The sequence below is a fragment of the Chinchilla lanigera genome, unplaced genomic scaffold (genome assembly GCF_000276665.1).
Source record: "Chinchilla lanigera isolate Chin_1 unplaced genomic scaffold, ChiLan1.0 scaffold00021, whole genome shotgun sequence".
Lineage (NCBI taxonomy): Eukaryota > Metazoa > Chordata > Mammalia > Rodentia > Chinchillidae > Chinchilla > Chinchilla lanigera.
Genome location: NW_004955422.1, coordinates 12,483,550 through 12,554,986, shown reverse-complemented (window position 1 = coordinate 12,554,986; position 71,437 = coordinate 12,483,550). Strand labels below are relative to the sequence as shown.

General features: G+C 43.4%; 4 protein-coding genes across 7 annotated transcripts in view; 1 reads left to right on the top strand and 3 right to left on the bottom strand.

The window, feature by feature from the left end:
• Kiaa1549l (KIAA1549-like ortholog) overlaps positions 1 to 108 on the top strand; it is a 122,026-nt gene extending 121,918 nt beyond the window's left edge. For both annotated transcript variants that reach the window (XM_013514326.1, XM_013514325.1), the window contains exon 20: positions 1 to 108. This exon is cut by the window's left edge and continues 3,253 nt beyond it. The gene's annotated coding sequence lies outside the window, so the exon portion shown is untranslated.
• Positions 109 to 15,654: 15,546 nt separating this feature from the next.
• Positions 15,655 to 18,472, bottom strand: LOC102021136 (chromosome unknown open reading frame, human C11orf91). The gene is made up of 2 exons (XM_005384157.1): positions 17,881 to 18,472; positions 15,655 to 15,908 (listed from the first exon to the last, which is right to left on the bottom strand). The coding sequence occupies exons 1-2, from the start codon at positions 18,365 to 18,367 to the stop codon at positions 15,823 to 15,825; spliced, it is 573 nt and encodes a 190-aa protein (XP_005384214.1). The 5' UTR covers positions 18,368 to 18,472; the 3' UTR covers positions 15,655 to 15,822.
• Positions 18,473 to 26,248: 7,776 nt separating this feature from the next.
• Positions 26,249 to 54,415, bottom strand: Cd59 (CD59 molecule, complement regulatory protein). The gene is made up of 4 exons (XM_005384156.1): positions 54,253 to 54,415; positions 47,484 to 47,568; positions 35,240 to 35,341; positions 26,249 to 26,583 (listed from the first exon to the last, which is right to left on the bottom strand). The coding sequence occupies exons 2-4, from the start codon at positions 47,548 to 47,550 to the stop codon at positions 26,369 to 26,371; spliced, it is 384 nt and encodes a 127-aa protein (XP_005384213.1). The 5' UTR covers positions 47,551 to 47,568; positions 54,253 to 54,415; the 3' UTR covers positions 26,249 to 26,368.
• Positions 54,416 to 62,956: 8,541 nt separating this feature from the next.
• The window catches only part of Fbxo3 (F-box protein 3), a 29,702-nt gene continuing 21,221 nt past the window's right edge, over positions 62,957 to 71,437 (bottom strand). For 2 of the 3 annotated variants that reach the window (XM_005384153.2, XM_005384154.2), the window contains 3 exons: positions 70,153 to 70,268; positions 68,889 to 69,079; positions 62,957 to 64,073 (listed from right to left, as the gene is read on the bottom strand). In XM_005384153.2, coding sequence (XP_005384210.1) covers positions 63,897 to 64,073; positions 68,889 to 69,079; positions 70,153 to 70,268 — 484 coding nt within the window. In that variant the 3' untranslated portion in view covers positions 62,957 to 63,896. Of the gene's footprint in view, positions 64,074 to 64,583; positions 67,813 to 68,888; positions 69,080 to 70,152; positions 70,269 to 71,437 lie in introns of those variants that run through there. The other variant, XM_005384155.2, reaches the window with a different exon arrangement.

Sequence of the window (71,437 nt, the reverse complement as noted above, 5' to 3'; positions counted from 1 at the left end):
AGGGAAAAAATAAAATAAAAACAGTGACTGAGTTAGGAACTTTGAATGCAGTGTACAGGGGACAATATCTTTGTGGCATAATAAACATTTTTTTGGCACTGGTTTCGATATGAGTTTTCTGCATTCATTAAAAGGAAATGTGGTCATCCAGGGAGGACCATCAAGGAAGGGGTGTCCTCAGATGCTGTTCGAGGCTATGGGGGTGACTTCCCCTTTCTCAGCATCCTAGATCCAGACAGGCAGGGGTGCACTGACAGCTTGTCACTGAAAGGTCGCAGGTGCCGTTCTTTGCACTGGAGGAGGAGGCAGGCAGTGCGGGGACATAACAGTCCATGATGTGGCCTGGTACCTAGGATCTGAGGCTTATGTAATAAAAAGATGGCTGGGGATATAACTCAGTGGCACAAGTGCTTGCTTGGTAAGCTCAAGGTCCTGAGTTCAATTCCCAGTACCAAAAAATAAATATTGATAAATTAGTAATAAAAAGATGGCACATGTTACCCATGGAATACAGAGTTGCCTCCCACAGGGCAGATTGTATAAGAATCAATTCTCCAGTCCTGGAAGAAGTTATATTGTGTGTTTCTTATTTTAAGAACCCTGCAAAAGGGCATATAATTTCTGAATAAGCTTCATGGAAGAAAGGAAGTTGTTAGATATGTGATTTAAAAACAAAAAACTTTCTGAGAGAGTATGTAGAATGGAAAGGGAGAGGAATTTAAATACCTAACAAAAAGAAATGCTTTGCTAACTTTAAGCAGAAATTAGAGAAATAAATTTTAAAAGGTAGGACTGGGGATTTAGCTCAGTGGTGCAGCGCCTGCCTGGCAAGCATAAGGTCCTGAGTTCAATTCCCAGTACCCACCCAACCAAAACATTTTAAATGTAAATATTGGTTACGTATAAATGAGTTTCTACATAGCATAGAAGTGCTCAAAATTTAGTGAATAAAATAACAGATACTATTTTTAAAGCTTGAGAACAGGATTTGAAGTTTAAATTGCTTCTACCACATACTAGAAAAAAAAATGTGGGCTTCCCTTACAAAATACAGCCAGAGACTCTTAGGGAATAATAAGAATTAAGCTTGGAGTAGTGACTGACTGGGGTCTATGTGTTAGGAGTTAAATTCTGCCCTTTTGTCCAACCTCAGTGGTATTCTAGACAAGACCTCCGAGAGGACTAGAAACCCTTCCACACTCACTCAAGTGCAGAAGTTGATTCAAAGAATACAGGGACATTTTATAGAAATAAAATGCAGCTCCCCAACAGGCAAGGGATGGGCGCGGCTGCCTCGTGCTTGTGCTCTGGCTCTCTCGCGCGTGCATTCTCTTTCGTCTCTGTTTCTTTCTGAATATCTGCTCAGATCTCTTGCTGCCCTTGACCAACAAGCTTTTTCATTAGTGCAAATGTAGCTGGCAAACCCACCCCAGAATCCACTCCACACAGTCTTTCCTCCTCAGCGCCCAGCACTCTCTGCCTAGCATCCTTGTGCTGCCATAGACAAATTGCTAAGAATCTGATTGGTCCAGCTCATCTGCCTCTGGACAGCCATTGGGTCAGGCGCCTATCCAATCAGATGTAACCAAGGAGGCAGAGTCGGGTCATACCAGCGTGGCTCCCTGGATTGACCTTTTCAGCAGGGACTTCTGTTGGGGGCTGGTACCCAGAAGAAGACGCGCAACTGGGTAGGACCTTCAAAAGGAACCTGCTGCAGACTGGATTTGACCAGTACTCCTAGGAGTCAATACCAGAGGGCAACACCTATGGATACTGCCACAGAGAGGAAAGGGCATCCCTCACTTGTGCATCAGGTGGGAATGCATGCACTTGAACCCTGGAAGATTGGCCAGAACTGCCCCGGCCACTTCACACCCCAACACCAATATTGAACGCTGCTGCTGGACCAAAGGAGGGATTTCTAACCGGGTCCCAGCTAGCAGCATGTCCTGCTCAGCAGACAATAAATACTTGTAAATTGAATTGCATGATCTTAGCTCAGGTGCTATTAATGTGGCTCATGGCCACACACTTGCATGGATGAGAAAACCAATGAGCCTCTCAACAGAGTCTTTTCAAACAAAATTGGTTTCAAGTGAAACTGACATTATGGTGGCTCTGACCTTCTGGATATAAGAAGTTAATATCTGAGAATTGAAAGGTCTCTTGATTTCTGAGGTGCACTGCTAACAATGCTAGCTGGTGGTAAAGCTAAAATGTAGGGAGTTTTAGAAAAGTAATATTTAGGAAATATAATTGTGTCAGAAACGAATTCTCTGAGAAGGCATTGAGCTGCTTTGATTCTGCAGGTTACACGAACAAGGAAAAGTTTTGATAAGGCAGGAATTTGTTTCCAAAGGTCAAACCCATACTTTATTGAGAGCCATTATATAATGAAATCTAGAAGGTGATTATTTTCATCCTCTGACCTTGGTCAGACTTTTGTAAATTATGGAGGGAGGCCATAAATGTATTCTACATAAATTAATTGTGACCTTGCCTCATCTCCTCCTTATGTCTAAACTCACCTTCACCCACATACAAATTGAATGGAGAAAAACATTATACCAAACAGAACCAGAGAAATATCAGTGAACTAGAAATTTTGAACAGGTGTAAATATTCTTGACCTTGAGCAACTCATTTAAAACTAGTCTCTAATTCCTCACCTGTCAAATGGGTCTAACAACATCTGTATGTCCTAGCTCCCCTAGTGGTTGGGAGGAGCATGTAGCATAATGTATCTGAAAATGGCTTGAAAAGTCGTTTTGAAGGAATTGTTACTAAATGATTACTTTCACAATTCAGTTTTATCCAGAAAAATGTTTTCGCTCCACCCACCCACTGGATTAAATTGTATCATCACGTGTTCCTGACACAACTTCTTGTCGAGGACAAATAAAGAAATCCCTAAGTTTGGAGTTGCCCACAAAAGCCAGCCCCACCTGGGAGTTGCTGTCATTGTCATTGTCATCTACGATTTGGAGGGTGTGTAAGTACTTGTACCTGTGCTTTCGCTCTGGGTGAAAAGCCCAGACCGGCGAGTCTTTCAAACCACATTAGACACATCGGGCAAAGTACTGAGCAGAAGCTTTGAATGTAGCTGTTGTTATTTTAATGTGTTGCTTTCTAATTAACTTTGTACATCCTTTGCCTCTGCCGGGAACAGAGTGTTCATGTGCTGTTAGAATTTTTTATTGTAAAATAAAATGACAAAGGCTTTCATATCACACAACCTGCCTGCTTCTCATTCCAACGCTTCCAGATGGTGGGATGCTGAGACAGAGTCGCAGTCCGGCCACACTGCAGCGCCTGCTGAGCCTCGCTTGAGAACGGTAGCAGGCCTGGTAGACCCAGTGTGGTCTCAGAAGCTGTCCTAGCTTGAAGTGTGAAGTTATGGGCCAGGAAAAAACCCAAAAATAAAAGCTCACCTTTGGCCATTCTCAGGCCTCAGAGAAGCAGTTGGGGCCCCAGACCAAAAAAAAACCAATGTCTATGCAGGTGTTCTCAGAGCATTAACAAGTCCCATTGCTACCAAGGGATCCAGACATTGCAATGGTCTGGGACACAGACTCCCAGACAGACCAGCCACTAAAGTGTGGCTCTGTATCCGAGCAAGACCAGTGAGGTTCTTTCTCTGGGAAATACCAAGAAACAGATTCAGTTAGCACTGTCAAAACTTGACAGTCAAGACCTGAGAAGCCAGCGTAGATTCATTCATGACAAAAAGAGAGAGCAGGATACTGAGTAAGAGAGTGATTTAGAATAGAGGTAAGAAAGCCTGTATCCTGTAACAAAAACAATCAGACCAAGTCTGAAATGAGGAGACCTTGGGCCTAAAGGTGAGTCACGGACCCTGGGGCCTTAGTGGATCCACTGAGACTCCGACAGCAACACGGCGCTGCTTCCCACTGGCCCCCAACTTGCTTTCTTTAAGAACTTGGAAAATACTTAGATACTGAAGGGATGCATTTTTACTCCTCTCTGCTGTGTGAAGAGGGCTCAAATATGCACAAAAGACACCTTCAACACCATTGCCTTGCTGAAATTATTGAGGAATAAACAAGGAGACCTCGAAACATTTTGGCAAGGTTTATCATGGGGTAGAGACCATTGCAGAGAATAAGATGAGTCAGTCCAGGCACTCAGGGCTTCCTCCTGCTCCTGTTTTCTTTTTCCTTCCTCCTGGACCCTGATGGCTCTTGGCTTGCAGGACAAATGAGGTGATCGAGTGGAGAGGTGTGATGGTGTGGGTTTCGCTCCCAGGAATGGATGGGAGGCAGACAGGCCTCGATGGCTGGGAGGGACACAGGCAAACCCAGATTTCCTGGCTGGCTCCCTCCCTACCAGAGACAGGCCCGCAAATTTATTCCAAAGCACGGTCTCTAGACTCCTCTGAACACACGTCTTGCATCTGACCCATGAGCTGTGTTGGCCACTGGAAACCAGAAAGGATGCGCCTGGGAAGCTTTGTGAAATCAGGGGTGAGGAGCAACCACTGTAAATGTACATGGACGGTTAGTAGGTGCTGCAGACAGCGTTTTTGTGTTCTTTCCCTCAAATTCATATAGGGAAACTTAATCCCTAATGCCGAGGGTATTTGGGGAGTGGACTCTTTGGGTGGTGATTAGATCATGAGGCCTCATGGATGAGATTCAAGTCTTTCTAGAAGAGACCCCAGAGATATCCCAGGCCCCTCCCTCATCTATGAGTCAGGATACAGGCCCTCAGCAGACATCAAATCTATTGGAGCCTTGGTCTTGGACGTCTCAAATCACAAGTTGAGAAATAAATCTCTGTTGTTTATAAGCTACCCAGTTTATGGTATTTTGTTATAACAGCCTGAACAGATCAAGAGAATAGAAATGATTGCTGTGAGTCTCCCTGTGACCTCTGCACCACCCAAATCCTCAGTCTTGAGGGCCAGAGGACTTTTGGGGACCCACAATACCCGATACCCCTTGAGGCTATATCATTATGATGACAGTTCAACTTAGTTACTTCTTCATTGCTGAGGCACAATACCCGTTTGTAGAGGTTTCAGTCCACAGCTGGCTCCAAGGCAGAGTGGCATGGCAGAGGGGCACTGCAGAGGAGAAACAGCTCATAGCATGGCATCAGGGAGCAAAGAGCAAGATCAAGGAAGGAAGAAAGGAGATGAACCCTTCCAGCTGTGACCCACCTACTGCAACCAGGCCTCACTTCCTAACATCACATTTAGCTATAAATTCATCAGCAAACAAATCCATTGATGAGTATCACATGGCCATGATCCAACCATCTACCTCTCAAAAGCCCCACCTCTGAGCTTATGAGGCTTTTAGGGGGACATGTAGATATAAACCATAAGCATAACCTAAGAAAAAAATCAGGCTACCCACCCAAGTGCTTTGCACTTGGAAGCAGTTGGATTTGGGGCACAGGGTCTACCAGTGTATTAGTCACCTCCCTGTCACTGGGACAAAATACCTGACACCACAACTGAAAGGAGGAGAGATTTGTTTGGCTCGTGGTTTCAGAGGATTCAGTTCATGGTCAGTTTGCTCCAAGGTAGAAATGGCCTGGAAGAAGGACTTGATAAAGGAAAGCTGCTTTCATCCCATGGCAGCCAAGAAGCAGCGAGAAAAAGGTGGAGGCGGGGACAGGAATACACTCTGCCTCTTTCAACCAGGCCCCACCTCCCAACAGCACGTTCAAGTATTAACCCACCGATCAGCGTAGCACCGCATGATCAGGTCACCTTCCGGAAGCCCCATCTCTAAACACATGAGACTTTGGGGGACTTTTTCAGATCTAAACCATGACAAGCAGTAAGCTGGATACTGAGCTGAATTTCTCATGCCACATCCCACTCTCCTGGGATTCCTGGAGACAAAGCCAGAGGCTGGTTGCAAGCTTCTGAGGAAGTTTATTTTCTAGGTCAAGTTTTGGCAGCATCAAAAATCTGGAAAGTCTTCAGACAAAGGGTTAAAACAAAGGGCTGCCATATTGCTGGAGTGGCTTGCTGTATTAATATTCAGAGGCTTAGAAGACTAAGCGTTTGCTTTCCTTTACTTAAGCCTTGTTTGTAGCCAACTCTATCACAGTCCAGGTGAAAGGGAACCATAGCCAGAAATCAGACACCGCAATTGAGTAGACATTAGCCCTGGAGAAGCACTGCATGTCTGAGTATGGCTTGATCATTGATCAGTCACCTTGCATTTAACTGGAACTTTCCCAGAAGCACTGATAGACCCTTCCATGGAGCCATTCCTTCTAGCCTTCGTGGGGTAGGCAAACATCTCCTGAGTACCTAGTATGCACCAGACAGCATGCTAAGTGGTAGGGACTGAAGAGTGCATAGTGCACAGCTCCTGCCCCTCATAGAATATTGGTCCTTGAGCAAATAAGCCCAACATATTAAGGACTCACCATTTATTCAGAACCTTTTCCATTTCATAAAAGCCAGCCAAATGAAAAATCAAAATCCACTGTTTTGCCAGGCGTAGTGGTGCGTGCCTGTAATCCTAGCACTCGGGAGGCTGAGGCAGGAGGATTGTTGTGAGTTCGAGACCAGCCTGGGCTACAAAGTGAGCTCAAGGCCAGCCTGAACTGTATAGTGAGACCCTGTGTCAAAAAGACCAAAAAAACCAAATCCACCATTTTCTGGAAACATTCAGGCTTAGAAAAGGACATGCTCTGCTGTTCCACCTTCCAATAATGCTTCACAGCTCTCTCTCCCAATTTTCTTTAACTGGTTAGTAAGATACCCACAGTATCCTCATAGGGAGAATACAAATTGTCAACTGCCAAGAATTAGCAAGTATTACACACCCAAACTGCAGTGCAGTCACCATGCGATGAAACCTGGAACACAACTGCAAGGGGAAAAAAGCAATTGAGGGACTATGTTATACAATCCAAATGAAAACTTCAGGAATTACATACTTTATGAACAAAACTGCAGTATACTGAGCACCCTCATTTTGAATTGCTTCTATAAATAAAGTGCCATTCAGAATGTACTAGATTATTAACGTATGGGCTTTGCCTTTTATTCAGCCTCTGAAATACAGGGCTCTGCGGAGCAAACCGAACAGGCAGGTGAGGCGGAGCTTTACAAAGACCCCCTCTTTGCAACATTAGTCTGTTTAGCTTTGTGTCGAAATTGTGTTTGTTTTTTCTTGACAAATTTTCATAGAAATAAAGTTCCTTGTCTTACTAGTAGTTTTTCTTCTTCTTTTTTTTTTTTTTTTTTTTTTTTTTTTTTTTTTTCTTTTTGAGACAGGGTCTCACTATGCAGTTCAGGCTGGCCTTGAGATCACTTCTGTAACCTAGGCTGGACTCGAACTTGCAACAATCCTCCTGCCTCAGCCTCCCAAGTGCTAGGATTGCAGGTGTGCAGCACCACACCTGGCAAAATCTTTTTATTTTTTTATTTTTTATTGGTGTCAGGAATTGAACTCGGGACCTCATACTTGCCAGGCAGGCGCTTGTGCCACTGAGCTATATCCCCAGCCAAGTAGTTTTCCTTCCAAAGGGCTTACAGTTTGTCTTTTCTCTTAATATTTTTTCTCCATTCTCCATGAGGAAGATGTTTTAAGAGTAAGCATGCTCAGAACATTAGATGGGATGATCTCATGTGGTTTGCCATCTTCAAAATGATGGAATCCCAGTTGGAAGGAGGTGTAGTGGGATATTATTCAGTTTACACCCCGCAGCCATCACAGGATGAACCTCGTGACCTGTATAAGTGATGTTCCCTACCTGAGTAGAGATTAAACAGAATTAGAGCTTCAGAAAGGCAGGAACTCGAAAGGAGAGTTGGAGTGGGAAGTTTCAATTATCATTTGATATTTGGGGGGAAAAAACCAACGCAGGTTGTCTGGGGTGGGGGGTGATAGAGATTTTAACTCTATTTAATTTCTGTATATTTATTTAAGAGATTAGGATTATTTTGATTTTCAGTCATATGTGGTGTGAGAAGTCACCAATATCTTTTCAATTTGGAGCCCGAGAAGGTTTTACTCTAGCTGTGAATCTCTGTCAAGTCCACTGTGATCACAGTCGAAAGGAATCCCCATTTTAGGATCTGGAGCCTTCTAAACCTAGGTTTGCACCTTGCCTTGACTACATTCCAGCAGCTCGCGTCCCCACTCTGAGCCTTCTCTGTAGAATGAAGAGAAGACCTCATCAGTGAGGAGAAGACTTCAGAGGAGAGAGAGCGCAGTGTCCAACCGCCTGGCACTTCCAGGCATAACATTCATTCAGCCTCTGCTTGAGTACTCCCAACAGTGGAGAACTCACTCTTTCCAAAGCTAGGGCATCGCCTGCTGGTCACTTAGTAGTGACTCCTGTAGGCAGTCTCATCTGACACGCCCTTAGGACAACCTCCCTGTCTAACAGCCCAGGACACCCAAAAGCCACCAGAGCAGACGGCAAGCTCAGGATTGTGTAGCAAGATCTGAACGGCGTTTGGTCCACCTGGCCAAGGGAGATGAAATGCAACTGGCTAGAGGTGTCCCACACACTCTTTTGGTGATGCTGATAGATCCTGTCACCAGTGGGAGTCATTCTGAGCAGTGTGCTCCTCAGGGCGTGAGACCTGCTTCCACAAACCCTTTCCAACACCTGGGCTTGCTGGCAGCAAGCACAGTCAGCTCTGTGAGAAGGGCATGGGCCTCATCCTCAAAATCATACAGTAAACCAGTGGAGAATATGACTGTATTCAGGCAAGCCCCATAAGATTGCCATGGTTGCAATTCAAATATGAAGCGTACCCCCAAAGACTCATAGATTGAGGGCTGGTGCCCAGTGCAGCCATGTTCAGAGGTGGGGCTTAGCGAAGCAATCGGGTCATGAGGATGCTATGCTGAATGGCCTCCGAGGAGGCGAGGCCCAGTTGGAGGAAGTAGGCTGCTGGGGTGTGCCTTTGAAAAAGGTACCTTGTCCCTGGCCTCTTCCCTTCCCTCCCTTCTGTCTCCCTTCCTCCCCAACTCCTTCGGGCTGTGAAATGAGCAGCTTACTCCACTATGATGCTTCTGCCTTGCCACAGACCTAAGGAATGGAGCCAGCTGACTATGGACTGAAGCTCCTGAAATTGGGCCAAAATAAAGCTTTCCTCCCTAAGTTGTTTTCCTTGGGTATTTTGTCACAGTAAAGGAAGGCTGACGGACACACCATGCAACTGCTCAGGGCTGGTGTTACAGTGTAGTTCACCTGCACTGAACTCAGGAGAGAACTTGCCCATCCTCACTTCAGGATCCAGTCTTGATGGGTGTGGCATTTTCCTCTACAAACGCTCTGCACATCTGCTAGCTGAAGTGGGCTGAAGCAGGGCCAGTAGCTTGAAGGCAGTCACCAAACATGAGCTGAGGATTTGAGAGCTCAGGCTCAGCCACATCCTCTCTGTATGCTTCTTGGTGCCTCTGTAAAATGGGAGTCAAGATCATCTTCCTCATGGATGGGAGCAGTGAACCTGAAGAAGACGCTGTGTGTGGACTGCTGAGCTCAGGACCTGACACAGCTGTCTCCAACTGGTAAACGCTAGTTGGTATCAGTGGCTGTGGTATTATGGCAGAGATTGGGAGAAATTCAAGAACGTCTGTAGCCACACTGGCCTCGCCTATGTTCAGACCCCAAGATGTCTTTCCCAGTGCCAACTGGCTGTACTGGAATGGTGGCATTAAGCATCTTTGCTGTTTCTAAAAGACTACACAGTGACATCAGTCCTTGAGATGCACCCAAAGTAAATGATTTGGGGAGGTTGAATAGGGGAAAGTATGGTGAGCAATTCCGATTTGTGCACTGCCCTTTATTCCTATGTAATAGTCTGTGTGACCTCTGCCAAAGGCCTGTACACACACACACACACACACACACACACACACATACACACAGACACTCACAGAACACACGTGGGACAAATGATCCTCTTGATCATCACGCGACTTCCCAAATCACTTCCAAGCGGGAGAAGAAAAGAACCAGGATTCCAGGAGGCTTAAACTGTAAAAGGAGCTGTCCCCCAAAGCTTTGGCAGGGCCAGACAGGCTCAGCTATTTGCCCATTCTGCCACCTAGGCCGGGGCTTCACTGCCCTGCACTTTCATTTCTTCATTTGTAAAGAGTGCCCCCTGCAGCAGTTAACACTGAAAACCAAACCTGCATTAAACCTCACTTAAACCTGCATTTTTCCTTTCCGGACTCAGCACCACCTAAAGGATTAAATAAAGGCAGAGAATGCTCTAGATCTAATGCATTCACTATGATAGCTATTAACCCCATGTGGCTATTAGGTCTTTAAGTAGTTACAATGAAATAAAGTTAAAAATCCAGTTCCTTGGCTGTACTGGCTACATGTCACATCTCGGTAGCCCCTGAGACTAACGGATACCATATTAAACAGCACAGATATAGAATATTTCTGTCACTGCAGGAAGTTCTACTGGACAGCGCTTGTGTAGACCATCCAACCATTAATGGATCATCATAGTAACAGGCAATACGTAGATCACCAGTCATCCATATAGTTAAATAGATATAAACCTGAATAATAGGAACTAGGCAGATTAAAAAAAAAAAAAGCACACAATAATTAGAAACACACTGTAGATAAAGCAGAGGCTGAATGTATCTGCCCAAAAGTCATCTACTGATACTCTAACCTTTTCTACTGTGATTGGATTTGGAGGTGGATACATAAGGAATTTTTTTTTTTGGTTCTAGGAATTGAACTCAAGGGCTCACACATGCTAGGCAAGCAGTTTACCACTAGCCACATCCCCATCCCAATAATTATGCTTCAATGAGGTTGTAAGGGCCCTGGTACCCTCATGATGGGATTAGTGCCCTTATAAGCACAGGAAAAGACATCTGTTTTCTCTTTCTCTCTCTCTGTCTCTCTCTGTCTCCCTCTTTCTGCCATGTGAGAACATAGAAGAAAGTGACCATCACAAGCCAGGGAGAACAGCCTCACCAGGGAGCCAATCTGCACACAACTTGATCTTGAACTTCCAGCCTCTAGAAATAAGTCAACGAGTTCGGTCCAGCGTCTTTTATTCATGTGAACTATGCCTTTCATCTTCAAACCAGTTTGAGAGGACCGACAGCCACCTGCAGCCTCTGGGAAAGCCCAGGTGCTGCACCTGTGTTTATTTTTGCAGCGAATACTTGCAAGGGCTGCAGCACCTCCTCCTCCCTGAAAGTTTTCCAATTGGGTTTTCTCCTAAGCAATACTGAACAGGAGGATAAATGTCAGCTCTGGATGTGAGAGGGCTTAGAAAAGAGCAGGAGGTGAGCTCACCACACCTCTAAATCTATGCTGCCACCTAGTGGATCCTGCCACGACCAGAAGGTGGGAGGTTTGGTAAGGACCAGAAACCTGGATGCAAATTCCCTAACAAACCCAAAAAGATGAAGCTAATGGTGTACAGCTGCGATGTAGTGAGGTATGCGGCTTATGTACGTGATCTCAGCTCACTGAGCAACAGCCCCAGGCAGGGGAATGATGTATTTTCCATATGAGAAGAAGTGTTTCAAGAAGTTAAGAATCTGTTTTATTAAAAGAACAAGATCATGAATAAATGAGTGAAGAGTGAAGGCTTCATTTATGTGCACTGTTTTCAGGGTTACTGACTCTCTGTGCTGGATTTACATAAACTCTGAGATGAGAAGACTCCTGGGGAGTTTTATGAATGGATAGATAGAATAGCTAACATTTATCCAATATTTGCTTTGGGTTATTCAGAGCGTTTCCCACACTTTTACTGACTAAAGCCCCATAGCAGTATGTGAAGTGGGGCGCTACTAATTTTTTCATTTGACACATGAGGAAAAAAGATGCAGGAAGGTAAGTAGTTTGCCCAAAGTCACCCAACTGCTGGAATTTCAACATGGGCAGCCAGACCTCAGGGCCAGCGATCTGAACCACTACATTTCATACCACACCCCAGGTAAGAAGGGCTATCTAAGGCCTGTCCCTGTGTCTCAGTAAAGAACCCGGGCATTCAGTCTCCCTGTTGTCATGAACAGACACTCCTGAGATGGTATTGCACCAGATCATTCTTTCTTGTGATTTAATGCAAATTGATGCTACAACAAGCTCGACAATCAGTCAGACTATAAGACCAGGAGCTCCATTTTCTTCTCAGGCTCAGCCATTCATGTGCTCAGTGCAAACCGCCCTGCTCAGGATGGTGGTGTTGATGACGACGTAGCCCTTCCCTAGGGAGATCACTGTGGAGTTAAGGAGATGACGTTATACTCCAGGCGGTAAGTGCCAGGAGAAGGGATGCTCGGCACACTGCGGGCGCTCCGAGACGGGACCTGTAACCTGGAGGCTGGGGAGAAGAACCAGGAGAGACTGGTGGCAGGAAATAACACCGGGGCTATTGGGCGGGGAGCCCTTTTCCATTTCTACTTCCTTCCAAGGACAGGTGGCTTCTTTAGTACAGCCACCCTGGCCGCTCTCTGCCTATTTATTTGTTCAGTGCCCAGTAACGGAGAGGGACTTCTGCGATTCACAATCAGGGTTGAGTAAATGGGGCAACCACAGCCACCTGGTGCCCTTCCTTCTCTTTAGAGAGACCTGCCTGCTCATAGCCATGTGCAGTGGGACGCGACCTCACCCCTATGAGCTCCCTAAGAGTTACGGTGTGAGTGAAAAAGGTGGGAGGGTGTGGCAAAAAGGGACAGGAGGCTTCCAGGTAAGAGGCAGTCCAAGCGAGGCCCAGGAGGGGGACGGGTGCTGTCATTGTCCACCGGGGCTCCTTTTGGAAAAAAACTGCTTCCACGCTCAAGTACTTCTGGGAAGCTACAACTACAGAGCCCCAAACACCCCATCCCCAGCCAAGGGCAGAGAAGGCAGTGTGGCCCAATTGTACGTTCTCCCCAAGAAGTGGCAGTGCAAGCTGCTTTGTACTGTAGCGGTCCCTCATCCTTTCCTACTCCGTGTTTGGGCAACCCTGACAAAGTGTGTCTCCCATGCTGTTCCCAGTGGCCTTCGGGAACCAAAACAGCCCCTAGCTTAGGCGATTCCCCAGATTCATGTTGCAGATTTTTCTGGATTTCTATCTAATCTCATTCCCTCTGGGTGCTGTGTGATCTCCAAGGAGTGGGATCAGCACATTCAAGGAGACGCTCCCCCAGCACCTGGAGGGAACGTGACCTGACGGAATGTGAGTTCCCTCTGAATAGGAATCCAGAATAGCATCCAGATGGGATTTCCATTTGTTCTGGAAAAGCTGACAATCACTTGATTCCCGTTCCACCAGCCCACTGTTGATAGGGAGCAGTTAGCTAGTGCCCTACTTTTGTAATCATGGCCTGGACCGGGCCGTCTGGACTCTGGAGAAGGAATGGGAAACAAACTGCTGTCTCCATGTGGGGTCTGGGCTGGGTTTTTCCCCATAACTTGTTTATTATTTGTTCTCATTAAGATTCTCTTACCCCACCAATGGTCTGACCAGCCTGAAGTTTTCTGGGGAAAAAGGGGGTTTCACCGGCGGCAACCAGCCTCGGGGATCTTGCCTGGGAGGGGAGGAGGACTTGGAATCTCTGTGCAGGGTAGGAGGACCCTGCTCGGAAGGCAGATTGCCAACTCTGGGGGACATCCCAGTCTTTATTTGGCCTGCATAGCGCTTTGGAAACGTGTGGACTCACTGCTAAGATTTAGAAACCAGGAGCTTTCACCTGATCCTGTACTGACTGACCCTCCTGCCTTGGCAACAACCAGCTGGAACCGGATGTCCACTGCCTCTGCAGTGGGGCGCGAGCTCTGCAGCGTGCCAGTCTCTGTGTGGTTTTGTGTGGTTCACACATTTAGGTGTGCTTTTCCGGCCTTGTAGGCACGCACATTTGCATCCTTAAGCTGAGGCTGCTCTATAAACTTTGGGTCATATGTGCACAACTTCCAGCATTCCTGGTCCACCTGTTACCCACCTACCATCATCTGCCGCCGCATACCACAGATGTAGCTTCTATTCGTACAGATGAAGAGTCTGTACTCGCCTCCTAAGCCAGTCTCTCTACTGTGACCTGCATCTCCCCTTGCTATGGTTTGAATACTTCTGTCCCCTTCCAAATTCATGCTGGGAAGTTCATCCTCAGTGCCACCGCGGTGGACAGCAAGGCCTCTGGGAAGCGTGTGGATCATGCGGGCTCTACACTCATGATGGAATGAACACAGCTATAAAAAGGGCATATGTAAAGAGGCTTCCTCTCCTCTCCTGTGCTTCTGCCACAGAAGGGCATGTTCCTGGGGCCCAGCACTCAAGGCAACATCTTGGGAACAGAGACACAAGGCTCCTTTTTTCCAGTGCTTTGACCGGGACTCCCCAGTCTCCAGAACTATGAGAAATCAACTTGGCTGCTTTATAAGTCTCCCAGCCTTGGCATTCCCCCAGAGCTGTATGAAACAGACTAAGGCAGCAGCCCTGTTACGGACTCCAGGGCACCTTGCCAGCAATTCCCGTTCTCTCTGTCACCACCACGTTCTCTCTCTCCTGGATCATTGCACAGACCACGAATAGGTAGTTACCCCTCCTATTTTAATAAAATGAGAGGGTTTTAATAAAACCCTCTCTTACTGGTCTCCCTCCAGCCCTGCCAGCTCCAGCTCTAGTTCTCTGCCCTCTTTCACAGCCAAATGCCTCGAAGGGATGATATGCACCCATCGCCTCCAATTCCTCTCTTCCCATTTTCTCTGAAAACTACGCCACTCAGGTGTTAACCCTATCACTCAAGCAAAACTGCTCTTGACACAATCACCAATACTAAATTCATGTCGCTGAATCCCAGACTCACTGGCCTGCCAGGGCTCTTCTCTCCTCCCTGGTCACTTTCTTTACTTGATGTCTAAGACCCCTAACTCACCGGCACCCAGCTCACCTAATTCTCTTTGGAGAGTCCTCCCCTGCTCCCCCAAACTCTTGAGCATCTCCAGGTTCAACACAGGCTGAATATTCCTTATCCAAAATTGAGAAATGTTCTGAATTAGGAAATTTTTTCAAGTTTTGCAATACTATATATAAGTAATATACATAATGGGACCTGAGTCTAAACATGACATTCATTGATGTTTTGTTCATCATATATATATATATATATATATATATATATATCCCTGCAATTTTATATATACATTATATATATATATATATATCCCTGCAATTTTAATACAATATTTTAAATAATTTGGTGCACAAAACAAAGTTCCATGGTGTAGAATTTTCCACTTGTGGTGGGAATGTTGGTGCTCACACGGTTTTACATTTTGAGTTTTGTTTTCTGTGTTCAGGATGCTTTACCTGTAAACGGTTCTCTTTCCCCTTGTCATCACCCGGATGCTTTCATTCAGTCTCACCCTTTAAATACATCCACAGGTCAGCAGCTCCCTAACGTTATACCTCAGTCCAGAATTTCCCTCAGCTCCGGGCTCATATACCCTTGGCTGCACGGCTTCTCTACCACAAGCCGGGCTAAATTGATCTTCCCACACCCCATTCCCTTGGTTTCTCCCAGGTCCTTCCTATACACCCATCATTCTGGTGTTCATGCTGTGGCAGCTTGGGGCTCCCCTCCTCTGCAACCAGGAGACCCTGAGGGCCAGCCCAGCAGCAGCGTCCAGACCCCACAAGGGAGTTCCCCCAGCAGCAGCAGCAGAGGAGACAGACCATGCGATTGACCACACATGTGGCTACTCTATGTGGAGTACATGCTGGGAGCAATAACAGCAGTAAATACAGAACAGAAAATAACCATCTTCGAAATGACAAGGAATGGGACACGTTATCTAAGCACTAAAACCTAAGGAGGGGACTGCCCGACGCTGGAGAGCAGCTCCTCAGGACAGCAAGGCCGACTGCTTTCCGGGTTGCCTGGACTTCAGTCCTCGTAACTTCTCATCTTTCAGCGCCTTCAGAAATTTATCTGCAGGAGAGAAAACACACTTAGTGGTAGTAGAAAAAGGAGTTTAAAAAAAAATGCTTGATGAACAAGTTTCTGGGAAAGCTGTTTCCTACATAAGCCTAAAACCCATTTGTGATCCGAGATGGGAAGGGAAGAAAAATCCTAGCAGACAAAGCACATCTAATGCTGAGAACAGATTCAAGAAATCCAGGACTTAGGAAAGCCCAGGTTTCCCGGGGAATTGTTTTCCTTTCATGGCTATGAGAAAAGGTATGTTGCAGCATGTTTGATGAATTGGGGACCATGCTAGACGTGCAGGTTATTTCACACTTTTTCTTTTTGTGCCGCATGGGCTCTAATTTAACCTGCTGTAAATGCTAGGCAGGAGGTTAGACATTAGTGAGCCTGCTGGACAAAAGAGTGTATGTGTCCAAAATAGCATGCTTTGCCAGTTATGCGGTTAAGAAACAAACTTCAGTGTATAATATATTTATAATAATTTGTTAGGTTTGGGGCCTAAAGTGATCCCACAAAACACAATGGCATTTTAAGCTCATATATTGTACACATGCCACCTGGCTGTACCTCAGTTCATGAACTCATTTCTTTCTGAACTGGATGAGAATCAAATCAAATTTCCCCACAAGGTCAACATGGAACCTAACCATTAAGTTTGATGTGGTTCTCATCCAACTCAGTTTGGGATCAGAATTGTTGGAAGAATCAAGTTTGTGAACTGAAGTATCCCTGTATTTCCAAAACCGGGCAGCCAACACTCCTGGGTGCTATGGCCTATGCTCAAGGATATAAAGAGGAGCACTCATGAAAGACCCTCCTTTCTTGGGCTGGTCCAGTTCCTACACTGACCACCTGAAAGGAACAAGAAAGACATTTTTGAGATATCAACCAAAGTAACTCTTAAGAGAAATGGTGATAGGAATATACATTATGTAAACAAAAGGGATAATCATCACACTTCCCAGACCCTCAGGAGTAACTTTCGGGTGGATAAAAAGGAGTACAAATTCCCATTTGAGGCAGATGTCTTTGTGACACCTCAGGCCTTCTCTCTTGAAGGTCTAACTCTCTAGATATCCATCTACTCTTCTCTGCACCAGGACCTGACTTCCCAGTGACAGTATACAATAGTTGGAATGGTCTTTCTAGAATGATCTGGCCTCCTCCAAAGGTCGAGTGCAAGCCTTAAGCAGACAGGTAATGGGAAAGGACAGCTCATGCTCCTGAAGGCTGAGCAATAGGTCTTTCTGGGGGTACAAATAGACTTACCCACCTTACTCTCCAGGAGGAATCAGCCCATACACTAGAAGATCCCTACCCACATTAGTACACGTGGTCTGGCCTGGTTCAGATTCCTAAGACTTCAGCCCTATGCTCAGATGACAGAGTATAGGACCCCAGTGTGGAGCTACAGGGTCCCAGAGAGGCTACCCTCCAGCCTCCAGCACTGAGAAATGCAGGTCCCAAAGCCTCTTTGTGAGTGTCGTTGGGCTTTCTGGGGCCTGCACAATTCCAACTCCCCTTACAGGCATTCCAGCTGACCCTCACCTACTTCCCCTTCCTCCCACCTGACGGCCCCACTTAAGACTGAACAGGAAAGCTTCAAGGTCTCTAGAGATAAAGGCTGTCTCTGGGGGTTGGAAGTCCAGACCACAGAGGCCTGAATATTATTGTGCAGAGTTAAATGTCAAGACGAGGTAGCGATCGGTGGCGATCTAGGTGTGGGGCCGAGTCCAGATTACCGAAATTGCCTAGGATGGAGTCTGACGCTAAAGGGTTCTTGCAGTGCAGACGTGTGGTAGAGGACGAAGTCCGTTGAAACCCGGGATGGGGGCGGAGTCTGAGCTCTAGGGGATAGGTTTTGGATCAGGGGCTCCTGAGGGCTGAAGTGTGAGCCTACAGCCACCTTGTAGGGCCAACCAGGGAGGCAGGGCAGCTAGGGGTGGGCTCGGGTGGCCCCGGCGAAGTCACGCACAGCGCTGGGAGTCGAAGCCGTCCCCAGTGATGGCGAGCAACTCCACTTCCTTAATCCGGATCTCCAGCTCGCATAACTCTTCGGGGTGGGGGGCAGAGGCGAGCGGGACGATCGTGGGGCTGGGAGTCGGGGGCGAGGCAGCCACCTCCGGGCCCGGCGGCGGCGAGTAGAAGCGCAGAGGCTCGTAAGGGATGGAGGCCAGGCCGGAGGGCCAGGGCTGGGGACAGGGGCGCTCGCTGGGGGGACCCAGGCCGGGCGGCGGCGGAGGCGCCGGGGAGAAGGGCGCCTGGGGCAGGGGTCGGCCCCCAGCCTCCCCGCCCGCCGGCGCCCCGCCCGCCTTCAGCGGCACGAAGAGCTTCTTCCAGATGTTAAAGTCGTTGAGCGGAGACGAGGAGATGCCGCGGTCGTAGAGCGACGGAAAGTAGAGGGGCGGCGCCGGCCGCTGGCTCATCGTGGGGCTCCGGCTGCCTCGCCGCCCCTTCGGCATCTTTTGAATGAGTGCGTGGGAGGAACCCCGCGCCGGGACACACGCGCCGCAGCCCCGAGTCACTGAGGTCTCACGTTCCAAGGGCCGGACTCCGCGGCCCCAAGCTTTGGCCCCATTCGGGGCGGGGCACTGAGGCCAGGAGGCCACGCCCCAGAACGTGATCTGTCCAATGAAAACAAAGCATCGCTCCTGCCGCGGGAAGGCCATTCCTTAGGCTTCTCTCTTCCCACTTGGCTGAAGATGTGGGAACCCCTTGCCCCACCCTCTGCCCCGCCCCTCGGCTCCTCCCACCGCCCTTTGAGGCCGTAAGCCTCCTGCTGTCACCTGCTAAACCTTCACTCAAAAGCAGGAAGTAAGGATCTGGCCAAGAATTCCTCTCCCTTTGTGAGGAAGGGAGCATATTTCCTAACCTACTCCCCAACCATCGGCTCGCTTCTCTCCTGGCTGCAATGACCACCCAGAAGAAATGAGTGGCTGATTTTTCCTTCCCTGTAGTAGGAGGCAAGGAGAAGAGGATTGGTTGGAAATGGCTGGTAGAGCCAATCTATGTTTCTGCCAAATTTAGCGGTAGTGTGGAAGATCCAGAAAACTGGGAACTTGATCTGGACTTGTAATGGTCCTGAAGCAAAGAATGTTTTCAGTGAAGTGTAGTTCTCTCTCAAACACGTATGTTATCTGGAGCTGACAGCAACACATTAACCGCCAAAAGGAATTCTTCCTGGGCCCACCTCAAACGGCTCACATTTTGTTCGTGAGCACCCAGTAGCTGTGTCCAAGGGACGTCTCCTGCTCATCTATGCATAGCCTGTGAGAATCAGCCTTGGATTGAGAGGAAGTCATGATCACTGTGTCATACACAAGGATGGGAGGGGTCAGTTATGATCAGAGACAGCCCTAGCTCCACAAGTATGTGTGCCTTAGTTACGTTCTCATTGCTGGGACAAAATACCCGACACCCACAAATTAAAGGAAGAAAGGTTTATTTCAGCTCAGTTTGTAGAGATTTCAGTCCATAGTTGGCTGGTTCCAAAACAGGATAGCATAGCAGAGGAGAAATAATCCATGGCAGGGCAGGCAGAAGGCAGCCAGCAGCCAGCCTTCCTCTTCTTTTAACCCTATCCAGGGTACTCACTTTTTGGGTAGTGCCACTCACACTTAAGGCGTGGGCCTTTCCATTATCTACACCAAGAACTATTTTAAACCAATCAGTAGACTAACCCACTAATACCACAGGTATCACATATTCACTCCAAAAAGCTCCCCACCTAAGTGCATGAGGCTTTGGGGGACATTTTAGAATAAATATATATAGGAAAAAGTATGCATATACACATATTTTATATACATGTTCATGTGTGCATATGTGTAACAGCAAAGTCAGGATATCCAAGCTGCGTAACTTTAAGCAAGTTGCCTGACTTCTGAGTCAGCTTTCTATATAATAGAAATTTTAAAATCAGGCAGCCTCACAGGGTTGTTTAGGATTCTCAAGCAGAGGCAGAAGAGTGTGTATGAGACATTTGAAAACTTGGAAGTTGTCCAAATGTAAGGGGCAGTGTTCCTGCTGAGGACTTATCTGAAACTTCACATTTATCTGTAATTCTTTTTTTTTTTTTTTTTTTTTTTTTTTTTTTGGTTTTTCTCCGGTACTGGGAACCGAACTCACGACCTTGCGCTTGCCAGGCAGGCGCTTTGCCGCTGAGCTAAATCCCCAGCCCCTATCTGTAATTCTTGAAAGCAAGACTCCAGGCCAAGGGTCCTATATTACTGAGCATATAATAAGGCTGGATAATGATTTTGGGAACTTTTAAAATAGTGTCATGTGTGAGGGAGACCAAAGGAGATCAGAATATACTACCCTAAAATATGCCACTTTTGACATCAGAATTTTTTTTGAAAGCAGTTGGAAAACAGACACAAAAAGAACTCTCTGTTCTCCCCTTTCTGCCTCAAAGGAGCATATAAATTTTCTCTGTAAGGGTAACATCAATTTTCCTTTGTGAAGCCGTCCCCCCTCATCTGTCTCATGCAGGAAAAGGAGAGGGCTCATCACTGGAGGTGACACTGACTTGAGTTGACGTAACAAACCTTACTAAATAGCCTCCACCTTCCATTAATTTCACCATTTTTTGCTATTCCCATAGTCCATTGCCCCTAGAAACCCAAATCATTTTCCTTTGCTTTGTCACTTTTCTGTATGTATCGCCCTTTGTTAAAATGGTATATAAACTCTCAAGCATAAGCACTTCTTTGGGTTATCACTTCCTTTCTGTGAGGCTCCCATGTGCATGAGTAGTAAACCTTTCCTTCTGTTAATCTGTCTTTGTCAATTTAATTCATAGGTTCTGGCTATGGGAACTAAAAGTGTAGAGAAAAAACTTTTTTTTTTTATCCTTGTGGAATTGAAGTGGTGGTAAGAGTGTTATGGTTTGTGTCTGGATGCCCTCGCAAAAGCCTCATGCAGTCTTGTGGCAGGCTTCTAGGGTTTATGATTGATTCGTGGCCCAATGCTGTGATTATGGGTGTGAGTGCTACACCTGTGCTGGGGTGAGTAGTTTGCATACAACGTAAGGGAGGGACAGAGGCTTACTCTCTGCACTCCTCCACAGAGGATATCACATCAGAAATAATCTCTCAGGTTAAAAAAAAAAAAATGACAACAATACTGAAAGAATTGCTCAGCACGTCTAAAGGAGACAGACATAAAAATAGAGGAGTACAGAAAAATGATGGAAACCTTGAATGAACAATATGGGAAAGAATTAGAAAACATGAAACAGATTCAAACAGATAAACAGGAAATTAAAAATTCCATCAAAAGCTGGCAAAACTGCTTGAATGAAGCTGAAGATAGACTTTTAGACCTTGAGGACAGCATTGCAGCTAATGATCATGAAAGGTCTCTTAAAAATAACAAGGAACCAGGAAATAACAATTCAACAGCTGCAAGATGATGCAAAGAAAAGCAGTGTAAAATTAACAGGTGTCAGTGAAATAGGAGGCATCAACACAAATGACATAAAAAGACTATTTGCAGAAGTAATAGCAGAAAATTTCCCAAGCATGAGAAAGAATCTGACCAACACTGAGGCATATAGAACTCCAATTAGCCATAACCAAAATAAATCTACACTCAATTAATAATCAAGATCCCAGAAATTTAGCAAAAGAACAGAATATTAAAAGCTGTTAAGAAACAGATCACCTATAAAGAAAAGCATTCCCAACAGGCAGGCTGGCTCTGGGGCCAACCTCTTTGTCACTCTTCCACACCACTTCCCACTGTCTGTCCCCAGGCTCAGGGCAAAACCACCTTTATGGTTTTCCTGGCTCTTGCTGGAAGCTGTTTGTGCCACAATTTAAGAGACAAGCTATTCTAAGAAATTCATAACAGTCTTTTCTTTATTACTCATCTGAACTAACCGTTGTGTTGGTCAGCACTTGAGGGCTTAGATATTTCCATCTCCCTTCATAATGCTATTTCAAGAAAGTTTCCAACAAGTGCAATCCAGCTCTTATTCTTTTTTTACCCCAGGGTAGATGTGTTCCAGTGTGCTTACAGAATAAGAAAATCTTGATGGGATGGGGGTTGTTTTTGATAAACTGAAGCCTGAGAGGTAGTTTAGTGGAGTTGGGTGTGCAGGGGCCTGGAAGATGAGAGACCCTGGCAAAGGTCTAAGCCTTATCAACCAGCATCAACTAGATGTGCTACCCTGCACTGACTTGCCTTGCACTGACTGTTAGGTATTTTCACATCATCCTGCTGGAAGCATTTACAGGGTAAGGTTGTCAGAATTTTCTATCTGTGCACTGGGCACAGATTTTTATCAGAGTGCTATGAGGTAACTCACAATATCACAAGCTTAAGACCTAGATTTAGGAGGTGTGGACAGAGAGCAGGACGACCTCAGGGATACAGGTACAGGAAGGAGTCAGTGGACTCCTCAGTATGGCTGGTGTGGTGTGGCAGAAGCTGATGGCTGCCATCTCACTGTTGTCAACATTTTCTCCTTGCACACTTTGCCCCAAGAGGCCAGAAAAAGTAAATGCTCACCTTTCCCAGCCGCTGTCCACAAGAAGTGGCCACAAAACAGGTCCAGCCAGAGGATTTGACCAGAGAGAGTTTGGGATTTTCTGGGAAAGATTTTACTTTGCTAGTAAAAGTGACAGAAACAACTGAAGTCTTCCCTTCATTTTCTCTCTCTGCCTTAAACCTGGATGCAATGAGGGAGCTTCAGCAGTGACTTTGTGTTTATGCAGTTGAGACTAAGAGTACCACCTAAACACCAAATCAGATACTGAACAACTGAACTAATGCTCACAGCTGCTTTTCTCTGGATTGCTTATGCAAAGATATCAGATTCTATTCTCCGACACTACTCTAAGTGGGGCTCTCTGTGGTTTAAAGCCAAATACCTTCTTAAGACAGATTTTCAATTAAAAAGTGTTTTTTTCAGTCTTTCATAACTTCACTCAGGTCAAATTCCTAGACAAAACATGCCCATCCTTTGGCTAGAGAAGGTAGGCTGTTTTTATTAATAATCCTCCTGAGGCTAAACTTAATGGATAGCTGTAACTCCCCCAAAGGTAACTATGGTTCTGTTACCAGAAAAGAGGAGAACAGTGGCTAAAATCCACACGTTCATTATAGTAAATGGCATCACACCTACTATACCTGACAATGACACAGAGGTTTTCTTACACATTTCTTACCTGCTCAGGGGAAATGGTGGCTTAGTTCTTGGTCTTCAGTTAACCTTTCTGATCACTATTTTTCTTGGTCAGGGACTTTTGATTACATAGAAAAGGGAAACAGGAAATTTCTCAAACTACCTCAAGAAACAGAAAAGGGCAGAGGAGGTTATAATAAGGTTAGACTTTACTGAATTCAAGAGCAGAGATGTTCAGGCCCTGTGTTCCCATTCACTAAAATAGGATGGCACCTGTAACCTATAAACACTCTGAGGGATTTGGGTATAGATTACACTATTCATATTGGAAACCGAGAAAATTAAGTGAACTGGTAACCAGTACTTAGACTAGTGCCTGGCACAAAACAGGCCCTCAAGTTGTGACCACTATACTCAGTGAAATGCTATTTTGAGCTGCGCGTGGTAGCACACATCTGCAATCCCAGCACTCGGGAGTCTAATGCAGGAGGATCAATGCAAGTTTGAGGCCAGCCTGAGCTACCTGGTGAGTTCAAGACCAGCCAGAGCTATACAGCGAGATGCTGTGTAAAAAAACCAAAGCAAAACAAAATCTAAAAACAAAAAACAAAAAACCAGCATGACCATGGATCTATAATCATATCTAGGATTGACATGCTGGGGCTGGTTAACCTATGCAAACAAGAACAGCAAGGGTGAGCACAGCAATATCCCTGGGGAGCCCATCACAGAAAGGAAGGGTCCCGGTGCCCAGACAAGAAACCCTAAGTTTCTTGGCTTGGTGTTCTTGTCTTCTGCAGAGTGCATGCTGTCACTCCCCTCTGGAGAAAAAGAGAACCTCCTTACCTCCAATGGATTGTCACAGGCCCGCACCTAGAAATTAAAGCACTCAGAGCCATCACTTTTCATATCTCAAATAATATATGCCTGAACAAGAAGTTTTAGTTCTGATAAAAAAGATTTCTATCACAAGATCCTTTGTTGAACACTAGAAATAATTTGAAAAGAAGAGCCCTGCTCTACTTATGTCATCCAGTGGGAAAAAACAGTGGGGTCTGCTACCTCAGACTCCTGTCGCTTTAACAACCACATCGTGTTAGTCAGCTTTCTGTCTCTGTGATGCTGGGATCAAGGATGTGTGATTAGTAAATTAGTCCACTGATTGGTCTGGCATAGTTCTGGGTGTGGGTAATGGGAAGGCCCTCCCTGGATGTGAATGCTATGCACCCTAAGGATATGTAGCTGGATAAAATACGAAGGACAGAAAGAGGACTGCTGTCATCACTTGCGGCTTCTTTGCTTCTTCACTGCCTTCTGCGCATGAACTGTTTCTCCTCTGGATGCCACCCCGCCTTGGAGCCAGCTGACTATGGACTGAACCCTCTACAAACTGTGAGCTAAATAAACCTTTCCTCCTTTAACTTTGTGTGTCAGGTATTTTGTCTCAGCAATGGGAAAAGTAACTAAGACACAGCATAATGTTCTCGCATGTACTCTGTACTCTCCAAATTGGTACAGCTCAAGATTTCTTTTTTCTGTTGCTACCATTGAGTATGCACTACTATCTTTCTGGACCAATAACCACACTCAGCCATTTGATTAGATTTTATGTCCAGAGAACTGTCATTATTGCATTGTTATCTAAAAGATTATATAAGGCATTTATCTAACAGAGCATATAACCCAGAATTATTTTTTCTTAAAATTCAGTTTAGCAAGAAATTCTTCCTTTATTTGCAAAATCCAGCTATGCTGTTAAAAGCAGAACAAATCACAGGAATGTAAATGTCGTTAAGTCTCCTGGATACTGACAAAAATCAATGTCTGAAAACTTTGCCCTCCTAAAAGGGGTATAGTATTTTATTTTTCAGAAAAACAGCTTCCAAAAGCTTGAATAGTTGTGACTAGGATAATACCCTTATGGACACATTTCATATAATCTTGGCTGAATTAGCTAAGAGCCAACAAGCTGAATGCAGTCAAGTAAAATATGTTTGCAGATGTGTCGCTATTAACGAAGACATTTGGAGTCTAAATGGCATCCCTGAAGGCTCTTCCCACTGTGTGCATTCTATACACACATGAAGGGTCTCCCTACAAGTAACATTTAAAATAAGTACACTCAATACTTCCTCTCACGTGGCACAGAACATTCTTTAATTATGTATGGCAAAATCAAGATATCAAGGTAATCCCACTTTTCCAGGAAAAAGGAGGTAGAAATACTTTTAATACACTTATTTTAGGGGATCAAATTTTTCTACTGAAAGGTAGCAAAGTCCTTTCTTTCTCTTCCTCCATTCCTTCCATCCTTCCTTTTCTCTCTCCCCTTCCTTTCCTTTCCTTTTTTCTTTTTTCTTTCTTTCCTTTCCTTTCCCTTTTTCTTTTCTTTTCTTTCTTTCCTTCCTTCCTTCCTTTTCTTTTTTCTTCTTTCTTTTTTCTTTTCTTTCCTTTCATTCTTTCTTTCTTCTTTCTTTTTCTTTCTTTCTTTCTTTCTTTCTTTCTTTTGTTCTTCTTTCTTTCCCTTTCTTTCTTTCTTTCTTTCCTGTCTTTCTCTTTCTCTCTTTTCCTTTGTGGTGCCGGCAACCAAACCCAGGGCCTTGCACATCGTCCATACAAAATTTAGAGACATAGGTAATAGTTAAATTCTAGCTACTCTAAAGCCAGCCCTCACATTGCCATGGCCTGCCATCAGGAAAGCCTACCCCTTCCCTGCACACATCCTCTAACTGAGACAGAACAGTGATCCCAGTCACTCTGCATTAAGAATATGACTGCTCCAGCTGGGATGTGGCTCAATGGTAAAGCACTTGTCTAGCATGCATGAGCTGTGGCTTCCATCGCCTGCACTGGAAAAAAAAAAAAGATTTCTCCTGACTGACAGCCCACGTCTAGAACACCACATGTGCCTATCCACAAGCAGAAGCCAGGAAGTTTATGAAAGTGTTCCATGTGACAGAGAATGTTGAAAAACAATCCCATTGGCACTTCCCTTCCCCAGGTACTGGTCATACTAGTTAACTCCATCCAAGGGACTAGAGGGAAATACCTGCAGATTTCCAAGAACCCACTTAAGCTGCCACGGCAAAATTGGTCCTCCAAAGCTCAGAGGAAGAAATATGTGACCTATTAGTTGCACACACTTCTCCCTTCAAACTCTCTCTCAAGGATCCGTCTTTGTGGACAGCACTGGGCTTTCTCCTGTCTCATCCATGGTGTTCAAGTTTATTTTATTCTTACCCAACAGGTTTCAGTTGGAAAACAATAAAAGCTTGGGAGAACAGCAGCAAGGAAATGGGAAAACAAGAGTAGAACTTCAGCAAATCCTTCTTTAGGAGCAAAGGTACCAGACTGCTGCCAGAAATGGGGCCACCAGCAGCACTGTCATGCCTGACAAGGCAGCTGTGCCACTGTCATCCTCGATAATTTTGTTACACTTATCTTCACTGCAACATCTGAAGGTCATCTCAGGCACATCTAATCTCTCTGTGAAGAAATCCTGGTTGCAGGAAACTGCCCTCCAGCATCCACGATAAAACCGTTTCGCTGTGGGAAGACACGTAGGGCAAGAAGTCAACTAGGTAAAATTCTATTTCTGCTACTGAATCTTTCATTCTACTTCTTGGAACTAAGAAACACAGAGATCTAAGCAAGCATACTCACCCTGGCTGGGTTGTGGAGGGAAACAATGAGGTAAATGACAATACATCTCACCAGAGGACTTGTCCACAAAAGTCTAGGTGTGGTGGTACACATCTGGAATCCCAGCATTCTAGGAAGCTGAAGGAAGAGGATCACAAATTCTAGCCCAGCCTGCCACTTGGCAACTTAGTGAGATGGTCTCAAAAAATAAAACTAAAAAATGGCTAGAGATTGGAGCTCAATGTGAAGGCCCTGAGTTTAATCCCCAGTACCAAAACCAAAATAATAATAATAATAACAAAATAAAAACACAAGTAAAGTATTATAAGAGCTAGTATAGCTTTTTTTTTTTTCTTTTTGGGATGAGGGCAGGGAGGCAGGAGAGGTGACAAGTACTTATACTATTATTTAAGAGGGAAATGGGGTATCGTGTACCTGTTTTAAAAACATACTCCTTTTGATCCAGCAATTTTATTTTTAGAGTTTACCCTATGAAGACATTTGTTAAAAAGGTTATGCTCAAGAATGATTATTATAGTAATAGTTATCTAGCAGGAAGCTGTTCATTAAGAGGTGAATAAATTATGGAGAGATTCCATATAATGGAGTTCCGTGCAGCTGAGGAATGACTTGGGCCTGTATGTTCTGGCACAGAAAGAGCATCAATTAAAAAAAAACCAAAAAACTAAAACAAAACCGAATCCTTCTTCCCTGTCTAGTTTCTTGAACTTGACTCCTGATAAAAGCTGGTGTCACCCGGTCTCCTTCCAGCCAGCATCATGAGTATCTACAGACGCAAAGAGATAGTCTCTGAAATTTACGAGATCCGGAGAACCAAGATGGGCTGTGCCCACAGGTGGAGGGGAAGATGAGCAGTAGCAGATGTTGTGCTCATTGGAAGAAACGTCTCTGCTGTCAGCTCCAAAGGTGAAGGCAGGCCCAGCAATCACTGGTGTCATGAGCCATCACTTAGAGGGAACCAGTTTTTCAGAAGAAGCCTCCAAGAAAGTGTATCAAAGGTTATCTGAAATCTATCATGGGTAAATTTGAAGTACAGAGTGGGGAAAAAACAAAACGTTTTATGACAGAGCCTATGGAATCTAGCATATGCTTCCTAATTTCAAAAAAAAAACAAAAACCTACAAGTTCTTCACAGGTGAACACATGAATTTAGACAGCATGGTTACTATATCAGTCAGTGCTCACTAGAGAAACAGATGTAATACAAGATATACAAGTATATAAGAATTTGCAACATTGGGTTACAGTGTTGTAATTTGCAACATTGGGCCCACAGAGTCAGGTGTGAAAAAGTGCAAAAGGGCACTGGGGATCGGAATGATCCCAGCGAAGGCCTAGAGTTCACTGTAGTGTTCGGTGCAAGTCTGTATCAAGAGGCCAAAGTATGTGTGATGGAAGGCAGAAAGGTCTGTGCTGGATGCTGAAGCGTCTGCACGGGAAACCAGGAGACAATGTCCAAGGTGCAGCTGAGGACTGGAGCTCTCCATAAAAAGAGAAGTGAGCCTTCCTTCTTCGTTTCCCTTTTATACCATTCATGATTCTATACAGAGTGAATCTTTTGTCTTCAGTAAATCCCCTCAATCACACCCAAAACTATGCTGATCCAATTTAGTTGGATGTTTCTTACCCAAGCTGACACAGTCAGTTAACTACCACAATTGCTCTTCTGGGCTATCACGAGAACGGGATACAGTTTCACTAGACAAGATAGTAAAATTTCACCAATGGCTGTTCCATTACATATTGTTGTCTTCAAATCACTTGCTCAGATTACCAGATATAAGCATGAAAATTGGTCAAAATAAAAAAAATTTAAGCATTAACTGTTCCTTTCAATAAACCACCAGACATCAGCAGCACGGTTATCCCACCTATCTGTCTTTTTTTGCCTTCCTTCTTTCTTTCTTTTTCTTCTTTCCTTCTTTTTCTTCTTTCCCTCATCCCAGTTGTTTCTCCCTTTGAGCAATTTCTTTCCCTTTCATATTATCTATTGTACATTTTGGGTTTTATTTACTCTTTCAGGTTCTTAAACTAGGGAGACAGTATGATGTTTACACATGTGGGTACAATTTATTTCACTTATGAGTATGGTCTCTAGTTGCATCCATTTACCTATAAAAGCCTCGAGTTTATCTTTTTCTATAACTGAGTAATACTCTGTTATATAAAAATACCACATCTTTTTTATCCATTCCTCAGTTGATGGGCATGCGTTTGGGTTGTTTCTAAGATCTAGCTATAACAAATTGTGCTGCTATAAACATGGGTGCACATATATTGCTATGGTATGATGTTTTTCATTCTTCTGGGAAAATACCCAGAAGGGGAATAGCTGGGTTAAGTGGGACATCTAATCCTAGTTTTGTGAGGGTTCCCCACACTGATTTCCGCAATGGTTTCACAGATCTACACTCCCACCAGCAGTGGAGAAGGGTTCCTTTTTCCCCACAACCTCTCCAGCATTTGTTATTGGTTGATTTCTTAATGATGGCCATTCTTTCTGGGGTGAGCTGGAATCTCAGTGTTGTTTTAATTTGTATTTCTTGAATGACTAATGATGTTGAACATTTGTTCATATATCTATTTGCCATTAGTGTTTCTTCATTTGAGAAGTGTGTATTCATCTCAGAAGCCCATTTTTGAAGTGGGTCTTTGAATATTGGGGGCCTGATTTTTAAAAAATTCTTTATATGTTCTAGGTAGAAGTCCTTTGTCGGAGGGACAGTTGGCTAAAATTTTTTCCCAATTCATGGGTTTTCTTTTTACTTTGTTGGTGATTTCTTTTGATGTGCAAAAACTTTTCAATAAGATGAGATCCAAGTTGTTGATTCTTTAAAGCATTTTCCATGCAGTTTGGTTTTTGTTCATGAACTCTCCGCCTACCCTATGTCTTCAAGATTTCTACCTGCTTTGTCTTCCAGTAGATTTAGTGTTTCTGTTTTAATATTTAGATCTTTGATTCATTTTGACTTTAGTTTAATGCATGGTGATAGACATGACATGGGTCTAGTTTTAGTCTTTGGCATGTGGAAAGCCAAGTTTTTCCAGCACCATTTATTAAAGAGGCTGTCTTTCTTCCAGTGAACATGTTTGGCCCCTTTATCAAAGATCAGGTGGCTGAGTATGTTTGTAGCTGTGTCTGCATCTTCTAATCTGTTCCATTGATCTCCAGGTCTGTTTTTTTTTGGGGGGGGGCGGTGGTGGTGGCATTTTTTAAGGGAAAAATGTCATGTAGGTTATGTAAAAATAAAGAATACTTAAATTTAAAAATGTAGAAAATCAATTGAACTTTGCCAAAATTTAAAACTTTTGCTTCAACTGACATTATTAAGAAAATGAAGACCAGGCACAAAAAAGAATAAAATGTTTACAAATCACATGATTGTAATTTAGGACCCAGAATGTTAAAAAAAAATCTCATCACTACATAATAAAATGATAAATACTCCAATTAAAATAAAGGATTTAAACAGACATTTCTGCAAAGAAGATACACAAATCAGAAATAGGTCATGAAAGGATTCACAACATACTTAGTCAGTAGGGAAATCAAAATCAAAATCACAGCAAGATACTACTTTTCAGGAAGGCTGAGATAAAGATACTAGAAAATAGCATGTGTTGGCAAGGCAATGGAGAAACCTAGGCACTCAAACATTGCTGGAGGGAATGTAAAAGGGTGCAGATGCCTTGGAAAGGTCCTTAAAAAGTTAAAATAGAGTCACCATATGACCAAGCAATTCTACTCCTTGTCCTACCTAACCAAAACAATGGAAGACTATATTAACAAGAGCTTGTACACAAATGTTCATAGCAGTATTATTCAAAAGAGCTAAAAAGTGAAAATAACCCAAAAGTCCACTAACTGGTAAACAGGTAAACAAAATGTAGTACATACAATGGGTTATTATTGGACCATAACTGGGATTGAAGTGCTACCATATTTCCCTCTAAAATAAGACCTAGCTGGACAATAATCAGCCTTGAAAATTAGAGATTAACAATGCCAGCCTCAATCACCTATCCTTGTCTTCTTTCCCACTATCACTATTCTCTTGCTCTGTGGCTACTCTGTAATGCAGGTCAGGCAAGGACGGGCTGACTGGGGCTGGTGTTTTTGACGTCTAGTTTTCAAGGCTGGTTATTTTCCAGTTAGGGCAGTGGACAAAGGTTGAGTTAGTACCTGTTCAACACCTGTCTCTCTTCTAAACGTTATACAACACTATCACACTCATTCGGTCTTCTAACGACCCCAGTGACTGGTCCAGGGAGTAAGTACTCCCATTCTTCAGCTAGAGGAAAAACTGGCTGGAGAAGTGATTTTTCCCTTTACTCTCTGGCCTTTGACTTGTGTTTATGAAATGTGCTCTGCTTCTCCCAGGCTGATGGCAATCAGAGACAGATAGGGAGTTAAATACATCTACTTTACCATAAGGCCGGAATACCCTTAGAGTTATCCCTTGGTACCCCAGGAGGACTGCTTCTGGTACCCCTCAGAACACCAAAATCCTGGGGTGTCCAACTCCCTTGTATAAAATGGTGTAGTATTTCCATAGAATCTATACACATCTTCCTGTATACACTAATCTCTGGGTTATAATACCTAATATGATGTAAATGCTCTGAGACTAGTGTGATACTATAATGACAAGGGAAAAAATCTATATGTTTGGGACACAGTTTTTTTCAAAGATGTTTGCTCCAAGGGGCTGGGGATTTAGCTCAGCGGCAAAAGCGCCTGCCTGGCAAGCGCAAGGTCGTGAGTTCAGTTCCCGGTACCGGAGAAAAACCAAAAACAAAACAAAACAAAACAAACAAACAAAAAAAAAAACCACAAAAAAAACAAAGATGTTTGCTCCATGCTGGGCTGAATCCCTGAATGTAAAACTTGCAGTTATGAAGGCTATTTTAAGAAGAAAAAAAATTTTGAAATTCACGTTTAAAATATGTGTATGTGTGTGTGTGTGTGTGTGTGTGTGTTATTCTTTAAAGCAGTTTTAGGTTCACAGCAAAACTGAGCAGAAACTATAAAACCCCTTGTCCACCAAAACACAAGCTTCCCACTCTCAGCCCAATCAATGTAGCTCCATTAGTTATAACTGCTAAACATGCATGGACTCATCTTTATTACCTGCCAGTTATATTAGAGTTTATTTCTGCTGTTGTATATTGTAGCAGTCTGTTTTTCATTATTAAAAATGCCTGGCACAGGCTAACATTATAAAAGAATGGAGTGCATTTTAGCTCAGTTCTGGAGATTAAAGGCCAAGACTGAGCCACACCATTTGTTTGGTTCCTGGTGAAGATGTAAAGGTGGATGATGTCATGTCATAATGGGAGCATGTGTGGGAGAAAAGATCATATCCCCCCTCAAAAGACAGAAAAAATAGCTCAAAACTGCAAGCCAGAGAGAGCTACACGGAGCCAGGCTCAGACTTGTTTATAATAAACCTCTGTCATGAACTCCTAAGAGGTTGCACAAGAACTAGTTTAATTCCTTTCAAGGGCTTGTACCGAGCTGACCAAAGGATCCCCCGCTAGATCTCACCTCTTAAAAGCTCTGCTTCCCAATGTCATCACACTGAAGACCTAGCCTGCAACCCACAGACCTTTCAGGGGAAAACGACACTGAAACCATTGTATATATCCTACGGGAGCTGGCATGTGTAGAAATGACATACATGTTCCATCATAGGGCGTAATCCTGCTGCCCTCCAAGTTCCTCTTCTTCACCTTGACACCTGGCAGCTACTGACCTTTTGACTATCTATCTCCATAGTTTCGTCTTTTCCGTAGTGTCATGTGGCTGGAATTATACAGTATGCGGCTTTTTCACATTGGTTTCTTTCCCTCACTACTATGCAATTTACATTTTCTCTGCGTCTTTCCATGGCTTGATAACTCATTTCTTTTTGGTGCTGAATAAAATTTCATCGATGTACCACATTATCCATTTATCCACTGAAAGAGATCTTGGCTGGTCCCAAGTTTTGGCCATCATTGGGTAAGCTGTTATAAACCTCCATGTGCATGTTTTTATGTGGACCTAAGTTTTCAATTCTTTTGGGTAAGTATTTCGTTATCAAGCCAGCTTCCTTTTCAGGCCAAATCTTTTGTTTCTGAAATGTTGTAATAGTTTGATGTTTAAAGGGATATTTGTTAGAATAGCTTGAATTTTCATCTTGTAGGATCTACTTCTTTAAAACTTTCCCCTGTAGTTTCAATTCTGCATGTCCTAGGCTTCCAGAAATAAGTATATTCAACTGAAATAATTTGATGACAGACACTGCACAGGGCTTGTTGTCCAAAGGGAAGTATTGTTTAGAGGAATAAACTAAACGTCTTAGGTTTAGAAAAAACGCAAATGCTGAATCACAAGGAAAGAGCATGTTTAGTTTTGTAGAAAATGGCTAAAACGTCATCTGCACTATTAAGCAGTAGTTAATAAAGTTTGTGTTGCTCTACTGCCTCAGACTTCTAGGCTGCTGTCTGCTGTCAGTGTTTTGAATTTTAGCCATTTGCATTGTTTATATTAACCATTTTTAAAAGCTTAACAATCCAGATGAGAAACTGTGGGATTTGAGAGTTGGACAAAAGTTTATTGCTCGGGTCTGGGTCCCTCTCCTTCCCACCTCTACTACCTGAAACATATATCATGGATTTTTTTAAAAATAGGAAATAAAGGACCAGTAGCAGGCCAGAGGTCAGAGCTCTTAACTGGTACTCCAATCCTCATTTAAACCATTTACTTTCTCATTGGGAAATTAAACTGGTGATGAGACACTTGAGGAGGGAATGATTATGTTCTCTCCAGGGGCCTTTCCACATTTTCTACATTAACAGTGGATTAATACATTCTCTAGAAGGCATAGGAACTGTCCTACAGAATCCAGGACTCTGCATGCCGGGCTTGGGATTGTAGCTGCACTCCAGGAATTTATATGAAAAGTATTAGATACTTCAACTATGGTAGTAGGGATAGAATTCAGGACCTTCACACTGATATCCCAACCCCTTTTTATTTCTTCCATTGGAGACAGGTTCTCATTAAACCACTATGTAGCCCAGGCTGGGCTTGAACTTGCAATCTTCCTGCCTCAGCCTCCTAGAATGCAGGAATTATAGATGTATACCACCAGGCCTGGCTGATATTTCTGTTTTTTAGACACATCATTCTAATTTTCTTACTTATGGGACGGTTGCTTTTTGAGTAGGAAATGAATCTTCATTCTTAGAGCTGTTTCTGAACTGTGGGTCTCCCAACCCTTTCATGAGTTTGTTGGACATGTTCAACATTCCTCGATATTGACAATGGGAAGAGTTTGTGGTAGGGAGCATAAGAGTGAAAATAAGCTTGCAGAATGATATTTTCATCTCTTAAAAGTAGAAGCTGGGGGGTTTTCGTTTATACAAGACCACCCTGGAACTGTCATTCCTCACCAGTGCCATAAATTACACATCTCCAAGCACACATCATACCCAGTAAGAAAAGGGCACGGATTTACTGTTTCTCTCCCGTATCTACCATTCTCTCAATTCTGCTTTAATAGGCTTTATGGAGGTGGGGAGTCCCTAGTGTAGCCAATCAGGAGATGTAGATCAGACAAGACTAGTGTGTATCCACACTCACGAGCACTTTGTTCGCTAGGGCCGCTGTGCCTGGGAACGTGCTGTTGCCAATCCCAGGAACACCTCTGCCGTCTTAGCCCTCCTAATCTGCATTTGTGCTCTGAGCTCCGTTTCTGCCCCCTTGGAACTCTGTACGTATTACAACCCCCGTGAAACCAGGCAGAGGTATACATAAAGTTACTGGGACAGCCAACCAGGTCTTTGTCATCATTTTTGTACACACCACCCCTCAGTACAGGTGATTCAGTCCATGGCCTCATGCTTGCGAGGCAAGTGCTCTACCACTGAGCTGTATCTCTAGCCCTTTAAAATTGTTTTTAAATTTTATTTCATTTCATTTAAAAATTTTTTTGCAGTACCGGGGATCGAACTCATGACCTGGCACTTGCCAGGCAGGCGCTTATGCCACTGAGCTATATCCCCAGCCCTGTTTTTAAATTTTAAGCAAGCCCTCTCTAAATTGCCATGGCTGGCCTCAAACTTGATCCTCCTGCTTCCTGAGGATCTGGGATTACTGCATGAGCTATCACTCCTAGACCCTAGCTCAGGCCCTGGCACACAAAAGGCTATCAAAAGTTTGGGAGACAGCACAGTATATTTGTTTAAAAGCAAAAGTTCTGGAATCAGATGAATTTCCATATTCAACTCCTACATTGGTTAACTGACCTTATCCTGTTGGTTAATCTGAGGTTCTATTTTCTCATTTATTAAATAGGAATAAAAAGATCAGCCTGAGAGGTAGGTGAGAAAGAGCAAATGGAAAGGGTGGAACCCCTAACACACAGCTGGTGCTAATGGACAGTGGTTATTATTTACGGGTACAAGTAGAGTGAGAATGGGAGAGGCACACATTCCCCGGACTGTCATCACCCCATTACACACAGGAGACAGGGAAGCGGGGGACTCTTACCAGCTACACCAACGAAGCATACATCAAGGTTAGGTGTACAGGTGCTGGTGTTAAGACATATATCAGTACTGTTGAAGCAAGAGAAGCACGTCAGGCTGAAACCTAGAATTAGGAAGAAAGTGTTAAAGTAGCACTGAGTGACACTTTAGTAGTAGAACAGAGCTCTTCACCTGCAGTAGTTTGGGATGGGGTCAACTACAGTTCCACTAGTGTATTTAGGGGCCTAGAGCAAATGCAAAGGGACTATCCACTTTCCAAAGTCCAAGCAACTGCAACTGAGAAGCTCTTCCCAACTTTCAACTGGCACATGACTGATATGAAATGGAATGACTTATTAAGCCAAAACATTGAGAGAATAAACAGAGTCCTGCAACTGTCTTCCAGGCCAGGACAAGCTCAATGAAATCACACCCTCATGGACTGATAATTCCTTATTTGTGTGAAGAGACATTTGGAAAGATAAAATACGTAAAATCTCTTTACCAATCAATATTCACAGACAAACATTTGCAACTGATTTGGTGTTAGGAACACGAAGTTTTAACCCAAATGAAGCAAAACATTATCTCCCCTTAAAAAAGATACTAGTCTCCACTAGCAAATGTATATTATATATTTATAGTTCACTTTTATATTGTGAATCTTGACAATCAAAATTATGCAGAAGCCAGGTGTTATGGTATATGTCTATAATCCTAGCACATCTATAATCCTAGCTGAAGAAGGAGAATTGTAGATTAGAGGGCAGCCTGGGAGATTCTGTGAGACCCTGCCTCAAGATAAAAAATAAAAATGGGCTGGGGCGGGGACTATAGCTCAGTGGTAGAGTGCTTGTCCAGCATCACATATGTGAAGCCCTAGGTCCGATTCCCAGTACTGAAAAAAAAAAAAAAAAAAGGTACAAATTTGTTTCTGTCTTGTTATTTACATAAGAACTTACATAATATCACTGATTTTTGTCTCTTGGCCTGAAAAGCCTAAAATACTGTGTAGCCCTTTACTTGAAAAGTTTGATGACCTCTGGGATAGGCTATCTTCCCTGAACTTTTCCCTGTTTAGGGACTGACCCAGGGCCAGCCATCTGCGCAGTGAAGGGCAGGGCAGCAGCTGTGCTGTAAGCCCTAATGGGCGGGACAGCTCGGTCACAGCAGAGTCACTGAATATGAGGAACAAATATGAGGAGATGTTTTCAGAAGTCCAGGACAGAGCAGGTCCTCTCTGCCTGAGCACAGTCAGGAATCACACAATTTATGGGATTTTAGTGGCCAAACATGCCTTTACAGGTGTGAAATCCCACTCACACCAGACTCTTTGATTTGGAAAGGTTCCAGGTTGACCCCTTGAAATATCACTCAAAAAACTTCTTTTCTTCTCCAAGAAGACAGATGCCTGGAAAGGTAAAATGACTTACCTGAGGCTACCTAGCTACAAAATGACAGCACCCAAGCCTGTGGGCACACTGCTCTGCTTTTTCTCCCCTGGTGCCAGCATTTGTCAACAGCTAGCCAAGAGGGGAGCCGCAGCGAGGAAGTATGAAGATGCCATTTCTCTCCATCCCCTTTCCTGTGCCAGATGTGTGTCCTTAGGCATGAGAAGAAAAGAATGGAAGGCAGAAGGTGTTGGGCAAGTCTGACTATCTGAGGGCTATTTTAAAAGATCACCTATAGGACTGACTTTACTGGCTAAAGCCAGAGCTGCCTTGACTTCTTGACAATCCTTGGAGGGATCAGTCCAGCAGTAAATTCTGCCAACACAAACTGCTCCCTCCCTGACAATCAGCCAGTTTTTCTTTTTGTTGTTGTTGTTGTTTCTTTCTTTTTTCTTTTCCTCCTGTTCCTTCTGTGCATCCAGCACTAACTAGAACTGCCAGGAACAAGATTAAAGACTACACGGTGGCATAGGAAGTGGAACAGCTAACCCCTCCCCCATGACTTGTGGTTAGAGAGGCATGAGGAATTAAACAGCCTTGCACAGAGGGACTGCGCAGTCCCAGGCTGGCCCCCACTCTGTTGCTGTAGAAGGCTGGAGCAGAAAGGGACCGCACAGCACCCCTATCTCACCTGAGGAAGTTACAGACTACAGCCGAGGCAGGTGATGGTGGCAGCAGAATTCATAAAGCAACCAATGGGAAGTTAGCATCCCACCTCGAGAGGGGAGTAAGAATTGGGACTAAGTAGCCTTGGACTACCACAGCAGGAGCAGAGGTCCTGACCATATCACAGCATTCCACCCCACCGTGCAACAAATGACCTGTGAGGACGGAGACTTGCCAGTGGAAGAGGAACACAGAAGGCTCAGCAAGAACCAGAAGGAGCCAAAAGTGCATGAGATTGGGAAGAGCCCCCTGACTCTGACTGAAAACAGCACAGCAGCTGAGAGACAGAGATGCCACCAAGAGAAATAGCATAAAGAGTGAGAAGCTGCTAAGGGACACACAGAAAGTACTGGCTGAAGACTCTGGCCCCAGACCCCCACATCTGGAGGCCAATATCAGCCTCATATCCAGCACAAACTCTACTGTAGGCTTGGAAGTGTTATCCAGTAGTTTTGGACTTCTGGTGGGCACCAGAGGAATTTTATTTTTTTAATTGTCTTTTTTTGCTGGTTTGTGGTTTGTTTCCTGTTCCTTTTCCCTTTTTTGTCTTTTACCTCTATTTTTGTTCTAATCTGTTTGTCTTCTCTCCCATTTTCCTCAATTTACCTCTCTAGACTTAATCATATTTTCATATGAGTGAATACTATCTTTAATTTTTCTGGGCAAATTCAATAATTCTTGCTCACTTCTTCATTCTTTCTCTTCCATCCTCTTGTCTAGATTCCCAAAGCTTGTGTGCTCATCCTTCATCCTCCAGCCTGGCTTCTACTTTATTTTTCAATTATCTCTGTTCTCTCCACTGTCCTTCTTAAATTTCCCAACTACAGGGTAAAACCACTCTATCAAGGGGAAACACTGCATATAAGGGCCTAATTTATGACCAGTTCTGTTGTATAACTGCAAATTTTGCTTCTATGGTTAAGGGTATAAAATTAGTATTTACAGTTTTTAAACTGTGCATGAGGCTATTGTCAGTGCTAATTATACTACATTAGCTAGGATGGCATATCTGTTTTAATCAGTTATTCTCACTTCTGTAACAATATTGGGAAGTTCTGGGGTAGTAACCTTACCACACCCCAGCACCAAAGAACTGGAGACTGAGCTGAATGCATACCAACATCTCATTCTTAATTAATGGGAATGGTAGAATCTTGGGACATACACAAATCAAAAACTTCCTGCATGCAGAAGACATCCTGAAGCAGAAACCTCACCTAGAGAGACCTTGATACTAGTGATAAAGATACTTATTACAATAACTTACAAAGATGAACACAGGAAACAAAGTAAAAACTTTAAAAATAGAAAATGACAATTTACAGAAGCAAAATACAACCTCAGATCTCCAGCCCACCCAGAACAAGTCCAGTAGATAAAACAGAGGAAAATGGCAGACATAACCTAACATTTCAGAAGTGATAGCAACTGAAGTAAAGAAACAAATCCATGAGGCTATTGAGGAAATAATCTCTCAGATAAAAAATAAATGTCAACATTTATAAATGAATTGCTCAGCAAATCTAGAGTAGAGATAGATAAAAAGAAAAAAGATGATAGTCGGCCATGGTGGCACACTCCTATAATTCCAGCACTTGGGAGGCTGAGGCAGGAGCATCATTGCAAGTTTGAGACCAGCCTGGGCTACAAAGTGAGTTCAAGACCAGCCTGAACTGCATAGCAAGATTCTGGCTAAAAAGACTGAAAAAAAAAAAAAAAAAGATGATGACAGGAAGAGGATAGAAACCATGAATGATCAATATAGGAAAGAAATAGGATTCATGAAACCAATTCAAACAGATATCCAAGAAACTAAAAATTCCACTGAAAGCTGGAAAAACTGCTTGAATGAAAATGAAGACAGACTTTCAGACCTTGAAGACAGGATCTCAGCCAGTGATCATGAAAGGAAAGCTCTCCTGAAAATAACAAGAGATCAGGAAATGACAATTCAACAGCTGCAAGATGATGCAAATAAAAATAATATAAGAGTAATTGGCATCAATGAAAAAAGAGTCAACACAAATGACATTAAAAAAAAAACTATTCACAGAAGTCATAGCAGAAAATTTCCCAAGCATGGAAAAAGAATCTCACACACAATTAAGTGAAGCATATAGAACTCCAATTAGCCATAAGCAAAATAAATCTGTAATAATCAAGATCCCAGAAATTCAGCACAAGAACAGATATTAAAAGCTGTTAGAGAAAAGAAACAGATCACTATAAAAGAAAGCCCATCAGAATCATGGTAGACTTCTCATCACAAACCATGAGGTCAAGAAGAGCTTGGAGTGAGCTATTCAAAGTCCTGAAAGAAAACAACTTCCAAACTAGATTTGATGGAAACTGCAAAACTATCTTTCAAAATGAAGGGAGAAATAAGATACTTCCATGACAAAGAACAACTGCAGAAATTCATGAGCACCAAATCAATCCTACAAAGTGTACTGAAAGATATTTGAAAGAGATAAAAATGACCACAATTCCAAGAACAACAACAGAAAGAAACCACCAAGCACAACAAGCAATTAAACAGAAGGAAAAAGTAGGAAACCAATAGCAAGAAAATCACATGACAAAAATAAGCCAATATATATCAGTTATAACCACTAATGTGAATGGCTTCAACTCACCAATCAAAAGAAACAGGCTGGCAGAATGGATAAAGAAACAAGATCCAACAATCAACTGTATGCAAGAAACACATTTAACTCAAAAAGAAATTCAGAATCTAAAAGAAAAAGGATGGAAAATAATATTCCATGCAATAGGAACCCAGAAAAAAGCAGGGGTAGCTATTCTGTTTGCAAACAATATGAACTTCAAATCAAGAATGATCAAAAGAGATAAAGAAGGTCATTACATACTTGTTAGGGGAAAACTTTGAGAGGAGGAGATAACAATCAACTATGTATGCACCAAACATGGAGGCACCCAACTATATAAGACAAATATTAACAGACATGAGAAATCAAATGAGCAATAACACAATTCTTGTTGGGAACCTTAATACCCCATGTCACAAATAGATAGATCAACCAGATAAAAAATCAGCAAAGAAATAACAGAACTGAATCAAACATGTGAACAAATGGACCTAGAAGATATTTTCAGAGTGTTCCACCCAATATCATTAGAATACACATTTTCTCAGCTGCACATGGGACATTCTCTAAAGTAGAACCTATACTAGCCCAACAACATGCTTAAGTAAATGCACAGGAATTGAAATTATCCCATGCATACTATCTGACCATAGTGCAATGAAATTGGAAATTAATGGCAAAAGAAACCGTAAAAACTCCATAAACACATGGAAATTAAATAACACCCTCATAAACAACCAGTGGGTCACAGATGAAATTAAACATTTACAACTAAACGAGAATGCAGATACAACATACCAGAACTTATAGAATATTGTTGAAGTTTGGGGCTTTGCAAGGGGAACAATACAATACAGGACAACAAGACAATACAGTGATTTTATAATAATCACTCAAAGAATCATATACAAGAGAGTGTAGGAAATCTGTCCACACACTAAAGACCAAAGAATCCACCTGAAGGCCTAGATCCCATGGTAATGTCCTGCATGAGTCCAGCTAAACACCTAGAACCCATAACAATGCCTCCCAGAAGTCCAAGTGGAGGCCAAGAGCCCATAAAAATGCCTCATGCAGGCCTATTTCACAGATCTGCACTGGGAAGGCCCAAAAGTCAGTGGTAGAAGCTAGAACATCTGTGCCAGTGGAATAAAGGAGCCGTGCTAGCATGCTGAGGGATCTGAACTGAAGCCAGGAAGTGATGCTCAAAGTAAGAACCAGAGCTCACCTGAAAAGTACCATAGCCATCCTCAGCAACAGTGAGGTCCCAAGCTTCTCCAGTGAAGAAAGTCAAGTTCCCATCAGGAAAACCAATGTGACATGTTTCTCCAGGAGACTTCCCCTCCAGATCCAGGAAGCAATGCTCAAAGTGAAGGACCAGAGCTCCCCCAAAGTGAACAGTAGTCATTCTCAGTGACAATGAGGTCCCAAGCTCCTCCTCCAATGAGAACAGCCAAGTTCATCAGGAAAGTCAGAATGACAAGGTCCTCCAGCAGAATAGCCCAAGACAGCCAGCAGCTCCCTAACAGCTTCCCAACAGTTCTAAACTTTTTCCTCTCCAGTTCTGCTTCTTATGCTGTTGGCAACAAACCTCAAGTGGGCCTCACACACCCAGCACCCTGCTGACTCAGTTTAGCTGGGTCTTACAAGTTGACTTCCAGCTGTCAATACACCACAGACACAATGAAAGTAGTCCTAAGAAGGAAATTTGTAACAGTGAATTCTCACACCAGAAAAACAGAAGGAGCACAAATAAACAATCTAATGTTGCACCGCAAGTGTCTAGAAAAAGAAGAGGGAGTCAAGCCCAAAGCCCATAGAAGGGAAGAAATTAGAAAGATCAGAGCAGACATTAATGCAACTGAGACAAAGAAAACAATACAAAGAATTAATGAATTAAAGAGTTGGTTCTTTGGAAGAATAAATAAAATCAATAAACCCTTAGCCAAACTTATTTAAAAAAAAAAAAAAAGGAAAGAAAATACTCAAATTCATGCAGTGAGGAGTAAAAAGGGTGAAATCACTACAGACCCTGTGGAAATTCAGAAGATCATCAATACTTACTTTGAGAATCTTTACTCTCATAGGATAGAAACCACAAAAGAAATGGACAGATTCCTAGATATGTATGAATTACCAAAGCTAAATCAAGAAGATATAAAAATTCTGAATAACACAATATCAGCCAGTGAAATTGAAAATGTATTTAAAAACTTATCAACAAAGAAAAGTCCAGGTCCTGGTGGGTTCCCTGCTGAATTCTGAAGAACTTAAAGAATATTTAATGCCAATACTCCTCAAACTCTTTCATAAAATTGAAAGGGAAGCAGCATTCCTTAACTCATTCCTGGAGGCAAGTATTACCCTGATACCAAAACCAGAGAAAGACTCAAGCAAAAAAGAAAACTAGAGGCCAATCTCCCTAATGCACATAGATTAAAAAATCCTCAATAAGATACTATCAAACAGAATGCAGCAAATTGTCAAGAAGATTATACACCATGACCAAGTGGGATTCATCCCAGCAATGCAGGGATGGTTCAATATACATAAATCAATAAATGTAATACACCATATCAACAGATCCAAAGACAAAAATCAATGATCATTTCAATAGATGCAGAAGAAGCTTTTGATAAAGTCCAGCACTCATTCATGATAAAAACCCTATAGAAAATTTGAATAGATGGTTTTTTATTTCAATCTGATAAAAGCCACCTATGACAAACCAATAGCCAACATCATACTAAATGGACAAAAACTGAAAGCTTTCTCTCTAAAATCAGGAACAAGACAAGGATGTGCACTGTCTTCACTCTTATTCAACATAACCCTTGAAACTTTAGCCAGAGCAATTAGACAAGAGAAAGAAATAAAAGCAATGACAATAGTAAAGGAAGTTAAATTATCATTATGTGCAGATAACATGATATTCCACATAAAAGACCCCCAAAACTCCACTAAAAATCACTCTATTTAATAAACAAGTTCAACAGCATAGCTGGATACAAAGTCAACACTCAAAAATCAATAGCCTTCCTGTACACCAGTAGCAAAGTCACTGAGAAATTAGGGAAACAATACCTTTCACAGTAGCATCAAAAAATTGAAATACCTAGAAATCAATCTAACAAAGGATGTAAAAGACATCTACATTGAAAACCACAGTACTCTGAAAAATGAGATAGAAGTGTATATCAGAAAATGAAAAGATATCCCTTGCTCTTGGGTAGGTAAAAACAATATAGTGTAAAGGGCCATACTTCAAAAACTGTTATATAGATTTAATGCAATTACAATCAAAATTCCAATAGCATGTCTCATAGAATTAGGGAAAACAATCCTAAAATTCATTTGGAACCAGAAGAGACCTAGAATAGCAAACGCAATTCCTGGGCAACAAAGGCAGGGCAGGGAGCATCACAATCCCTGACTTCAAATTATACTATAAAGCTATAATAATAAAAACAGCATGGTACTGCCAAAAAAACCAGACCAGAAGATCAGTGGAACAGATCAGAAGGTGCAGAAACAACTCCAGACATTCTCAGCTACCTTATATTTGATAAAGGTGCCAAACACATTTACTGGAAGAAAGATAGCCTCTGTAATTAATGGTGCTGGAAAAACTGGCTCTGCACATGCCCAAGATTAAAATTGGACCCACGTCTTTTACCATGCACTAAACTAAATTTGGAATGGATCAAAGATCTAAATTCTAAAACAGAAATATTAAATCTGCTGAAATAGGTAAAACATTTAAAGACATTGGTGTAGGCAAAAACTTTATATATAAACCTCAATCTCAGAGGAATTATCACAAAGAATCAACAACTGGGATCTGATCTTATTAAAAAGCTTTTGCAGAGCAAGAGAAACCACCAACAGAGTGAAGAGACAACCCACAATGTGTGGAAAAATGTTTGCCAGCTGTTCCTCAGACAAAGGATTGCTATTGAGAATATAAAAAGATTTCAAAAAAATCAGACCTCCCAAATATAAAGACCCAATCCAAAACTGGGCATCTGACATGAATACACACTTCAGATGAAGAAATACAACCAGCAAGCAAATATATGGAGAAATGTTCAACACCACTGATCATTTGAGAGATGCAAATTAAAACAACACTCACATTCCATCACACCCCAGAAAGAATGGATATTACCAAGAAATCAACTAATAATAAATCTGGAGGGGCTGTGGGGGGAAAGGAACCCTTTTTCACTGTTGGTGGGAGTGTAGACTGGAGCAACCACTATGGAAATCAGTGTGGAGATTCCTCAAACCTAGGACTGGAGATTCCATTTGATCCAGCTATTCCCCTTCTGTGTATTCTCCTAGAAAAATTACAAACATCATACCACAGCAATACATGTGCACCCATGTTTATAGCAGCATAATTTGTAATAGCTAGATCTTGGAAACAACCCAAATGTCCATTAGCTAAGGAATAGATAAAAAAGATGTGGTATTTTTATACAATGGAGCACTCCTCAGTCATAAAGAAGGATAAACCTGAAACTTTTATAGGTAAAAAGATGTAACTTGAGAAAATACTCATAAGCAAAACAAATCAGACTCATGTGTGTAAGCATTGTGTTGTCTCCCTGGTGTAAGAAGCTGAAAGAGTAAATAAGATCTAAAATTTACAATATATATTGTGAAATGAGAAGAAATTGTTCAAACAAAAAAAGAACTAGGATGGGTCAAAGGGGAAAGAACAGAGGAAAAAGGGGGGGAAATGCAAGTCCCTTATACTATTAGTGTCTCTTAGTTCATTAAAAGAGAAGATTTGTGCTAATATTGATTGGAGAAATTTTTATGCCCATGTCTTGTACCCTGAGCAACTACTTTAAAGATAACTTGTAATATATTAACTCTTATTCGCCTATGATTTTGTTATGAATTTTTGTTTTACTTTTTTTCCATTAAAAAGTGCTGAACAACACTAGTCATCAAGAAATGTAAATTAAAACAACACTGAGATTCCACCTCACTCCACAATGAGTGGCTATCATCAAAAATCAACCAATAACAAATGCTGGTGAGGCTATGGGGAAGAATAAACCCTTCTCCATTGCTGGCGGGAGTGTAAACTGGTACAACCACTATGGAAATCAGTATAGAGATTCCTCCCAAAACTCAAAGTAGAGGTTCCATTTGACCCAGATGTGCATCTCTTAGGCATCTCTCTGAAAGAGTTAAAGGCATCATACACAGTGATATATGCATAGCCATGTTTATAGCATCACAACTTATAACAGCTACATCTTGTAAACAGCCCATCAATGGATGAATGGATAAAGAAAATACGGTGTTTATATACAACCGGGTTCTACTCTGCCATAAAGGATAAACTTGACGCATCTGCAGGACGGTGCACGCATCTCAAGACCATAATTTTAAGTGAAGTAAATTAGACATACAGCTTTAAACACTGCATTGTTTCTCTTGTGTGAGAAAGCCAAAGGGTAAATAAACAGGGAACATGATGGAGGATAGCTACTAGGAAGAAGGAAGAACTTGTTCAAATGGGAAGGGGAACAAAGAAAAGGGAGGAAGGAAGGGAAAGGGGATTTTTTTTAATTGAAGGAAAAAGGTGGAAACAAAGCTTTTGTAAATGGGGAGGGAAAGAAGAGTTGGAGGGAGGGGAGAGGGAGGGGGAAAAGAATTAGCTCTATTATATACAAGTACAAATTCCCTATAATGAATGTGATCGTTATGGCAAATATACACTCATAAATAAATAGATAAAACTCAAGCGGGGGTTAACCAAGACATTCTTCTACACATCCTGAGGAGAAGAGCAGGAAACAACAAAGGTTGGGAACCAGGGGAACCAGGATCCAAGACAACCTGTAAGGCCGTGGATGGTTCTTTGATATTTTAGCTACTAAGCCACGGCAGACCTCCACCTTCCGGACCGCCAGTCTCTGGGCTCTTCCTCCTCCCTGGTTCCCAGAGGAAGTTGTCCTGAATCTCCACCTCTGTAACGATGGGATCACTTTGTGTTATTTGATCTGCTTCACTGTAATGATCCAATGTCTTTGGAGCTGGTGGGATGTTTCTGCCTACAATATGTTGGCCTGAAAGAAGTTCCTTGAGGACTCCTTCATGTTTTGGGAAGCATAAAGGAAGTCTCGTGTGTGTGTGTGTGTGTGTGTGTGTGTGTGTGTGTGTGGTGAGTCTCCTACTCCACTTCTCTGAGCAGAGGCTTAAGTGTATCCCAGACCCGCAGCTTATGATCCCAAAGCCAAGTCTGGCCCATAGACAGATACACACCGCTCTAAGTACCGCAAACACATTGGGTGTAAGAACTGAGAGAGGAATGGTGCACTGAGACACGGGTGGATAACATCACAACTCACACTGGCTAGGGCTACTGAGGCAGACAAGGGGACTGGGGCCAGGAGGAAGTCATGACTTCTGTGTTTTGCTAGACAGAGCAAGAGGATTCAAGTGTGTCCTTGAGCAAGTGGACACATGCATTGACCCCTCACAGGATGGCCAGAGGCTTAAATGAGATAGACTTTGGCATAGTTCCAACTACATAACAACAGTTGTTATAGGGAGCTACTAATACACCACAACACTGCAGGCACCATCATTTTTCTTTTTATTGCTTGTTTGTTGTATTGCTATTTCTTTTTCTCCATCACAGACATAGATGCGTATGCACAAACCTATAGTGGTACCAACACGACACAGGAAGAAAATGACACTTGATCCTTATCAAGGTAGCAAGTAATAAAGCAAGTAAGACAACTGTTCCCATTTCTATAGAAGACTCATGACATCATCTCCAGGAATCAAGAGAAGGCTGGCAGGAAAGGGCTTGCCCACGGAAGCGTGCGCCCCTGGGAGGGGTGGCCTGCAGCAGGAGTAGCAGCAGGAGCTCTGGGCCCAGACCGGGTTCACTTTGTGGCATGCCACTCACTTGTGGGTATTACCTTACAAGTTACTTCATCTCTTTGAACCTCAACCTTTTCATTTGCAAAACAGGAATAAAAAGAATATTTATTCCATTGGGTTGGCACGTGGGACAAGTAAATACATGTAGAAGGCTCAGACTGGGGATTGGCACCCAAGTGTGGTAAGCTTTAGCTGTGGCAGCAGAAACTATTACTCTGACCACTACCACCATAGCATAGGAGAAGCCACGGGTAGGAAGGACTGAGCTCTAAATGCTCCAGATCCACTTGCACAGCGCTCTAAGCATGGCATCTGCCAAAGTGCCCAAGTATCTTGTAGTGAGACAGGTGAAACCAAAGCTGCTCTGCAACCCGACCCCCTACAAAAAGCAGCAGCCCTGCGACCTGGACGGCTGTGACTCAGGAAGGTGCCTGCTGAGGGCCGGGACATAAAAAGAAGTTGTCACTTAATCCCAGGAACACAGAAAGCCAAAGAACAAAAGCCAGGCCTGGATGAGGGACTGGGGTGGAATCTAAAGCCAGTGGCACCTGCTTTCTGGAGGTGAAAGTAAAAGGAAGTTTATGGCCCAGGTAGTCTGGATGTTTCCGGTCTACAGACCACTCACCTGTATTGCAGAGCGCAGCCAAGATGATTAGGAGACTGAGTAGGGTGATACTTCCTTGAATTCTCATTGTGACTGTCTTCAAAGTCTGGAAGGAAGGGATAAGAAGGGCTGTCATGATTTTAAAAAACTGCTGGTATCTCAAAAATCAAGAGCTAGAGGTCCAGGGGGACCCTAAGAAACACAAGGAAGGAGCTGACAGCCTGATCAAGAACAGGAAACTTCCTGGATGAGGGTGCCAATAGCCAAGGGGTGCTGTCAGGTAGACAGTGCTGGGTGACAGCGCTGGACCCTCCTCCTGCCCAGGACCTTGGCTTACTGAAGAAACACCGCTTGACTTGGTGACAGGGGCAGCTACAAGGAAGCCAAAGCTCCTTGGGTATAGCAGGAACCCCTGGACCCCAGCCCAGCTCTACCTACAATAGCCACAAACAAGAACAAACGCAATCCCTACAAGCCCCAGTGTTCACTTCCGTGGAGAAAAAATAACACCATCTCCCCCACATGGATTTCTGAGTGCAGTAAAAATGTATGTGCGAAAACAATCCATGTGGCAACCTCAGTCTCCCCGCCAGGCACAGCAGTGCACCCCTGTAATCTCAGGACTTGGGAAGCTGAGGCAAGAGGATCAGTACAAGTTTGAGCCCAGGCTGGGCTAGCTACACAGTGATTGCAAAACAAGCTGAAACTACATAGAGCAACCCAGTCTTAAAAAAAAAAAAAGAAATCTCCCAACTTGTAAGCCAGAGGGCTGCACATGCTGCTTCCTGAGCCACACAGGCCAGGATGTAGGGCTGCTGGACAGATAGGGCTCATCTGCCATCTTCTGGGTGTGGAATGCAAAGGTCCCTAGTGCTATCATATCGTTACCTCTGCCTTCTCTGCAGGCCAGTTTCCCCGGAAGGAAGTGGCCATGCGGGCCAGGGGAGGTTTGAGAAGCTAAACAAAACAGGTGTCTGGAATTTTTCAAAGAAAAAAATGTTGAGTCATGGTAGGGGAAGGTCTCAAGGAGAAACAGGGTCTGGCTTTTCCTTATAAGAGGCACCTGCCACTTCTCCCAGCACACTGCCAGCTTCCCGCTGGGTTCCCCAGGTTCACGGGTTTCTGGGTAGGGAGGATGATTGACAGAGTTGGGTTAGGCAGGACTGACACCCATGAAAAACTGCTGTAAGGAAGCAGGAGGAAGAGGGTACTAATCAGAGGTCCCCAACAGCAAGCAGCAAGGCTTCAGACACTTTTTTTGGTGGGGGTGTGGTATTTTGAGACAGGGTCTTGTTATTAGTTCAGGTTGGCCTTGAACTCACTATGCAGCCCAGGCTGGCTTCGAACTCACAAGGAGCCTTCTACCTCAGCTTCCCAAGCGCTGGGATTACAGGCGTGCTCCACCACAGCCAGCCAACTAGACTGTCCTGAAAACGAGGTGTGGCAGATGATAAGAAAACAAGAGAGAGGGGCTGGGATTTGGCTCAGCGGCAAAAGCGCCTGCCTGGCAAGCGCAAGGTCGTGAGTTCGGTTCCCGGTACCGGAGAAAAACCAAAAAAAAAAGAGAAAACAAGAGAGACACAGTTATAGGATCAGGGCGCCACAGTCTCTGGGACTGAATCCCCGAATGCAATTTTCTCCAGCCTTTTATTAAGATTCTCTAACATAAAGTAGGAATAGGGAAATGGGAGGAATGATTAAGAAGATTATTGAGGACATTTGTTTAACTATCCCAGGGGCTATACTTTGGCCTTCCTGGCCTATGTGTTTACTGTTCCTTTGGATATATCTTAGCAGAACATCTCATGCTGTCCCAGCAGCATTTCACTGGGACTAAGATCCTGTTTTCATTTCCTTTTACACTATGCTTTGGAGAGAACAAACCACCATATGGCCTAGCAGAACTCAAAGTCCCTGGAGTTACAAGAAGTTATACATTGTAAGGTAAACTATTAAATGCTCTTCTCTACACCAGACACTTTCTAAAAGTTAAGAATAGCTACTGTGACAGGCATCCCCATGGGAGGAAGAAGAAAGAAGCCCCTTGACTGGAGTTAGGTGCTAGAAAGGGAAGACCAGTCGTGAGGTTGGTTCTTGACATGCGCAGCACCACTTTAAAACACAGGGTCCCTCACCCAGAATTGTTCTGCGAAGAAGCGCATTGGGAAGAACTGGCCTGAGAAGAAAGCTGGAAAGAAACCCAGAGATTTTGAAGGATGCAGCCTTTCGGGTCTAGTCTGGAGGCAGCTTGATGAGGCCTCTTAATGAGGCCTCTCAAGTTGTGTTCCTGCCACGCTTTTACTGTTTGTCACCTCTCACTTCCATTCTTCATTTAGTAACGTTGGGGACAGCTGGGCACAATTTCTGGCCAAAGGAGCCAATTAAAAAGCAGCACCCACTATGGGTATCGCTGATAGGAAGGTCATAAGGTGACCTGGAAGAAGATAATGGACGAGGAGGTAGTGGAAGGGGCTAGGACAGAGGGCAGCACTAGGTGATGGAGCAAGAGGAACACCCAGAATGGATGACAGGGGAGATCTTAGGCCCCAAACGGAAGGCAGCCCTCAGCTTTCTGAGTTGGACAGGGAGTAATCAAGCCTCAGCTTCAACTTCCTACACTGGCTGGTAGTTGTTAGAGCTGCCTCTACCACAGGCTGCAGGAGGGCCCAGAGAGCAGAGGAAGCAAGTGACTGGCATGGTGATGGAAGGTTGGGCTGTTCAGATCAAAAGACTGGGTCTTTGTGAACCACTGCCAACACATGAGCTTCCAAAAGCAACATGTTGGGGGAGGGGTACAGAAAAAGGGACAGCTGGTTGTATTAGAGCTATTTCATAACTGTCCTGAAACATTGACAATATTAATGATAGATTTATGTAATCCCAGCAGTCTGGAAGGCTGGGGCAAGAGAACTGCATGATGGAGCCCAGTCTGGGCAACTTAGTGACTTGGTGAGACCCTGTCTCAAAACAAGAGTTGAAAATGGGCTGGGGATGTAGCTCAGTGCAAAGACCCTGGACTCAATCTCCAGTACTAACAGAAAAAAAAATTTGTTCTTAAGTGTAGTTAAAATGGTGATGGATGAACAAGAAGTGCTGCCAGTCTACCCAAACCAAACACAATTTATACACCCAAAAGGCATCAGCAACTATTCTTTAAAAAACATATCATAACTCATTAGTCACAATGGGATTATTCCTGTGGATTAGTCTAACAATACTGCTATTGTCCCTAACGGTGTTCAGTTCTTCCAAAGAATATACTCCTGGCAACCCCCAAAGATAAATAGTGATGAATCTCCTCCAAGGGGAGGTTTACTTATTGAAAGAAGCCCAAATTCATTCTGCATACGGTCCACAGAATAAGATGGATGAGCCTATTGGAAAACACCATTTGTGGGTTGTACAACAACACACTTTAAATCAGCCTTAGGTAGTAAAGACAGATTTTTCTCAGTGGTTGGCTGACTCTCTAGTGAATTCCTTAAAGAGAACTCCAGATAGGCCTTTCATCATAAGAATAAGGTTGTAGAAGCATTGCTTAATGAGTGAGAAAGTTAGCCAGGCATGTTGGTGCATACCTGTAATCCTAGTACTCGGGAGGCTCAAACAGGAGGAATACTAGAAGTTCAAGGCCAGCCTGCACTATGTAGTGAGTTCAAGACCAGCCTGAATTACAGAGTGAGACCCTGTCTAAAAAAAAACAAAACAGCAAAAGCTTATTGAAATGACATACATGTCCACCCAGCAAGGAGATGAACAGATTATAATGCAGTTCCATGCTGGGATCTGCATAGTACAAGCATAGAAGACTGTTCACAAGGTATTAAGAAGAAAAACTGGGGGCTGGGGATTTAGCTCAGCGGCAAAAGCGCCTGCCTGGCAAGCGCAAGGTCGTGAGTTCGGTTCCCGGTACCGGAGAAAAACCAAAAACCAAAAAAAAAATAGCTATAGTTTATATATATATGGAAAAGCTACAGTTTTATTACTTTTCATATATATATATATATATATATATATTGGAGGGGGAAAAATGAAGCCTAAAATGATTACAGTTTGGTCTAGGTGCATGTAATGTTTGATACACTGTCTCTACTTGAGGAGTTTAGAAGTTTAGGTAAGCAACTCAGCAGGGGTCCAGGTTCCTTACTTTTAAACATCCTCATCCTGGGCTGGGGCTATAGCTCAGTGGCATAAGTGCCTGCCTGGGAAACGCAAGGTTGTGAGTTCAATCCCGGGTACCACAAAACAATGAATCAATAAATAAACAATCTCATCCTGTGCAAGAGGAGGACAAGGACATGGTGTGAGTGCCACACCCACCCTAGGGCAGGTAGCCTGCTTACAATATAAGAGAGGAAAAGAAGCTTGTTCCCTCTTTTGCTCTTGCTGCTTTTGCTGTCCTCTGCCACCTTGAAGAGTCGCCCCTCTGCCATGCCACCCTTCCTTGGAGCCAGCTGAGTACAGACTGAAACCTCCACAAACTGTGAGGTAAATAAACCTTTCCTTCCTTAATTTTGGGTGTCAGGTATTTTGTCTCTGTAGTAAAGCCAACCTGACAATTATGCATTTATGTCCAGCCCCCTGAGACACAATGAGAAGCTAAAAATGAACAAGGTGATTTACAAACTTACAGGCATCTCTTATCTAATTGCTAAAAATGTCCTGGGAAGTGTTTTGGTATTTGTGTAGAAATCAGAGTGTGAACCTATATTCCATTGTTTTAAATGGGAAAGCAAAAACACGGTATTGTCTATCCAAAAACCACAAGTACCCCAAATACAAATAAAGAAATATATACATGTGTATGTGTATATGCAATCCAGAGACGCTTGAGCAGAAAGCACTTAGCATATCAAGCAATTATTTAATGACAGAGCACTTAAGGAATTCACTGGTGGGTGGATTTACTCCTTGAGAAGTAGGTCGAGTGTCCACTCCTACCTGCCATCATCCCTCCAATAGCAATTTCTGTGACCACTGTGAGCAAGTGTGTGCTGGGTACTGGGCAGCAGTGACTGCTGAACAGGCAAAGATCTTATAGCTACTAGGGGTGGACACCAATGAAGTGGCAGAGAGGGAGAAAAAGAAGAGAGGTACAACAGTGTTTTGCCATTTCACTGAGCACCTGGATCACCTGGAGGCTGTGGAACAGATCACCGGACACTATTTCCAGAGGTTGGATTGAGCAAGACTAATGCAAGCTCCCAAAAGTGCACTTCGGCCAGGTCCCAGGTGCTAGCCATGCTGCTGGACGGGGACCACACTGAGGGCCACTGGGCTACAGTGACTGTCACTAGGGCCAGGCACAGGGTTGAAAGGGTCTCTCCGGCAAGGTTGTAACAGGACCCACTAGTGCTGATGAAATAATAGTTTCTTCTACCCTTCAGGGCTTCTGTGATTATGCCACTGAATGAACTATTTTATAAATGCAAGCCATTAAGCAAGTCATTGTTTCCAAGTTAACTTCTATTTAGTGAGCAAATACTATGAGTAAGGTGTTCTTGACATATTAATGTACTAGGTAATCTTTACAATACTGAAAAGTGAATGTAATTTCTGCCTCCAATTATAAGACACTGAGGTGGAGGGGAACTCGTTTACATATCTGTGGTAGGCACGATAATGTCTCTCCCTCCCAAAGATGTCCACATCAGAACTCCAGGAACTCTGGAATTTAGGTTTCCTCATGTGGCAAGCGACCTCACATGGGATCACAATTACAGAGATTATTTTCGGTTATCCAACAAACCAGAAAGACGTCACAACGGAAAAAGAGGCAAAATCAGAAGAGTGGGATGAACTCAATCCACTATTGGTAACCTTGAAGACAAGAAGGATTCCGAGATCCCAGGCACACAAGTGGTCTCTAGGAGCTCTACGGTGGTGCAGTCCTCAACCAATACCAGACCTCACTCGCCTTGTCAGAGGACTGCATTCTGCCACTAACCTGGATGAGCAAGAACATGGACCCACCCTGTCCCAGAGAAGATCGCAGCCTGCCACCTTGATTTTTCACCCCGTGCTGTGGTGTCAGAGTCTGCATAGATGACAGAACAAAAAGTTTGTGTTGTTTTAAGCTGCTAAACTTGTGATTTGTTTCTGCAGCCATAAAAAAAAACATAACCTGGGCACAGTGGTATGGGCCTGTGGCCCCAGTACTCAAGAAGCTGAGGCAGGGGCTGGGGATTTAGCTCAGCGGCAAAAGCGCCTGCTTGGCAAGCGCAAGGTCGTGAGTTCGGTTCCCGGTACCGGAGAAAAACCAAAAAACCAAAAAAAAAAAAAAAAAAAGAAGCTGAGGCAGGAGGATCACTTAAACTCCAAATATAGACCAGCAGGGGCAATACAGCGAAAGCCTATCTTGAAACAACAAAAAGTTCCTCTAGTAGCTTCATTACTGGAAAGCGATGGAACAGCATTTAGACTCAGATCTGTGGTCTGAACCATAAACTCCCCAGTGGGGAAACTTCTTGCAAATTTAGCTTCCAAAATACATTCAGCTGAGGAAGTCAACAAAGAAGAGATTTTTTTTCTCTCTTGGTCTCTCTTTTTTTTTAATTTTTGGTGCTGGGGATGGAATCAGGGGCTAGTGGTACAGCACTAACCACTAACACTGCCATCCTGAGAAGAGATTTTAAGATCAGCAGAGTTTACATGGGATTCACCATAAACAGGGTCACTGCTCCAAGGATGTGGAGCTGAGGAACTCAACGCTAGACAAATCCTCGAAAATAAAACCCCCATTGTTCTCATTTTAGAGGAAGTGAATGGAGGCCTAAGGGGATGAAATTACCTGTCCCAAGGCAAAAGGATAGTTGTCAAATCACAATATACGTATGTGATTTCTCTTCCGCAGAAGCTGGTAATGCCAAAGTGGTGTAGTGTAGCTCCTTGTTGGCAAGATCAGAGCCCTGCAGCTCCTGTCCTTCTGACCCTGGACAGACAGACACAAATTAGCCACACATTTCAAAGCAGTAATCACTGATGCAAGCAGAGCCACAAAGAGCAAACTACCATCACAATGGAAGGACCCCGCCCACTGCTACCACCACCCCAGAAATTTTGAAAGCTCAGATATCCGCCTTTGTCTACAAGGGTCTCTGTGGTCTGTTCTCAGTCCTCAAACCCCTGGCTCTTAGTGGGCTTTTATCCAAACCACTAGGCCTCCTGTGAAGTTTCCTTTCCAAACTCCTAAGCATAAGGGAATGTTTTCCTTAGGACAAAGTCTTCAGAATTTCCACTTTCTACTTCAACCTTGTAAGTTGCAAGTTACTGCTGGTAACTCCCTCTTTTTCTTCCAATGATAAGTCATCCATGCATAACAAAGGACTACCTCCCTCCACTGGTATTCTGAGGTCTGTGTGCCTTCTAGGAATGGTCAGTAGATTACCCACAACAGGGAACCCAAACAGAGGGACCACAGGGGTCCAGAAAAATTGACTGTTCTCCCTGGTACCAGGTTCCAGGCTGCACCATTCCCCGGATGATCCATCTCCTTTGGCCCTCACCACTGCCCTATGAAGAAAGGCTTAGCACTTCACTGATGAGAACAGGAGGTTAAACAGCTTGCTGCAGTTATCAGCGGGGGTGCCTCTGCCCCCATAAAATGACAATACAAGGCACTATCTAAGGATTTTTTTTAAAGAAAGACCTTGACTCTAAGGAGAGTGTGGCCCAATCCCTCTGCGGAGAAAAGAGCCGTCTGCTGGTACAGTTCCACAGATGATGGGAAAAGAAAGGCTGAGGTGAACCCCTTTTGTTTCTGAGGTCATTTATTTAAACTGCAGGAGCTGCAGGTAAGGGCAGGTGGTCAGGGGGAGAACAGGCTGGAGGGCTCCCGAGGATGTGGGCACTTCAGGGAGAGGCCTGCTCCCCACCCTCCATGGTAGTAAACACGCCCTACCCTCGGCCTTTAGGTCCCCAGCGCAACTGCAAATCTGGGGCTTAGCTGTGATGAGAGCTGCTCACCCCATCACAGGCACACCTGGTGAGGATACCCAGCAGGGAGGGGAGAAGCTGGGTGCCCCAGGAAAGATGCTGCAGACCCTGAGCCCCAAGCACACTGTCCAGGCGCCTGCGCCTCCAGCCCCAGCTGCCCCAGGCTCAGCTCACTGTGGGCCTCGAACCTCACCTGGGAGCTTGGGTTCTGCTCCGGCTGCCCCTGCTTCTGCTTACACTTCACAGTCTCAGTCTCCCGTTTCCTCCACTGGACTAAAGCTGTGGACAGGTCTTGGCCATGCCCAGGGTCTACCCCTCACCTCCCTGTGAAAGGGAAATTAAAATTTTAAATAAAGCCTGCCAAGAATGCCTGCCCAAACCAAATGGACATGTCTGGATAAGCCAGGCATGGTGCTGCATGCCTGTAATCCTAGCACTCGGGAGGCTGAGGCAGGAAGATCATCGTGAGTTCAAGACCAGTCTGAGCTACAAAGTGAGCTCAAGGCCAGCCTGAACAGTATAGCGAGACCCTGTCTCAAAAAGACAAGCCTGATAATGGGACATTTCTTCCTTTGTGTAACCCATGCATGTTTAACTGATGGCCTTGCAATATGACTTGCGGTGTTTAAACTCCCTTATAAACCCATGTCACCCAACCCTCCAATCATAAGGCGCCAAATCTGCCTTTGTATCTTCCTGCTTGCTCTCCGTACAAGTCCCAAAACCTGGCCCGGTGGGGCTCTGACTCTGGGACAGATCCCCGTCAGGCCCACTGGTGTAATAAACTTCCGCCTAAACCTTCTCAGTGTCATTTCTTCCCGTGTTCAATCTGTTTTCCCTAACACCTGCAGCAGAGGCCAGCACCCATTCCTGGGCAGAGACACTGTCTCCAAGTAACTTCCAGCCACAGCTCGGGGCTAGTCTTGAAGCAAGACAAAATTCTCTTATGCATTCACAAGCCTTTGTGAGCTTGAGATGGGGCATGAGTAGAGGCAGAAAAACAAAGATGTGAAGCCCCTTTCTCCCTCTTTTTCTTTTCTCTTTCGCTTTTCTCTCCTTTCTTTCCTTCTTTCTTTTCTTTTCTTTTCTTCTGTAGGGTCAGAAGAGACTGCTGGGGAGGGTTAAAAATACCCAGGCCCTTTTTAGAGGGTTGAAAATGTAGGCTCTGTAGCTGGGCATGGTGGTACATGCCTGTGATCCCAGCACTCGGGAGGCTGAGGCAGGAGGATCGTTGGGAGTTGGAGACCTGCCTGGGGTACAAAGTGAGCTCAAGGCCAGCCTGAATTTCATAGCAAGACCCTGTCTCAAAAAGACAAAAAGAAAAGAAAGAGAAGAAAAAAGAAAAGAAAAGAAAAGAAAACGCAGGCTCTATGTGGCTATAAGAAAGTTTTCAAGCAGCTTTGTGCTTTAGAGTTGACAGTCTCCGAGTTGGACACCTGCCTGTGTGCAGGCAGCACTGCCCCTCCTAGTGCGGGTTGCCATGTCTACCTTCGTTCCTCTATTAGTCCACAAGACCAAGCTCATGACAACAAGCCCAACAGCCAATCAACCAAGGGAGCGGAGACTTTCAAGCTGGTGAAGACTGCCCCATAAGACAGGACTGTGGCCTCGCTTCTGCAGTGTCTCAGCTCTGAGCGTCTCCACTCCTACCCTGGAGCGGTTTCATACCACTTCCTGCAACACCTGCAATAAAAGTACTTCCACTTTGCACTGGTCTAGACTCCTCCCCCTCTTTCTGCACTGGAGAGAGAGACACGCCAAGTGAAGGTAGTCTGGGGACCCCTCTGTGGTTTTTTCGCAGTACCGGGGATCAAACTCACGACCTTGTGCTTACCAGGCAGGCGCTTAGGCCATTGAGCTATATCCCCAGCCCCAAAAATGATATTCTGTAGTTCATCTTTCAATGTATTACCTACGTGGGACTTCAAGCCTCACCAAGCCATATGATTGTTTGCTTCTGGAGGAAGTCTAGCAAAAGCATTAGTGTAAAAGGAGATGACAGCAGAACCTGTGTCCCTGTGGAAAGCCACTGGGACAGCACTAGATGCCTTGCTGAGATATGCCCGAAGGGATGATGACGTGATGGCTAAGGGAGTCAAGTCTCATTCCAGTGATAATTGAGTTGTATTGTCCTCGCTAATCCTGTTAATTACTCCTCCCATTTGCCCTGTTGCTCCTTTTTGTTTGTGTCCCAATAAAAGGCTAAGGAGGATGGTAATCTGGGCTTCAGTCCAAGAGGCTGCCTGCCCCCTGATCCTGTAGCTTTCTCTTATTTTCTTTTTTTTTTTTTTTTTGGTTTTTTTTCTCCGGTACCGGGAACCGAACTCATGACCTTGCGCTTGCCAGGCAGGCGCTTTGCCGCTGAGCTAAATCCCCAGCCCCTTCTTATTTTTCTTTTCATCCATGGGCACCTTGTTCTGTCTGTCACCCCAGACAGAAACTGACTATACACGGACACCCTCAACCCCAGACCACTGGAGGTAACACTTCCTTCCTTCTTTTTTTTTTGTCTTTTTGAGACAGGGTCTCACTATGTGGTTCAGGCTGGCATTGAGCTCACTTTGTAGCCCAGGCTTGTCTCGAACTCCCGACAATCCTGCCTCAGCCTCCTGAGTGCTGGCATTACAGGCGCGCGCCACCACACCCGGCTTTCCTTCCTTCTTTCCTCCCTCCCTCCCTGCGCCTTCCCTTCCTTTTCCCCTTCTTTCTTTCCTTTCTACTAGTGCTTGCCAAGTTGCCCAGTTCGGTCCTTCTGCCTCAGCCCCCCAAATGAATGCTGGGATTATAGGCATAAAGAGGCTGGGGACACCACAGCAAGTGAAAAAAGAAAATATTTCCCCCGCAAAAAACTTTTCTTCACTATCACAATATAACAGCACACTTCTAGGCTGAGACATAAAATGCTAAGACATATTGTTATAGGCAGCTGAGTTAGATAGAAATATAGGCAGTCAGACAGGGCCAGGCCCTCAAAGGAGCCAGTATGAAAGACAAGATACCTTGCAAATGGTGAGGTGGTACTTGCTGTAGGCCAGATCTCAAAACAAAAGAGTAAACAAACACATCCACATACCTCCCTAGAGATGGACCTCAGGGATTGACATTCTAAATAGGGAGCGATCACCTTAGAGAGTCCTTGACCCAACCCCTACAGGAAAAGCCCCTGTTCTGTATTCATGCACGCTTGCTGGGCGATTCGCTTCCCCATTTGATCCTGATTTAATCAATTTTACCTGAACAATTCTTATTGGCTGACCATAGTTTTGTCCACTTTCCCCCTACCTTGGACCCACCTCACCTCATGGTTTTGCTAAAAAGACAGTCTTGGGGTAACCCAATCAAGCCCCTTTCTGTCTCTCTCTTGGACAGAAGCTTTCTTTTCTTTCTCTCAATAAGTACATTCTGCTCTTAACCTCTGTAGTTCCTAAAATTCATTCTTTGATTTAGAGAACACGATCTCGTCCCAGATATCGTTCAGGTTGGGAGTTTTTATTTTCCTGTGTCAGTATGACATATGAAGCATCAACTCTTCATGCCTCGGCCCTCCTCTGCGTGTGATGACAGAGATCTTTTCCTCTACTCCTTAATAATTGTTGTTCCCAGGACTGGACTGAGAATTATCGCCCTCTGCATTCCCCCAGAGACTATAGCTTATCCACCCTGCTCTATGCATCTTGGTGGTTCGCACATCTTTACCTGAAAGATGGCTGCAGATGTTCTGCGCAAGTCTCCATTCCAACTGCTTTTCCTACAATTAACCTGGAAACCAATTTTGATTTCTTCCCCTTCCTCAGATCCACCCATCTTCCTACTTTATTTTTTAGATACCTCAATTTCCCCTCCGCTTCACTCTGCCCCGTTTGTACTGCTGAATTCAGGCCTGTAGTTTGTCTGGGTCATCCGGTTCCCTTCGTACCCGGTGCCTGTGCTGCCTGCGTTAATTCCTGCATCCCTGGCTCCACCTCCCCTTGCCTTCCATGTGGCCTCTGGAGACCCTGAAATTTGACCTTGCCCTTTTTTCATCTTCTTGAGTGCAGTGACTGCAGCTGTCCGTTTCCAAAGGATGACCTTCCAGAGGAAAGCCTTGTGCTAGGGTGGCAAGGGAAAAGCAGAGCACATCTGGAACATCGATGACACCACTGTGCCTTGAAGCCAGTCCTAGCTACCTCTGCCTTGTCACAGACAGGAGCCCCTTCTCTTAGGCACATTCCTCGCTGTGGGACACAGTACCGGACAGCCACAATTCAGAGGAGGAAAGTTCTACTTTGGCTCATGACTTGTAGGGGTTTCATTCCACCCCTGGCTGGCTCCAAGGCAGGGCAGGCATGGCAGACGGGCATGGCAGAGAAGCTGCTCCAGGTATGGCGGGCAGGAAGCAGAGGGACATCAGTGGAGGAGGGAGGGAGATGCAGCCTTCCAGGCCACACGCCCAGTGTCCCTCCCTCTTCTGACCAGATCCCCCCTCCTCATAGCAAACCAGCTGGAGCCCCCATGACCCAATCATTTTCCAAAAGCTCTGCCTTTGAGCACATGAGGGTTGGGGATGGAGGCATGTAGAGATAAATCATAACATCCCTCAACAATTTAAACTGGCCAGGCCCAGGGATGCAGGCCTGTAATCCTAGCTCCTGGAGGCTGAGGCAGGAGGATCATCTTGAGTCTGAGGACAGCTGGGCTACATAGTGAGTTCAAGGCCAGCCTAAACTGCATAGCAAGACCCAGTCTCAAACAAAGAAAAAACAAAAAACCCAATATACTATTAAAATTACTATCAATTTAGTTATGTCTTACCCTGAGCTTTAGACAAGTGAAACATGGGTAGTTCCTCAAAAGGTCTGAGAGCCAGAAATAACCTTTGTTCCCGCAGAAGTATAGACTGCTTTGAGCAATGTTAATGCTGTTAAATTGCTTGTATGTATAAGCGTTTGTGCCATGACAGTAAACACAGATTATCAACCAACACCACCTATGAGCCAGTGGTCATTCCGTCAACATAACCAAGACACTATGATTTTTCAGAGTAAGAAGCAAGTATTCTGAGAACGCAGGATTAGATAGGGCTTCAGGGGGTGATTTGGGGTACTCTATTTGTCTTGTTTTGTTTTTGTTTTTTTTCCAATACCAGGAATCAAACACAACCTTGCGCTTGCCAGGCAGGCGCTTTTGCCACTGAGCTATATCCCCAGCCCTGGTTTGGGGTACTCTAGAAACAGAAGTCACCCAGAAGAAAGGATGCAGAGAATGATAAGGGACTCTGGAGCCAATTTTGATATTAACTATAAAGTTGTTTCTGAAATAAGTACGTTGACGCTGGGGTTTGAATTCACGCTTCTCCCATTCAAAGGGTTACTGAGCGTTTACATTTAAAAATTTTTACAGTACGACACATCGCATTGATCTTTCAAAATACTCCCCCTTTGCTTCAAATACACTTGTCCCGTCATTCTTGCTATTTTCTGAAGTAAGTCTGGATGTCCTTTTCTGAGAGCCTTTATGAAGTGTGATCAAAAGTAGTGTGCGCTGCTGCCCAATGGCAGCCGTGGAAAGATGGGCTCATGAAAACATCACGGCGCGTCCTCACCCACCCTGCTCACTGGATGCAGCACCACGCAACTTTCGGCGCTTCCCCAAAGTCCAAGGGACCATGAAAGGTAAATGTTTTGAATCAATTCAGGGCATCAAGACAGCTACGACAGAGTAACTAAAGACACTCAAGAGTCCAGAACTACTTAAGAAAGTGGCAAGAAATGGGTGGTGTGTTCAATACGAGAGGGGATATTCTGAGAGGGATTAATGGCAATTCTTTTAGAGTAATAAATTTTATTTAAATTCACACTGTACTTTTTTTTCAGTTTTTCTCCAGTACCAGGAGTCGAACTCATGACCTTGCACTTGCCAGGCAGGCGCTGTGCCGCTGAGCTAAATCCCCAGTCCCCCACACTGTATTTCTTGATCACCCCTTGACTGTTGGAACCAAACCCCAAAGCAGGTGTATGAGATGGACTTTTGTGAGGCCATTAGGCCTGGAGGATTTGGTCCTCACGAATAGGATGAGAGCACTTAGAAAAGAGACCTCAGAGAGCTCATTTACCCCTTCCATCCTGTGAGGGTACGGCAAGGAGGTTCCATCTTTGAAGAACTGCGTAGACACCAGACTTCATCTGCTGGTGCCTTGATCTTGGACTTTCCATTCTTTGGAACTGCGAGCAGTTAACGTCTACTGTTTGGAAATTACACAGGCTACCGTATTTTATTACCACAGCCTAAATAAATGGAAAAGATAGTTGACTTTTTTGGGGGGGGAAGATGGGGCGACATAATAGGATTTGGTTAACGGAGGGGCACATTCTGAGACCACGCCATCAGGTGACTGCACTGTCAGGTGATCTCACCCGTGTGCAATCAGTGTACTTCCACAAACCTCAGCGGAATTGAGGTTGGCAATAATTTCCCTCTCCCATCAGCTTATCTTCCTTGTCAAAGTTCTTCAGTTGCCTTGGCATCAGCACCCACAGCCTGAACACTCACTTCCACATTGTTATGAGTGACAATTCATGAACCTTGGAAACCTGCAGTTAGCAGTAAATCAACATCCTAGTCTGGTCCAGCCTTTCAACACTGTGAATAAACTCTGCTTTCGTCATGATCTTCACGGTGCTGAAGATATACTTTGGTGTCCGGGCTTCAATTCGGGCTGTCAGTCTCTCCATGTCTGATATGGATTCTTCCTGAATTTCTGCTGGGCTCACTGCTTTCAATGAAGCAGATCCTTTACCAGCTCCTGTCACTTTATTCTAAGACCGAAGCTATGGTGGAACTAACTGGTGAGCAGTAAATAGCAGTGATCTGCCAGCTTCGTAGTCCTTAATCACTTTCTTAATTTCATTTCCAGGTCACTTGATGTAGCCTCTCGCTGGTAATATTAGCAATGGATTCTGTATGTTTATGTACCATGATGAACAAAATAAAAAAGGGACTAAAACAAGCACAAGAGAACACGATACATTCAAGATACTTGGTAAACATGCACTGTAGCAGAGTGTGGCTGGCCCCTGTGGGATGTGTGGTCTGCTGCTGGTTGAAACATCACTTATGAAGTGCATGGCTGCACTCTATTACATGAAAAATAAACAGAACATTTTGACATGCAACAACAGGTAAGTAGCAGTGATCTGCCAGCTTCGTAGTCCTTAATCACTTTCTTAATTTCATTTCCAGGTCACTTGATGTAGCCTCTCGCTGGTAATATTAGCAATGGATTCTGTATGTTTATGTACCATGATGAACAAAATAAAAAAGGGACTAAAACTGCCTTTACGGTGTGTGATGGCAGATGCTTCCTTGACCGTTCCCTCTTCCTATTTTCTCTACAAAAGAATTGTTCTGGGGGAGACGGCGGGTGGAGCACGGCTGAGGCCACAGCAAAGCCGGGATATGCTCCCAAATGGGCCCGCTGGCCTGGTTTCCTGACGAGTACCAATCCCATCTGAAGAACAAAGGCTTCTTCACATTTGGTTATGGCAAACGCAATTACACAAAATACAGGCTTGGAGCCAAAACTGGTTTTTAAAGTGTTTTTGACACTTGAAGGATTTCATTCCAAACTCTCGGTTATGTAATTACAAAATAAAAATCCACGTTTCAGGAAAACACCCTTAAACCTAACATAAGACTCATGTCATTTATCACAAAGTTAGACAGTCAACCGTATAAAGGAGAACCAAAACAGAAGCGGTATTTACAAGTTTAGACCACAGGAGACATTGTGAAGGATCTCTTGTTAATAAACAACACAGTACATACTTTTATACACGACATTTCAAAAATAATACAACTGTAAATAACCTGATAAAGGTGGTCGTGTGCGGATTTTAACTTATATTCCAAGTCACCGTGTTGAAGGCTTTAAATTCAAGGTTGTAGTGACAAAAACTTTAAATTCAAGGTCTAAGACTTTCAACTCAAGGACAGACTAAGAAAGGACAAGCCATTAGCATTGCAGTTTAGTCAGTTCCCTGTGAGGACGAAATATTAGGACTCACAAACTGGATTAGCCCAGTTACAAGTTTTGTTCCTTTGTCAACGACTCACAACAAGAAGTCTTTCCATAGGTCAGTCACGGCTTTTCTGTCCTTGGGCAGGTGTTTCTGCTACATTTTAAGTCCTTATTCAAAACCATTTTCTCCCCATTTCTGTACTTTTAAGTAGAAAATATTTTAAAACAAGGAAATTTCATCTCTAACTAGAGAACGATTTCTGCATTGACTCCTGGAAGAGGGGAAAGAAAAAAAGATGCCCGTTCTCTCCTCTACCTCAAAGCCACAAAGCAAACCGAAACAATCCAACTCCTAGCGTAGTGTCGCACGGGGCCCAGGGCCAGAGACAATATTTCATGCTAATCCCCTGCTATATGCTGAGCACAGTGTGGTTATTTACATTATTAAGAAATCTATTCAACAGGCACGAGCCGTCCCAGTGCTTCCCTCAGCAGCAGCCTGGCTAGAACAGGCGTGAGCAGCGGCGTCTGCGGATGGGAACGTCGAAGACTCTCCTCCGCCTCTCCTCCTCCTCCTCTTCATCGGATTCGTCCATGTCTGCTGAGTCATCATCGTCTTCCTCCTCCTCCTCCTCTTCTTCTTCCTCATCCATCTCTTCGTATCCATCAGGACCCATTTCCTTGAAAGAAAAAACAATCTTTTGATAAGAAGAATGCCCATCAAGTTTTCATAGTAATTTAAGGCAAATTTTTGGGGATCTAGAATACTAACAACCAGACAAGCCGTCTACCAGTTTTCCTGGGTTTGAACAGTGCAGGTTCACACTGCATACGCTGGTGCAAGGTTCTTGAGTGTATATTGTATCACATGCTCAATAATGCTCAGTGTGGCTCTGATGGCAAACACATTTCATCATTACTTAGTTCTGACATGGTGGGTGTTCGCTCAAGGTAGCAAATAAGACTGCTGTCTTCCTAAAGATCTAAGGTAAAGTTTTGCTGAACTTACCATAGCAATACATTAAGTAATTCTTTTAATTATTATTAACTTACATGCTTACAGAAAAGAGAAGGTGCAAATAGTCAGGTAGGACCTCTACTGGTAACTTTTATGCACTGTCAGCAAGAGGTCTGAAAGTTTTATTAAACGTCTACTACAAAGACATGTTTAAATTCAAACATCAGTAGCCTCTACTTTAAAAAAAATTATTTTTATTGTTTCAGTGGCTCAAACAACAGTCATTTATTGTCTCTCCTGGTTCTTGCGGTTGGGTATTTGGGGAGAACTTAATGGGGGAGCGGTTCTGGCTTGAGGTCTCTCATGATGTTGCCTTCGGATGGCTGGAACGGGCATCATCTCAAGGGAGTCTTCACTCACAAGCCTGGTACCAGGGCTGGGAGGATCCACGCATCTGGGGACTGAAACAGCTGCACACCTCCTTTTGTCGCTACGTAGCATCTCTACACGGTCTCTCCAGCATGGCGGCTTCAAGGTAGCTGGACTTCTTACATGGTAGGTGGCTCAGGACACCAAAGGCACATTCCAGGAGAGAGAGCTAGGCTGAAGGCACATTGCCTTTTCCTAACTTAGCCTCAGAATCAGTGTCACTTAGCTAACGCACTAGAGTCACTAATATCAGTCCACAGTGTAGGGCAAAGGTAGCCTCTACTTAAATTCACTTGTTTGTTTGCTTTTTGGTACCGGGAATCAAACTCACGACCTCATGCTTGCCAGGTAGGCGCTGTGCCACTCAGCTACATCCTCGGCCCTAAATTCACTTGTTGGAGGCTCTAGAAGAGGACGCAGTGGTACTGAACACAAGACATCTGAGCATCTCTTAGAAACTTTAGTTCCGGTTAGCACTGTCTAATCACACCTTCCCCTCATGCCCTGCCAGTTTTCTTTCCCACACAATTAAAGACTCAGTGAGAAGAGCAGCTACGTGGGACCTAGCTGGTAATCTGAGAAGCACTGGGACACAGAGCAGAATGTCAGCAAAAGCCCTTCTACCAAGGCTTTTATGACACCACACTTACCCAGCACCCACCGTGCCTCTAACCTCACCTCCAGCCGCTCTCCCGCTCACTGGCTGCACCCCTGCTACACCGGCCTCCTGTTTCAAACCAAGCCCACTCCTGTGTCCGGACCTCGGCACTTGCTGCTTCCGCCAAACACTCTTCTCCCAGGTGTCCCCCCGGCTCCCCCCGGTGCTTCTGTACCTCAGCTTACATGGCACCGCGGCCTGTTCTCACACGTCTTTCTATGAGAACCCAACAAGACGCTGCTCTTCTCCTGTACTTTTAGTACTTCTTACTATCTGGCATGAGTATATAGCATTTGTTACAGTTTGTCTCTTTCAGTTAGAACATAAATTCCAAGACAGGTTTCGATCGTACTGTTTCTACAGCACTCAAATATTTGTTGGAAGAACAAATGAATTAATGTAAAAGAAAGAAAATTGTGCTGCTCAGAATTTATTATAACACAACAATGATAATTAGAGAGTATAATTAGATAATTAGAGATACTCCATTGCTTGTATCTTTGGAAATAATTTTTTTAATTAAGGAATGAAGGCTTTAAGGTTCAGTAAGAGGTCCAAGAGGTGAGAAGGCAAAGACTTTGGACATGCTAAAATATGATGTCCAGGTGGTCTGGATATTAATTATGTTAATGAAGAAAACTGTTGGAGGAATCAGCGTCTAACAACAGGGAGAGAGAGACAGAATTTACACACTCACAGCAGGTGGAGAAAGGAACACAGAACAAGGACGGAAATAAGTAAGCAGCAGGAGCCTCTACCGGGCCGTCAAACAAGCACAACGAACGAGCCCACTGGACCGGGAAAAGGCACGTGACTAACCAAAGGGTGTATTCTGAAGTGGCAAAGTACAAAGAGAAAGGAAGTATGAAAGCATACTGGTAGAGGACAAAGTAGGAGAACGAGTCAATTTCCATGCCAAGAAAATATAGGAATAGGCAACAAATTGACAAATACAACCCCCAGTGCCTTTTTTTATGTTGATTAGAAGTCCAGAATTCTCTTTTCTGTTTATTGATTTCTCAGCTTGAGAGAAGACATTTTAAGGCAGGTCAAGATTTTATATGTTTACTTGTGGCTAGGAGAAAGCTAAACTCTAATAAATACATAATTAAGAGAGGGCTGAACATATAAACAGGGTTATTTACTGTGATATTAAAAGGAATTGTTAAGTATATATTATCCAACTTCTCAGCTTTAAATTCTAATATGGCAAGTACTGATACAGCCATGTAAACAAGAATTCTTTGGATTCCTCAGTAAGTTTTAAACATCCATGGGGACCATGGGACTGGAATGCTTGAGAACCACTGTTAACTAAAGACACTTTTCTACCTGCGCTAGTGTGAAAACCAGCCTCAAAAGGATCAAGCTGACCCAACAGGAGCTCCACTCCCTGCCTAAACAAACCTCAGTGCCCTTTAAACTTTAGGACAAGGAATGGTATCAGAGATGAAGAGAGAGAATGATAAAAGAAGAACTTCCTCAAAAAGACATAACAATCCTAAGCATATTTACACACAATTATAAAGCTTCCAGACACGTGAGGCAAATCTGATAAAACTAAATCTGACAATGCCAAAATTTTGGAAATTTCAACAATCATCTTTTCAGTAGTTGACAGAACAAAGATTAGAAAAAGCATAAAAATACAGATGACTTGAAAAATACTGTCAACCAACCACTTTGACCTGTATTTATAGAATAATATTCCCCCAAATGGCAGAATATACATTCTTTTCAAATACACAAAGATCATTTACCAAGATATGTAAATTCTTCACGTTGAGCCATAAAACATATAAAAGTATTAAAAATACAGAGTAAATTCTTTAATCACAATAAAATTAGAAATCAATAACCAAAACATAACTGAAAAGTTCTGAAATATTTGGAAATTAATACATTTCTAGAAAAGTCATGGACCAAAGTTACAAAGGAAATATGAGACTTATTTTGAACTAAATGTTAACAAACACATCAAAATTAGTGAAATACAGCTGAAACAGTGCTTAGAGAGGTGAAGTCTAGTAACGTCTACTTTATGAGCTAGAAAAAAAACAAATGAAACCCAGAGGAAGTAGAAGAGAAATAAAGACAGCTGCAGAAAGTAATGTAAAGGAAAGGACGCAAACCATAGAGAAAAATCAGTGAAATCCAAAGTTGTGTTCTTTTAAGTGATCAACAAAAGTGGTAATAATCACGTGATGAACAAAGAAGATATAAGTTACCAATATTAAGAACAGAAAAGGACATGTGACTATCGCTCTTGTAGCCATTAAAAGGATATCAAGGGAATACTGTGAACAACTTTATGCCAATAAATCAACATTTAGATGAAATGGACAAATTCCTTGAAAGGCACAAATTATCAAAACTGAAACAAGAAAAAATAGAAAATATGAATGTTAAAAAATTAAATTCATATTTTAAATTTTTCCCACAAAGAGAGCTCCAGTCCCAGATAGCTTTCCGGATGACTACCAATCACTTGAGGGTAACACGATACCAATCTCATGTAGATATTGGATTGGTCAAAAACTGAAGTCTGCTGCAGAAGTAGCAAACTCCTACAACTAACTGGAAATACAATTTCTAACATTCCTCATTGGGGAAGAGAGCTAAAACTTCACTTGCAAATCCAGACTGTATACCTTTTCACCATCCCACAAGTATAATGGTCTAAAGGCTCATCACCACCCTTTCCTCTCTAAATTGGACTTGAGAGTGTGTCGTCTCAGGACAAGGATAATATCATATCCCAGACTTATTTCAGACCCACCCATTAGGACCATCCCAGGAGTTAAAGAGCATCTTCTGAATATTCAATGTCTACAACTCAGTTGCGTTTAGGATACACAATTCATATTTTATTCCTATTACATGACCCAAGCTTCATAACTTCCTCTAACCATTTCAGTTCATAAGATTGGGGTTATTGTTAGACCTGTCAAAAGTAATCCTAAAATGGGTTTTAAAAATATACCTTATTGACTGGAGAAAGGATCTCTAGAAGAGAGTGCTATAAAAGTACAAGCATACCCATTAAATCCTCTTTGTAATGATCTTTATAGGACGATTATTTTACTTAACTGGGAGTTTAAGCAAAAGCACAGCAGGAAATGTTTTCCTAGTCTTAATGAAATAAAGGCAAGCCAGTTCTAATGTGGTATATCTCATATTCTAATATATCTAGGCCACAGGACTGGTTTTGGAGACAGTGGAAAAGTCGAATCTTTAAAACAGGTAACAGCAGAGTTTCTCCGGTTGAAGAGCGCAGAGCTTAGTTTACCTGCTGTTCACCTCTCCCAACATATTCACTTGCTCCCCTGTCTCAGTGTCCAGGACTCTCTGGAATTCATTTATGAACCACTTATCTGCCTAAACAAGGATGCTTTGTAGAGTGAATTCTACATAGTTACATAAATCAGCACTAAAGAAAACTTAACTTACCAATCGGGCTATAGACACCCTGAATGTCGGACATGCCATATGGAAGCGAGGAATGGCAACATTAAAGATCTTGTCTTTAAAGTAAAGAAAATGGAAGGTATAATAGCCTTCCATATATCCTGATGTTGTAGAGAATGTGGTGCAGCTTGTATATTCATATACCCGGCCTGGGCTGATGATTGGAAATTCACCTGCGGAGTAACCAAGAACAATAAAACAAGGAAGAAAATTCAGCTCATGACAGTAAATGAGATGTATTCTCTCTTATAACACTATGATGTCAATAATGTCAAAGTAAATGTACAGTTAGGAACAGAACCTAAAAAGAAATAAAGCAAAATGTTAACAGTGATGGGATTATAAGCAACTATTTTATGCCTCTTGATGTATCTTCTGATTTCCTAAATCCTCTACAAAGTAGTAGGTAAGTAACATCTAATAAAACAAAACAAAAAAGACATTTTTTTCCAAAGAGCTTTCAGGCTTTGAAGATAAAAATTTTTAAGGCATGAGTAATAAAAGATGTCACATAGTAGCTCAAGCACAAATAAGGGGAATCCAATTGTTTACCAGTTGCAAGAGACTAAAATATAAAGTTATGAAGATGCACGCTAAGAATTTGGACCAGACAAAATGTCAGTCACGGAAGAGGTCGTCACACCAATGCACCGAATGACAAAAAAGAATTATGACTTTAATAAAATTCCTCAGCACCAGATAGCACCAGATTTTCAGGTAAGTCTAAGCACGGCAATAAATTAGAGAACTTTAAAGTGAATTCTGCAGATGCTTAGGACCTGTAACAGAAGTACATGTTATTTTCCTGAAGCACATTTTCAACCCTGAAGAGTATGATAGTTCAGAAAACCTTTTTTAAAATGTCAATGATAATTTGGCTTAAAGTAAATAAAACTGAAATAACAAAATCTGTTATTTTAATTTGAAAATCTTCCCCCAAATTAAAAAAAAGAATTACTCAATATGAGATTTATTTCTGTCCTATGCATCTAACCCAAAGAATGTGTTATTACATTAATAGTTAACCAGTTTAAAAAAAAAGAACAGAAAAAGCTAAGAAACTCCAGGTGGTCCAGAGAAAGGCAAATCAATACCTGAATAACTGAGTTTGCTATAATTTTAGAAAAGTTAACATTTAAGGATAAAGCTTATAGGCTAACAACCTCTATACTTTCCATTTCTGGATGTAAATGGTAAAATTTCTTTGAAGCGATTGATGCACAAACCTAAATGGTGGGTTACATACCAACGACTCCAGGCCCTTGAACTTCCTCCACATCTCCTTTAGCGTTTGTTATTCTCCAGTAGCGACTGTCCAACTGACAAGCCTTCTCAGGAAGTGCATCCTTTGACATTTCAATCCTGGAGAAAGGGGTGGTGTGGTAAAGACACAAATCTGTCCTATGTGCTTTGCTTTCTTTTGTTTAAAAGCTACAGAATTATGGTCAACACTACGGAAAGAAATTTTCAAAACACATCAAAGTCTGTTAGACATTTATTTTCCTAAGTTCTCAAAGATACTGCCTTACTTAGCTACAGAAATGCTTTCACTCTGGGCTGGGGATTTAGCTCAGCGGCACAGCGCCTGCCTGGCAAGCGCGAGGTCGTGAGTTCGATTCCCGGTACCAGGAAAAAAAAAAAAAAAAGAAAGAAATACTTTCACTCAATTTACATACTTTCAGTGAGGAACAACGTAGAAGGGCACGTAAATATGTGCAAACACCATGGTGACAGCAATCCTACTTGGCAAATGTGCTCTAGAATATAGTGCCTGAAAACCTTCTAAAGAACAGTCTTTTATGCACAACAAAACCACGTGACCTAGTTCTTTTTTCCATTAGCTTCTATAAAGCTCAAAGTAAAATGACACAAGTTACTGGGATTACACTTTGACTGTTTCCTCATACTATCATTTCTCCTTTTCTCTAGGAATCTGCTCTCTTATTTTCATCTTACATACCCTTCCCTATAAGCACATGCGGGTGATTTTATTTTAAGCATGCTTCAATCCTAGGCAGGATCTAACCTGAACAATTAAATAACAAACATTTTTACCTATACTTGGACATACGAAGGCTATGTACAATACACAAATCCCATGATGCTTCCTTGGTAAGTATATATTACTAAAGTATTTGTAGGATGTATGCATATTGTGTACATATGCCATACTATAAAATATATAAATATGTATTTTAAAATAAAGTATCTGCAACCCCTTGGAGTAATGAGTTGTCCTTATATCATAGCACAGAATACTTCTAACTAAAGTGAATGTAAAATATTTGTTTCCTTTTAATCAATCCAATGCCTCACACCATGTATGACAAACATGAAGTACTCAAAGAACATTAGATTTTTAACTGCATATAGGTGAGTCAGGTGCAATTTAAAATGCATGGCTTCTGCGGCACGAGTGCTGTTGCGCACCGGCCCTTAGGCCGGCCGCCGCCGCTCAATTGAGAACTATCATGACACAGAGAATCAATGACACAATTGGCCCACCATGCACCGGCTGCAGATGCCCACCT

What these genes read in the sequence shown, in the direction of transcription:
- Cd59 (XM_005384156.1), bottom strand. Translation starts at nt 47,550, where the DNA reads ATGAGAATTCAAGGAAGTATCACCCTACTCAGTCTCCTAATCATCTTG. An exon ending in GGCTGCGCTCTGCAATACAG is followed by an intron (nt 35,342 to 47,483) that starts GTGAGTGGTCTG and finishes TCCTAATTCTAG; the next exon opens with GTTTCAGCCTGACGTGCTTC. An exon ending in ATGCTTCGTTGGTGTAGCTG is followed by an intron (nt 26,584 to 35,239) that starts GTAAGAGTCCCC and finishes GTCTTCCCACAG; the next exon opens with CGAAACGGTTTTATCGTGGA.
- LOC102021136 (XM_005384157.1), bottom strand. Translation starts at nt 18,367, where the DNA reads ATGCCGAAGGGGCGGCGAGGCAGCCGGAGCCCCACGATGAGCCAGCGG. An exon ending in CGGCTTCGACTCCCAGCGCT is followed by an intron (nt 15,909 to 17,880) that starts GTGCGTGACTTC and finishes TCTCTCCTGCAG; the next exon opens with ATAAATTTCTGAAGGCGCTG.